Below are 72,089 nucleotides of genomic sequence, written 5' to 3' on the forward strand. Positions count from 1 at the left end.
TGATATTTGCAATGAAGAACGACCAAGACTCCAAACTCTCCCTGTCGACAACAGCGAATACAAGCGGTAATATTTTGCCATTGGCAGTGACAATCGTTGCTACAAGCAACACACCAATGTATTTCCCGCATAAAAATGTACCATCTATGGTTATAACAGGCCTACAATGTCTGAATCCATCGATGACGGGTTTGAAAGACCAGAAAACAAAGTGGAAGACGGGCATAATGGTTGTATTTCCGATATATCTATGCTTCTATTGCACAATGGTGCCAGGATTAGATGTTTGTAATGCATACATGAATTTAGGCAACATCTTATATGATTCATCCCAATCCCCGAATACCATTCTAATTGCCTTTGCCCTTGCATGCCACGCCTTCTTGTATGATATACTATAGTTCATGGTCTTTTTTATATCTTCGATGACATTCTTAATGGGCATATCAGGTTCATTCTGCATACGACAATACCTATGAGTTAGATTATTTTTGTGTGAACACTTTAAACAAACAAATATGTATATAAATGTAAACATTTATTTTGTATACTCACCGCAACTTGTCCCAAAAGATGAGAAGCAATGTAACTGGAACTAATATTTGTGTGGTCTCTATTCATTCGTGGGTATAAACAATGGTGAGGACCCCTGTACTGCATTATTTCAAAAAGACTATGTATCCTACTAAGAGATGCACGCAACCACCATCTACAATCGTGCTTGCAAGCACACACCCAAACGTCTCGCTTGGAGGTTACGACTTTATACTCTCGATTATTTGTTGCATGGTACAATTTCACAGCATGTACGAGTTGCTTCTTATCAACGAAAACTATCCCTTTGTCCAACTCTGGATTTTCAGCATTCCAGATTCGGTTACGGGAAACGGCATCGCGGTTACTAATGTCAAAATCACCACCCATGTGAATGTTGTCATAGAAAGGGATTTCAGGTCTAGGTGGAATGGGGCATTCTGAATATCAACGGGAGCGTCGGCATCATCTTCATCATCATCATCATCTGATCCGCCTAATACATTTTCTTCATCACACATTTCATTCTCATCATTGTCTAGGGCGACATCAGGACCGTACATGTCACTGTCAGCAAACTGCATAGAATTAACCGTTTCAGCCATATTACCAGCAACTTCAACTGGAGTGGTATGATGGCTGTAGGTGGGCACATCTTCAGTGTTATTGTGAAATTCAGTCTCGTATCCACCACGTGAACTTGATTCCCCACCATAGCCATGAAATGTCTGTTGTGTGTAGCCAGCTGTATAACATTCACTTGATTCATACATAGGAGACTGAAACGCTGTCGTGTCAATCCCATGTGTCAGCAATGTAGTGAACGGATGAGGATCCATCTGTGTTATATTCGGAAGATTGTGTACAATCTCTTCCTCAATGTACACTTCCAAACAATTAGGTGGTTGGAAACTTCCACCGATACTTATTATGGTGTTCAACGCCTCATCGTCATTTATCGGTAATATTTTGTATTTGCTGGTTGCTTGCCACTGGCGATAAGGATATCTACATTTGAAGATCAATCGGACTGTTTCCCCGTAACTTGCCACCTTGGGCATAAACATCTCCTCCAAATTGCCAAGTGTGGTGCCAAGTTGCACCCCATATATCCCTTTCGGCTCAGCATCATATGACACACCTTCATCGGGATCCCGAATTATGTTTCCCCCCCCAGTAGAAGATAATTGGAACAGTTGCCATATACTTGCTTCAATGAAACAATAAACATTAAAATATCAACAATATACATATATCGAATTCTACTTCTAAAACAAACATTAAAAGAAGAACAATAAATTTTCAAGAAGTCACATTTATATCATAAGTGACATTTTCCTATCAAAATCAACCCTCTCATTTTTTGTCAATTTATATTTTCCAGTGTTGAAGGAACTGTAGAGGTGAAACATTAATTCAATTTATATTTTGTCAACTGTATATTTGTGTCTCAATTTGATTATTACTGTTTATTTTCTCATTTTTCTCACTTATTTTTATTCGTATAAGACAACAGCTGAGATTTCATCTCTACGTGGAGTTTTCATTTACTTCCTATGTGAAGACTCCTATCTTCTCTACGTGAATGTTCTTTGTTGTCATTGCTCTCTTGTCTTAATTTAAAAAAAACATCACAACAAGTGTACTTCTTGTGTTAATTCTTTTGAATTAGTGGCGAAAAATAAATTTTGAATCACATTGCAGCAATAACTTCATATGATCCTTCCCTTAATATGATCAATTTGTAAAAGGCATTCACTGAAAATAAATAAATAAATAAATAATAATAACGACTCTACACAACCGTTAATTTAGGCAATGATTTAATCGTACGCATGTAAGCGGGATCAATTTTAAAAACACGTATTTTGTTTTCTTTTCATAAATCTTGATCTATTTTTTAGTATTTTCATAAGGTAGACAGATATATCACACATTTAAAAAACACTTCATTGTATGAAGAATTTTTGTTATGCAGTGAGACTGGACAAAATTGGACAAATCATACAAACATCTTAAATCATAATATAAGTTTTGTAGATAATTAAATATTTCTTCCGTTGAGTTGAAAGAACGCGATTGATTTGGACAATATAAAATAGAAGTTGCAAACATTGTTATTAATTTTTTAAAACTGGTGATCCAATTCTTCAGATTCATAGACAATATAAGTTAATTTGATTTGCTCAAACTTGTGCCTAGGGACCTTAATGACAAAGTTATTTCCTATGTGAACTAGTAACCCTCGTCCTCTTTGTAGAGGTCATAGAGGCTTTCTTATAAAATTAAAACAAAAAGCTCATTTTGGATCGTTCTGAAAAATAAGGAAAAAAATTTAATTTATTTACTCCTTTTTTTCTTAAACATACAAAAACAAAAAAATAATTAGAGAGATAATTTATAATGGCCAAAAATTAGAGAGAATTAAATTGAAGTTGGTGGTTAAATGTATGGACTAAATTTTGAATAGTTAACCATGTGAATCTATCGGGCCATCCGTACCAATTATTTGGTATTACGAAACACAGGCTTACCTATCAAAGTGCCATTTTTTTTTTCCTTCTTACCCACGAAATTGCTATGGACTATTAATTAAAATAGTTTAAGACTCTTTTCATGCATATATTATAACTAGTCTAATAATGACTTGTAATTATATAAATAAAAATAAAAATTATTAAAACATAATGTTTAGATTTTCCTTTTCAATGGTGGTGGACAGTCACAAAACGGAAGTGGCGATAAGTCACTTCGTTCAATACCCATTTCAAAAACTTTTTCAAATTTTCTTAAGTTTTCAAAGGAAATTTTAATTTGTACTATAATGCTATTATATGTATTACAAATTCAGCTCATTAACTTTTTTTAATCATATTCTGGGTGCCTGACCCCAAATATAGTGAAATAAACCAAACGAAATTAAACCAAATTTTTTTTATTTAAATAAAATAGAGTCAAAATTAAATGTTTTGAGACAACATGATATTTTCATATATTATTTTCAAGTCAATAAAAATATTTTTTTTGAATAAAATAAAGTCAAAATTAAATATTTGAGAGAACATGATCTTTTATTTGAGAGAACATGATCTTTTCATTTATTATTTTGAAGTAAATACAATTTTTTTTTTAATAAAATACATTCAAAATTAAATACTTTTTGTTTAATAATTACATTTAGTAGAAATTAGACATTTTGATTCAAAAAATATAGACATTAGCAATTTCTGAAGCATAATTTGATTAAAAAAATATAGACATTTTGATTCACAAGCATAATTTCAAAATTCCAATTTCTGATTTCAAATTTCAAAATATAGACATTTTGTAATTCCAATTCAACAATTCTCAATTACATGAATTTCGTAATATGACATTAACAATTATGAATTATATGAATTTCAAGATTTTAAATTTTATTCTTAATTAAACAAAATTACTTTTAAAACCCTAATTTCAAACCCTAATTTCCTTTTAATTCCTCTTAACAAGCAAAAAAAAAAAAAAAACTCACAAGCATAATTTCAAAATTCCAATTTTTGATTTCAAATTTCAAAATATAGACATTTCATAATTTCAATTCAACAATTCTCAATTACATGAATTTCATAATATGACATTAACAATTATCAATTATATGAATTTCGGATTTTTTAATCACGATTCTTAATTAAAAAAAATTACTTTTAAAACCCTAATGTCAAACCCTAATTTCCTTTTAATTCCTCTGAACAAGCAAAAAAAAAAAAACAATTTCCAATTCAACAAATATAAGTTGATTTATTCAAAATTCAAAATATAGACATTTTGATTCACAAGCATAATTTCAAAATCCCAATTTCTGATTTCAAATTTCAAAATATAAACATTTCATAATTTCAATTCTCAATTCTCAATTCTCAATTCTCAATTATATGAATTTCATAATATGACATTAACATATTTATGATTTATGAATTTATGAATTTCATAATTTCAATTTTCAATTCTCAATTCTCATATTTATGATTTATTTAAAAAATTCAAAAAATTAAAAAAATTCCAAACCTGATTTATGATTCAAAAGCATAAAAATTCACAAGCATTAGAACCATTAATACTGTGAAGCCTAAAATGTCATCCTAAAAGGATGTGTGAACAATCTGATATCAAGCAACAATTATCATTAGAACCCTAATTTCATAACCACACTGATAAAGCGTAAAAAATCCAAACCCAAATATTCAATTCACAAGCAACATCCAAAAATTCAAAAGCATAAAAAATTTCACAAATTCAAAAGCATTCACATTTCTGATTTCGGATTTCCAAATCCTGATTTCTGATTTCAAAAAATTCCAAACCCTAATTTCATAACCACACTGATAAAACCCTAACACATTTAATAATTCACATATAAAACCCTAACATTCACAGCAAATTAAAACACATTCACATTTTCACAAACACAAAAAATAAATACATAAAATTAGGGTTAACTGTCATACCACGGAGAGAGAGAGAGAGAGAGAGAGCAGAGAGCAGAGATCAGGGTGAGAGTAGAGAGCAGAGAGCGGAGAGCAGAGAGCAAAGAGCAGAGGGAGAGCGATAGTGAGCCGAAGCAGAGCGAGATCAAGTGAGTCTGAGAGCAGAGGGAGATGGAGAGTGAGAGATGAAGAGTGAGAGATGGAGAGTCTGTAGATCGAGCAGAGACGAAAAATGTAAGTGTGAAAAACATGAATGCAAATGACGGGGTTCGTCTTTTATAGCAGTGTGAAAAACGGTTTTTCAATTAGCGTTTTCATTTAGTTACAGTGAAGTCGCCATTAGAAATAGCGTTTTATTCACAAAGGTGATGCACAGTGAAGTCGCTATTCTGAATAGCGTTTTCTCAAGAATGAAGCACTATTAGAAATAGCGTTTAATAATTTAAAACCGCTATTCCGAACAGCGTTTTATTAATTAAAATCGCGATTCACAATAGCACCTTAACTATTCATCAAATTTTGGCCTCCAAACAGTTAAAGCGCGATTTGTAATAGCGCTTTAGCTTAGTTTGGAAATTCCGTCAAAACTAAGCCTAGTTTAAAAAATAGGAGACAAAAGAGGCTTAGTTTGGAAAAAATTCCCATATTTGTGTAGTTAATTCAAAAAAAACTACATATGACTTTTAGGTGATGTGTACAAGGAAACACAACCACCTGTGGTCCCTTCCCTTCACTCCCCCTTCATCCTCCTCTCAACCAGCCCCCAAAACCCTAATAAAAACCATTGCACCCAACCACCCCCATACCCCAAAAAAAACTCTGAAAACCCTTCTACCCTCCTCAAATTCTCCCCCCTAACCCACAAGGAAAGAAAAAGAAAACAAATTTTTCTTACCAACCAAATGGACTCAACTCTGACCATAGGGTTAAGATCATCCATCTTCCACCTCAACACCACCACTTCTAAACCCCACCTAAAATCACCACCACCACTCTTTGTCCCTCCCTACCTCCATTTCCCAAGAAACCCCTCTTCCAATCCCCAATTTAGACTCAGAGCTTCCTCTAATTCCACCCCTGGAAATGGTGTTTCCTCCCAAAACCCCATCTTCCACAAGCTCAAAACCACCGCCGCCAGCCTTGTCCTCGCCGCCGCCGCCGCCTCCATGGCCGGAAAATTCCACCCCTTGCCGGCAAGAGCCGAGACCCCAACAACTGTGATAAAGGAAGAGCAAGTCCAAGATCAGCAGCAGCAAGAAGAAGAAGAAGAATTTCAAGATCAGTCTTCAGATTCTTCTACACCCTTGTTGCAATTTATCGATTCGAATTCGGAGGCAATAGAGGCATTGAAATCGCTTTTGCAGCAAAAGCTCGAGGCAGGGGAGGACGAAGAAGCTTTGAAGGTATTGAAAAAGCTTGTTTCGGCTCAACCGGAACAGACCGAGTGGAAATTCTTGCTGGCTAGGGTTTTGAACGAAATGGGTTGTGCCCAAGAAGCCCGAGAAGTTTTCGAAGAGATTTTGAAGCTCAATCCACTCTCCTTCGAAGCTCTGTTTGAAAACGCCTTGTTAATGGACCGTTGTGGAGAGGGAATTGCAGTGATCACGAGGTTGGAAGAGGCTCTCAAGATTGCGGAGAACGAAGAAAAAACGAAGGAAGCGCGAGACGTGAGGTTGATAATGGCACAAATACAGTTCTTGCAGAAGAATGTGGATGAGGCATTGAGGAGCTATGAGGAACTAGAAAGAGAGGACCCAAGTGATTTTAGGCCTTATTTCTGTAAAGGAATGATTTATAGCTTGCTTGATAGGAACAAGGAAGCAAGGGAGGAGTTTGCTAAGTACCGGGAGCTTTCGCCCAAGAAATTTGAAGTTGAGGGGTACTTGCGGACGCCATTGTCGAGGATGAAGCTATTTGGTACCAATGAGGAGAATTGAATTGGGTTTTGAGTTGAATCTATGAGAAATAATGATTCAAGAGACGGGTATTTGCTCTTGCAAGAAGAAGATGAATGGGTAGAGGACCATTTTCAGTAAGGCCAATACACACACCTCTGTTGAGTTTTGGTAGTTGTGGCTTTGTAATTTTTGTTTTTCTATCAAGAGAAGTGATGTTTAATCATCAAAGAGGATATTTGAATAATGAATATGACTCTTATTTCTAGTGAATTTGAAGATATGTTGCCTTGCTTTATGCCAATTGATGCTTGATCTTATGTCAAATTAGAATATTTGCTTTTTGGGTAAGGAAATAGTGACAAAATACATTACAAATGGAACAATCATTCCCTATTTCAAGGGAATCATCATTCCATATGAGAGCTTAATGAATGATCATTCCATTTCATTCCATCTCATTCCAGTTAACCAAATACTACCTTACTTCTAGTGAATTTAAAGGTATATTGTGTTGCTTATATGCCAATTGCTGCTTGATCATGTGTCCAATTAGAAAATTTGCTCAATGCAGATTATATTTTGCTAGTTATCTTTGTTTATGCTACCATTTCTAGTGAATTTAGGGTTTAGGGTTGGTTGGCTGCACAAGTTATGAGAAATAATGATTCAAGAGACGAGCATTTTCTCTCTTGAAAGAAGAAGATAAATATGGTTTCTCTCTTGAAAGAAGAAGATAAATATGGATTATTTTCAGGCAAGGCATTCACCTCTGTTGAGTTTTGGTAATTGTGACTTTGTAATTTTTCTTTCTACTTGAGTAATGAATATAAGTCTTATTTCTAGTGGATTTAAAGATATAAATTGTTGTGTTATGCTGATTGCTGCTTGAAATTATACCAAATTAGTAATATTTGCTCTATGCAGATAGTATTTATGCTAGTTTATCTTCGTTTCTGCTGCCTTTTCGTTCTTTGTTCAATGCTTTATATTCTTAATTATCTTTTCTTTGGAGTGTATATCTGATTAATGTGTAGTTTCATTTGGATATACTTGGTGAGAGGCCTTATTGAATTTCATATGGCCGAATGCATGGTTCAAATAGTTCTAATATATCAACTAATCAAATGATTGGACTGTCCTTCACCTTGTTCAGCAGATGCTTCTTCCAAAGCTTTTTCAAACTTTGTTTTTGTTGGAAAGATGCTCTTACAACAGCCATTTAGATAATTGAAACTCATTTCATTTCTACACAAAAACATCACGAATGCAGAAGGAAGAACTCCATTTTATGTTTTGCTTGCTTTTCTATTTCACTATATTTTGGAGCAATTGTTTCAATCCCATGATTCTGCCTAATTTATTCTTCATCACTGACTGTACTGTGGTTGGATTCCGACCTACATTGTTTTGTTCTTCATGCCCCTGAAATACGTATACATGTATGTCATATTTTATTTATATGATTACAAGAGTAATTGGAATTCATGTTAATGTTTGGACAATGATGGACATTAGTTGTAATAGTTATTTTGCTCTCACTTGTGGTTTTTCCCTGTACAAAGGTTAATGAACACATTTTATGCGTATGCGATGGCCAGTAGTGGCTTTAGTACAGATTAGATCGTACTATATGCACAAGGTGCCGGCTTATAACATGGCAGATCATGTACTCAATCAATCTAAATGTTAAAGACATTTAATTCGTTGCTCAGATCAGAGATATGATTATTTAGGACTTACTGTTTTGACCAAATGCTGGTTATGATGGTTTGAACACTAGAACACAAGAAATGGTTAAAGTTAATCCGATTGCTAGGGTTGTCAAATTGAGGCAATTGGCTGACTAGTTTGACCCTCTTTTTCTTATGAGGAAATTGCTTTGCACGATGACCCTTTTGCTTGCAAATATAACACCGGTTTGGCTTCCTTCAACCCCGAGCTTTTTTCTTTCTTAAATACAGACATTGAAGTCTGGTTTTCTTGATCATTTACATTTCTTCTGGAATATAGACAAAACAATCTTCTTCTGTTCTCTTGCAAATGAATTCATTCAAGTTTGTCTTTTCTTTTTGTTGCATACCTAATCAGTAGCTTTAGGTTCATGAAAGCCATAAATTGTTAAACAATCTGCAATATCTTACTTAAATTTGCATTGAATTCTTTCTACGAATAATGCATAGATATTTTTACAGAATAGAATATGGATATGAGAAAGGATAAGCCTTATTCTGTAAAAAATCTATGTGTTCATAGCACCATTGCTGGTTTGTTTGTATGAGTATCACCCTCCATCTTCACCATTAAATGTTCAAGCTTGTTCATCGGCCACATCATGCATTGTACAAAATTAAACAAGAAAAAAATGTAACTACACAAATGTAGCAACCTCTTCTTATAATAGTAGCTATGAAAAAAGTTATCAAATGAATGAAGCGCATGATTTGGCATCAAATATTGTTACCAAATGATTTGGCCAATAGAGAAAATGTCACCACCATCAAAATTCTATGTAGAATTCTGTTTTATAGACACTGATGTTAAGAGCCCCTGATTGAACAAAATTCTCAGTTGATTTGGGCAGTGAAAATAAGAGATAAGAAGATTACAAAAGCAAAGCAATTTACACAATAAAAAACGAAAAAAAAGGACAAGCCATTGGAAATTCAGAGCTGCTATTTCCCCTTTTTACCCTTCTTTGACTTGTTATTTCCTTTTTTTCCCTTCTTCGACTTGCCATTTCCCTTCCCCTTGTTGCTTTCAGTATCGCCACTGGTGCCATTGTTTTTAGTTCCTGAAGCATCATCAGCAACCTGCAACGCTTTCCCTTTATCAGAATTGCTAGCTTCTCCCTCAACATTGTTGCTAGCCTCCTTAACGTTGTCGCTAGTTTCCTCCACCTTGCTATGATCGGCTTCCTTTTCATCAGCATTTGTATTGTTAAGAACAAACAGCTGGTTCAAGAATGTTTCCAGCCTCGGCCTTCTCAAATGCAGCCTTCTCAAAAGTTGCGCAATTGTTGAAATGTTTTCCTCTAGTTCCCTTTCGCTGGAAGATTAATAATAAAAAAATCCAATAATTGTGCATACCATAACATGAAAATGGTTACAATCTATGTAACACAAGAATGATCAGATGGCATGATCGATTTTAAAAAAATACAGGACACGATATGATTAGAAAAGCCTATGTAAAGCATGATGCAGTAAAATTTAAATTTTATTCCAGTAACTTCAACAAGTCACTGAAAGAGGACAATATTACAAAACAAAATTTTATCATACGATGCAGAGTTTTAGTGTTAAAATCAATCAAGAATTAATAGAATGATCGTGTCCCACTAAAATCCAAAACTATGGGGAAATGAATGGCATAATTCACATTAGAGTGAAGCAAATTATGCCCATTTCAAATGAAATTATAAACAAACCACATGCAAATATTTATCCATAAATACCAAACAAATAAATTGATAAATATTTATGAATAGAAATAAATCTAGGAGGGCTTTGAAAAATGAAAAGTTACATTTAAACCTACCTCATATCCAGTGCAGAAGATAGCTGCTTCAATTCATCAAGCATGCAGTTTGCTTCAACAAGAAGGTTTCCATCTTCATCATCCCAAGTCTTCTTAGCAGCAGATACAAAGCTTATACCATTCTCTACCTTGACCTAAAATAGATATACAAGGGAAAAAAAAGAATTCAAATTTAGATCCTAATCCTTTTAACATTCAATAATGTCAATCAATTTGGCATTTACCTTTAACTTTGAGGCATAAGACACAAATTTTGTAACACTTCCATCTCCTACGTTCTCCACTGACATTAAAGCATCAGATATTTGCACAAAGAGATCACAATTCATTTGCATGTCGCCTTCATTTATATTCTGACTGTTCGTCTTCTGATCTGCCATGGCAGCTAAGTTTGAAGGTGGAGCCTTAGAAGTCTTCCCTTGATTGTGATTAGCTCTATCCACTTTAACCACTACAGTTTGACCTCGAGGAGCTTTGTTGTTAATAGGAAACAACAATCTCATGATGTCCTCTCTGCTCGGGGAAACTCTCATGTCAACAAAAATGGCATCAGGACATGAAAATTTCAAACAATTTTCTCCCAAGCACACTATAACAAGAGGATTCCCAATCTTCTTGCACGCTTCTGCAAGTACATTTACATCTATTTTTACATGATTATGTCTCCTCATCCTCCTAAGAACATCATAGAATTCCGGTGGTAGACGCTTAGTAATATCACTTCTCCCCATCAAATTAAAAAGTAGATCAAGATACTTTCCAGTTCCAAAGTTCACACAAAGCAAGCACAATGTAACCATCAGTTTCAACAACAGCAGCGGATAGTACCGATTGTAATTGATATGAGATTTTTTAATCCATTCTGCTGTAACTTGACTGTTGTACAAGAAATCCTTGATTATGGAAGCCACAAAATCAAAAATGCGGCTCACAGAAAGTCGACTGTCAGTTACTAAATTAGCAGTTCTGACGGCATTTGATTGCTCACAAATAAACCATTCAACAAATGAAGACTTTGTGGTGAAAAGGAATCCCCGAAAGCCAGATGCAACTATCAAAAGTCGCTCTATAAGATACAGGAAACAACTAGGCGATATATAGTCAGCTTGTCTCCAGTTGGCATTATAAGTATCTACCAAAGCTTCGTAGAACTTGTCTACAAAAGACACCGCTCTTGGAGCCTCACAGGAATTGCCCGATGTAGATACCTGCGCAATTTCTGATTTTATGTTTCCACTTAGCTCCTTAATGAATCCTGCCCAAGGTGAATTCTCATCAAACCTTTTTGCAATCTTGTTGTATAGTTCATCAGTTGGCTTTCCTGAACCAAGCCATATCATTAAAATCCTCCCAATTTGGCCATAGGTTAGGTCACCCTTGATGTTGATGTTTACAAGAATAACCTCCTCAAGAACGTTCCGGGAAAGCTCACTCCCTCTTAGAGAAATCATACTCTCTGTTAATGATTCCCGCCAATCTAAAGGAAACACATTCTCAAAGTATGCAGTAGATAGGTTGAGAAAACTTTGCAAAGTTTGAGTTTCACGGTATGAAACATACTTGGACCCCAAAAAAGAGTTTGTTAACTCAAAGATATAAACAAGAGGCATGCTTCGGCAAAAAACAGACATTGAATTTGAAATTGCAAACTTATGAAGTGCCTTGAGAGTTTCCAACACCTTCATACCAACAGAAAGAAATTCTGAGTGCCAATGAGTCTGAGCAGCTGAAACAAAATGGCGTACATCAGCAGAAACCAACTTTCCATTTCTCCGAAGAAATCTGTCATCAATTTCTCTCACCCAATCAGCATCAGCATTCAGAAAAAGGAAACTGGTATTAACATTATTCAACTGTCTCTTCCGCACACCAAAGTAATTCAAACAGAAGTCTCCATAGCTATAATATTCATCAACATCATGAGTTTCAAGACAAGCTAGGTACTTGAAGATATACTCAATCTTCTCTTTCCAAAGATTCCAAAAGCAAATCAGCGTTACAACAGACACCTGGTTATGTGAAATGCTTTCTTGTGAATGCTTCATCAAATCCACTACTAATTCATATTCCCAATCATACTTCGAGGTACTTGGCTGCAGATGAATATCCAGAATTTTTCTTATGGATAAGATTTCACCTCTGAGGCTTTTATTACCACGGGAAGCATTCAAATACTGACTCAACTGGAACAAGTTAGATTGTTCAGTTGACAAAATGTTAGCCTCAGTGCAAACAAACTCATAGAAGATGTCTGAATCTTTCTTTGCAAACGACTTGGCTTTAGCTAAAATCTCCTCCTTTTGTGAAAAGCACTTTAGTGGCCAACCTCTGCTTCCAGATGCCCACAGAGAATTGGAGAATACATACCATAAAATAAGCTTCGACGCCTCTTTAAAATGTCCAGCCTTCCCAATCAGATCAGCCTCGCGTAGAACATCTCCTTTTAGCTCTGCAACCTCCGCAGCCTCCAAAAAATTTCCCGATTCTTCTTCCATCACTAAAAGCTCATCGAGGCAATCCAAAGACTTCAAGAAGTTGCGGACTGAATCCATTGAGTGAAAAGCTCTCACAAATTTCATCATGGATCTATTATCCTTCAGTTCATGGTAATTAAGTGCGCAACTCTCAAGGAACTGTTGTTCAATTTTGTTGATTTCTTCATTTCTTTTGACCATCATACCATTGTCTCTACGGGCATCTTGTTTCCAGCATTGAATGTATTGTAAACCCATGTCGAAAAACTTTCCTTTGGTGCAAACAGACAAGCACTCTGAAAAATATTTTCCACGGGCGTACACTTCAGCTGCAAGTTTATAACTACCTGCCAGAGAGAAACATTCCCCAGCTTTGTTCAGCTCAGTTTCCCCACACTTTTCCAAATAAATTCTTCCTGCAAAGTTAAAAAATTACAACCTAGATGTCAAAAACTTTGTTAACCCAAAAGTGCATTTAAGCTTCAAAATTAAATGTTGGAGACTTGGAAAATGCAACTAGAATGACAAAACAAGATGAAGACAAACTAGAGTAGGCAAATAATGCTGTTGTAAATTGTCTGGAAGTATTCCAGCTTTAGATATGAGTTCCAACCTTACAAAGGAAGAACACGAGATGAAATTTGAGTGCTCTTGTTTTGAAGCATAGTAATGACCAAGAAATATGGCAAGCAAGAGAACCTCAAGGTTTATCTTAGTTTTTTCAGCAACATAAAATTATTGGGAAATGATATTCACACTCCACATTTGCATCCATATTTGGCCATCTAAAAATATCCGCTTATGCCAAACAAAATATATTAATTTGCAAGTGCACACAAACAGAGAAAAAAAGGAGAATTACTTTAAAAAAAAAAAAAAAAAAGAAGAAGAAGCTGTCATTCAAACATTCTGTCCAATGATCTTGTTGTGTATAACATAATCAAAAAAATTTCATATTGGTAAAAAAGGTAAACCCTAAACCGTAAAATAATTTTAAAGATAAAAAATTCATCAGTTAGCTGCTTATCAAAAACAATAATTCAGGGTATAAATTTTTGAGTAAAAATAAATTAGGGCATGAATTTCATGACACAAAGGGTTATGCATTTGTGATTCTCCTCTGAAAGGAATCTACCCATTATCCCCAGATATACTAGTATAGTATAGGTCAAATTATCTGATTAGTTAAAAGTCACAATTTGTTGGTATTTTTCAAGGGAAGTACCATCTTATGAAATCTAAAAATCATAAGCCACTAAATTGTGTTAAGTTGCATAAACAATTCATATTGCAAACAATATTTTGAAATTAACAAAAAAAATAATTGAAAAACAAATGAACAGAAAACAATACCTGCTCTTTCATACTCCCCCAAGTCACAAAAACATTCGGCAGCTGACTTAGCCATACCAATAGAATCAAATAACTCAGCAGCTTCCCTAAGAACCGTGCAAGCCCCATCAGGATTCGAACCACGCATACGATCTGCATTTGCTTTAAGGCCCGAAGCCTTGGCCCTTTTTCCCCACATTGTGTCTCCAGCCCTTTCAAAGCACATCGTTGCCATCTCATAGTTATTCTCATGATAGAGCTAAAGAACACAAACAATACATGTGTAAGAAAAATCATGATATGATTTTAAAAAGAAAAACAGTGCTAAAATTAATATATGGAGCAATCAAGCAGACCTTGATACCCCGTTTCTGCCACTCTTCTGGGCTACTTGCAACTTGCATTGCCTGTGCAAGTGAATCGTCCAATTTCCTTACTTGGACAAGGCACAACTTCTTCCAATAGTCAAACATAGGCTTCGAGAGCTCCTCAGTATTCTCACAAATCCACAACCTTTGCCTCGTACGAGTAATTGCCACATATAGTTGCTTCAATTCAGAACACAAGACATTATGTCTTGCCTCATCAAATTTTGGATAGGACCTGCAAGTACCATCAAGCATTTCTTGTTCTTCCATAAATTCATATATTACTCTCCATTGACTTTTCAAAGGCGACGAGCCCAAAAAGTTGTACAATAACACATCCTATAAATGATAAGAAATTAATCAAATAAGTAAAATATGAAAGGTATATAAAAAGAAGAGACAAATAAATAACATATAAATAAAAACTAATAGTCACCTGAAACTCTAGGCCCTTACATTCCACAATAGTCAAAACAAGTGCCTGCTTTCCAACATAGTCAGATATTTCCTTCCTTGCACAATCATCTCGTACTAATATGACCTGCTCAGCGCCAAAGCCAACTATGTTCCCACTGACATTTCCACTCTTTCCAAAAATAGTAACAATTGCATTTTCATCATTTCCAGACTCAAGAAGAACCGGAGCTTCACCGTATATAAGACTTGTCTCGGGTTCCAAAACATCAATAGAATGACGAAAGTAACGGTAAAGAAGGTTAATGACACTTTGTGCTAATCTAAGAACACCATCATGGGTACGAAAGTTCTGGCGAAGGCCGAAAATCTTTGATAGATGTCCTTTCTCCTTTGTTCCAACAAATGCATCGCCTCTTGATTCCATCATGAACTCATTGTAGAATAGAGATCGTATATCTTCGAACCTAAAATCAATTCCCCTTGCAATAGTCTGTGCTGTGTCACCCGCAAAAACAAAGCCCTCGTTCACATTTTGGCAAATATATTTGAAAAGAGAAATTTGTCTCATTGTAAGATCTTGCACTTCATCAATATACACAAAATCCATTTTGTCGCCCTCAAGTATTACATTTCTTAGTCGATGATGAAGATCATTCACTAAATCAGCTAAATCATATTCACCCTTTTCCATCTTTGTTTTCTCAAAATCCAGAAAGATATCATAAATTTTCTCTCTCTTCTGCTTACTCAAAGTAGATACCCGACCCTCAGACAGGTGGACATAATCCTCTCGACTAAGTCTACCTTCACAAGCCTCACCCACTCCCAATCCACCTTTTATATGAGAAATTATCTCAGTAAACACTTTGGAAGGATCGAGCTTCTTTGTTAGCGTAGAATTGAAATGCGGCCAGTACAATGAACAGAACCTCTCATAGTTAACCTCCTTTGTTCTTAAGAAAGTTTCCAAAGCAACTGATCTTGAACCACTAGTTCTACAATGAGAAAGTCCGCTTCCACCAAGGAACCTTTCGAAGTATGAATTGCCCAATGTTCCATCAAGCATCATTAAGAACTTATGAAATGTGATGACAAGAGGGTATTTGTTAGAAGCAATGTCAAGAAAAGAATCTGGGATATCCATAAATTGTGCTGTATCATCCATATCGGTTGAACTGTTTTCTCCAGAAAAATTCCCACCATCAGCAAACCTATACATAAGCTCATAGTTAAGAGAGAGGGAAAAAAAAAAAGTACTACCCTTAGGCAGTTAACTCAGAAAGAGTAAATGTCACCTTAGGTCAACAATAACAATTAACAGAGATCACGACGGACCAATTAATGCATTAATTTAGAGATCAATCATACAAACTATAGGAAACCAATTTGATAACATAACCTCCATCCATTGTATGACTGTTAATTTATTTGTATAGTATAAAAACTTATGAGAACTTTTATAGGACCTGCTGCACACTCAAGTCATCTAAAACCAAAGAGTATTCACTTTAGTTTGCTGATCACTAATTTGCAACTAAGACAGTAAAAACAAAATACAAAAAAGGAACAGGTTGCAACAACCCCATAAATGAGCATCTTACACACCTTTTCAGCCCAGAAACATGTTGTTTGATAGCATAACACAGTTTCGGACTGACTGTCACAAAAAGTTGGCGCAAGACACTATCCTTAATCTCTGCAACGCAGTCACCAACATCGTTCCTCTGGCTCACATCTGTACTAGTACTGGCCTCATCTGCACAAATTCCTTTTGAAGCAATATGGTGGTGTCGCTCCTTCCGAAACAATTTCATTGTCAAAACTGTGGTTTTACCGGTTCCTGACCGTCCAAGTATAAATGTGCTTCTAGGGAACAAGATAATCTCTGATTCCTGGTCTGTTACTTCAAAAGGTAGGTCCAATTCTTTACCATCGCGGCCAGAAAGTAAGTGGCTCACCACACCAGACGATAAGGAGTAGAATTTCATCAACAACAGGCTCTCATTAACCTTTGAATTCTCAACATAACTCCTACCATCAATTGTACCGCCACTTGACTCATTCCCATGTACATGGTTGTCAAGATTCTTGAACCGGACAATGTCAAAAGATGTCACCCAACTCTTTGGAACTTCCAAATACCTGAACACAAAAAACCAATCAAGAAAGTTAATTAACCTATGAAATTCAAATATATAATATACATAATATATTTCATTATGTTCACAATTAGTAAAAAAACAAACATACCCTTCCAAGCATTTCTGCTTACAGTGATCGATATAATCATCGGTGTACATAGCAAACATGCCATCAAGGCGTTTAACCAATTTTGGGATCTCTTCCAAGGGCAATATATCCCAAACCTTCAAAACTTGTTTGTAAATCGAATCCTTTACAATGTCAATGGTGCAAACAACATAGAGCCCTTCAACCATAAATTTTTTCCAGATCTGTGCAGAGCTCTCACAGACTGAGTCCACATTCTTCTTTTTAGGTCGCCAACCACTTGAAAGCTTCAGTAATAGGTTCATAACTGACTTTTTAATACGGACTGAAGTGAGTTTTCCAAATGATTTTCTGAAGTTTTCGCTGAAAAAAACCTGGGGTGAACCAATGGGAAAAAAAATGTCAAATCAAATTACGTGCAATGTAAAGATTAAAAGTTCTGTGATTTTAGAGATAGATAGTAGGATAATAACATCATTTAATCACAAGAAGTTAAATACCTTCCATCTTGCACTTTTGAAAAGTATACTATCCTTATTGAACAAATCATCCATTTGATCAAGCTCTTTCTTGACATCTATTATTGCTTTGGCCAAATCTTTATCTAAATCAGCATCAAAGAAACATTGGCGATCCCTAGCATCACGGACTATCACTTCCCAAACTGATTCACTACTAGCTAGTGTCTTTTCATTTCCCAAAATCCAAAGACAGTGCCTGGAAAGGAATCAAAGGACATGAAGATTCATCATCTTAAAAGCAAAAAGATTAAGAAGTGAACTTAAGAGGGAATCTGTTTGAATCAATACCGAGCTCTTGTCAATGCAACATTAGTTCTCTGGGAACTGGACATGAAGCCAACAAATCCACCTTTATTTGATCTTACAGTAGAAATAATTATGACATCTGCCTCTCCACCTTGAAACCCATCAACTGACTTCACCTTCACTGTGAATCCCTCGAGGTTGTCATATTTTTCTTCAATTTTGTCTTTGATAGACACAACTTGAGCAGCGTAGGGAGATATCACACCAATGCTAAGCTTCTTTTTGTAGCCTTCCCATGCTGTACACAACATCAACCAATAAAATTTAAAAAAAAAAACAAAAACAAAGCAAATCATTTAATATGTGAAAATAAGAAGTTCTACAATTTTAATAATTCAACAGAATGTTAATTTCTCTATCGGTGATGTTTAAGATTGAGGGAATGATTCCATCAAAATTGTCAAGCAAGCAGGGGATCATAACAGGTAATTTTCAGTGTTTTATTTTCATTTCTTCATGCTACCTTTGTTTTCTTGTTCTTTTTTTGGTTGAGTTATAGCCTTCTACAAAAGAGTGAAGGAAAAAGGTGTGAACACAACATTTGATAAAAGTGCTTCAGTACTGTTTGGTAATGTTTCTGAAAACTGCCTTGTGTTATTGAAAATAGAAAAATGAAAACAACGCAGAAATACATATCAAAATACTTAAATGTTTCTGAAAACTGCCTTGAGTTCTTGAAAACAGAACAATGAAAACAACGCAGAATGCATATCAAATTACTTTTTCTTTTAGATGAGTAGAAAATAAAAAAATAAAAAAATTATTTCAAAAAGGAATCAAGGGAATGCCACCACATTCAAGAAGGACCAAGAAAACCAAACATCTCTATACACCTCCAGTTGTCTTTTGATTGATTATATGGGTCTTGACAACAATAAAAAGGCTTGTAAGTAGTATCCTTTGGTGCTGCAGTACTATGAAATAATGGTTTCAAAAGTAAAAAATCTAATTTCAAAAACCACATATTGAGATGTATACAATAATGCTCATAAAAAATAAGATACATATGGTAAACCTTTCTGTAAAATATAGTGCATATCAAAACAACAAAGTCAAAATACAGTTACAATTAAATCCCACTTGACAAACCTTTGTATAATTTCTGCACTATCTTCACAACAACAGCAACCTCTACCAAATTTCTCCGGCTACGCCCAACATCATCAAATTCTTCTTTACCACCAACAACATTTATGAAAGAATAGGGACCAAACATTGGCTCTGAAAGATAGTGTCTTTCGTAACTTTTCTTCATAACATATGGTGCATCCATGATTTGGTTGAAATAGAAATTTGAATTTGGGAAGAAACTTATCGATGGATGCATCCTGTACTGCATGTTTAGAAGGTGCTTCGAATGACCCAATGAACTCAACCTTCCGAACAAGCTTCTTCCAAATCCAGCTTCACTCGAAACCTATCAATCAACATAATGTTCAATGTATGAAAAATGAATCCTTGCCAACTTATATTTGTAGGGTAATAAGACCAATAGCATAACTTACATTGCTAATAACCAAACCAAACCAAACCAAACCAAGCCTAACTTACATTGCTAATAACCGTTGCTGGTAATTGGCACTCATCGCCAACAAGAATGGCATGTCTCAGACCGGGAAGTTGAAGGGGTATTGTCGATTCAGACTCCTTCAATTGTGCAGCTTCATCAATAACCAGCAAGTTCAGTGGTTCCATCCCCACTGAATATAGCTTATATGAACTAGAAGCAGTGCAGAAAATTAAGGAAGCCGTTCGAAAACAGAAGTCCCTAATTGAACCTTCGATCACAACACTTGGCAGGTCAAGGTCTTCAAAAGAACGTTTAAGAGATTTTAGAACAGAAAGACACATGCTCCTTGTGTATATCAGAGATTGTGTATTCACAAAAGATTCAGAAAAATCTTCAATTGGATATTGGTGTGAAAAAATATCCTCGAGTTCATCAGAAACAACACTCTCTTGAAACAACAAACTTTTCAAATAATCAAGCAAGTCAATGAGAGTTACCATTTTCTGGAAATTATGTTCCAAAATGTAACTTCTTGGTAAATGAGTACCGAATATAAACATACATCTTCTCAGCAATGATTCAGTAGATTTAAATCTAGCTCTCACAAACTCGAGAAATGATTTGAATTCTTCCTTTTTGACTTCCTCTTGATTGTTGTGTTCTTTTTCTATGATCTTTTGATTTTCCACAAAAACATGGTATTGAGAAACAGAGTCTTCAAGCAAATCTATCATGGAAGTAAAACAATGCCTCCAGCCAGACACTGGTCCTAAACACTCCTCAAGTATTTCAACACGATAATCCAGATAGATATCTTTAATGTCAGAATCCATTTTCAGCCGATCCTTATTCCCAAACAAGAGAATATTGCCCAAAGAACAAAATAAAGCATCCTTTGCAGATTCCCTCACCAACTGTAACACCCTCGAAGCCACTTCATTTATAGCTACATTTGTAGGAGAACAAGTAAGAGTCCGGCAATTCATCCTCAAAAGAGCAAAAAGCATAACACTGACAGTTTTAGTTTTCCCCGTCCCTGGTGGGCCCCATATAAGTTTTGCAGTAGGCTTGTGATTACATTCCATTCTAAGAAGAGCAGCCAAGACTGCCTCTGTTTGGGATTCATTCAGCATAGATAGTAGACTTGTACCAAATCTTTCGGTCAATTGGTACCTACTATGGACACAACAAAGTTCGCAATCCTCCTGAACCTGTTTTTCACAGTTAATGTCAATAAGTTCCACCAAATGTGAAGTATATATTTTACTCATAAAATTCATTAAATTATGATGAGTGATACCCGAAAAAAAAAATTTACTTTTTCAAATGCACATTAAAAAACACAGTACATTTTCATTTCAAAAAGAAGAATTTAACAATATAAAAGTAATTCCAAAATTTTGCCGATATAATTTCTTAAGAGTTTCCAATTGGAAGACAAAATAAAAAAATAAAGAACAAAAATCTAGAGAGAGCAGAGTTTTTGCATGATCAAATATAAAACAAATAGGCCATAATGCTTCTAGAATTGTGTTTTTACATCATTAATTTGCAACAATATTTTATTGGATGTCTTCATAATTGGTGTTATATTTAGTAGTCTTGTAAAGTCTAGTAGTGTGATTTATACAACCCTTCAACCCTTATTGTACCACATTTCAGTACATGTGGCAAACCTCGTTTTTGTCCCCATTCCTTGTACTAGAACGGTTTGCATTCCAGTTAACAGAGTCCAAATGAAAAGACACAAAACATAGGATGCAAAATGTTAACTGACATTAACTTCGTATACACACGATCATCTTAAAAATTAAAAACAAGGACATGAAACTCAAACAAAACAATTGCATGCATAATAATCTTTTGTCACAATTCTTACCTCAGAATCAGCACAAAGAACTTCCTCGATGATCTTCAGATTTCCAAACTTGCAGAGCGCACGCCATATTCGTTTGTTTGTAGTTATATTTCTCAAAAAAACCACAAAGAGTGATTGCCGCATTCCACCTTTGACTTCAGTGTCTCTCAATGCTTTGACTTTAAAAAAAGTAGATGAATTATTACCTCCTCCAATCTCATCCTCTGTGATATTAGTGACTGTTGCAAAAGTCCACGTCCTTCCACCCTGTTGTAAATCAGATACAGTTTCGGGTTTTGCATCTGAAACTATAAAAACATCTCCGGGCAAGGTTTTGTAAGGATCTTTGCCACGGTCACTAAATCTGTTTCTCCAGTAATCAACCTTAATATCATAATTCAAAGTTCCATATGGCTTGCACGCATCGAGTGAGATCACTTCAGCAAAAGGTGCTTCGTGAATGATCTCCATGCTTGAAGCCAAGTCTGCCCGTGTTTCCTCTAACAAGGGAAAAACGAATGAACCAAAATAATGCTCGACTGACTGAAATGATTCTGGAATCTTCTCCACCTAAAAATAAAGCAATGAAAGTTTAATGGAGGTGAAACAAAGTAGTGAAAGTTTAATGTCAAGTCGCCAAAGGCAAAAAAAGTTCAATTAAACAATATTCAATGTAAAAACCATAATGAAGGCAAGATAATACAACAGAATCGAAGAGCATAAAACAGAATTAAGCATGGTCACATGACACCTATTAAAATTTGAAAAAAAAATACTCATAATTGAATATAATTCATTATTTTAAGATTTTTTAAAATTGACAACTAAAATTTTATTGAAACTAAAATAAAAGGGTTCAAATTCTTTTGATTCTATTTTATCAATTTATTGTTCAAAAATATGATTAACCATTCAAAAGTCTATGCATGATTATCTTTGTTAGAGATAATATTAATTGTTTTTATAAAATAAATTATTTATATTTTGATTTTTGATTAAAAGTTTTATAGGTTAGGTACATTCCCTTAATTTCCTTCGGTACTCAAGAACGTTTTATTGACAGACATTCCACCAATTAAGAAATACTTACAAATTTTCTTCAAGTTTGGAGGAGTACTTTAACTTATAAACTATGACGCACTGACATTTCAAAATAAGCTTCGTATCCGCACTGACTTTAACTTATAAACTATGACGCACAGACACTTTTGGGGACATGTATGGGACACACCACATGGCGTGTCTCTTTATTTAATTAATTTATTTTTAGGGGGCACGCCGCCACTTCGGGGACATACCAAGGGCATGCCAATTTGTCTTTTTCTCCATTTTATTTAGTGCTTTTGACAAATGTTGAATGTTTATTATTTTTTTCTTAGATTTGAATACTTAATAGATCATCCATAAAAAATATATACCCTGTAAGTGTTAATTTACAAGTACTTTTCTTTTAAAATAAAATATAGAATTAGAGTTAGTTTTTGTCAATATTGATTATTTGTGGATGTAATACTAATCTAAAAAGCAAATAAAAATATATGAAAACATATTTTATTGCCGTGTTCCCGCCATGTCCTATCGTGTCTGTGTCCCTATTTTTTTGAAATCACAGTGTCCCGTATCTGCATCTGCATGCGTGTCTGTGCTTCTTAGCTTATAAATTTTCTTAATATATGTTTGAATTAGTGTATTTTGAGGCCATGAAACAGATTCAACTTATTATTACTTTATCCCGTGACAATGTAATCATTTTCTATGAAATTAAAATTTTAAAGTAACTTCTAATTACATAGAATAATTTTATCAATTCATATGAAATTAGGTTTATAATTACATATAGTCAACAACTACTATGCTTATAGAAATAGAGAAAAAAAAATCAAGGATATTAAGTTCAAATTTGAACCCACTAAGTAAAATTCCTGATTGCACCACTGGCCGCAAACGCCAACACATAAAACTATAATAGGGTAGTTATTTTTTGAAAGGCACAATAACTAATAAAGTAATTACATTTGGGTAAAATCTACTTTGATACCAAATAAAGGCCTGAATATGCAAATTTATAATCGTATATACATACAACTAGTAACCAAAGAAGAAAACATTCATTAGTTCATACAAATGTTGAAGACCATAAAGTTTTTAAAATGTACTTACTACAATTTAAACAAAATTTACAAACTAAGTAGAAATACATTTGAAGAGCTTGTAAATGAAGTTCCCCCACAAGCTTCTCGAGAAGGAACTGAAGCTGCTATTCTAAAGTGAAATCACCACAAAAACTAAAGGTCCTTGCAAGTGAGATATACATATAGATGCTGAAAATTGAAACATTCAAGCATTTTGCAATTCACTTTAAATTCTATAAACAAACTCAATTTACCTTGGAATACAAGGTTATCTAAAGATTATCTTTTGGTTTCGTTGTCGTTGTTTCCCTTTGGAAATATTTCTTCTGTATTTGGGCATAGGCTTGTAGAGGCAACCGCAGCCAAGCTGAGTAGAGCAACAACTCACAAGGCAAAGTGAGCTTGTATTACTATCCACATAATATATCCTTTCCATACAGAACATGAAGTTACTTATAAAATGTACTACCGCTCAAAATGTCACTCACAAGTTCCCTCCTGGGCTATTACATTAGTTATGTTGTAAATCCTACATGCCACAATCAAAAGTGTGAGGCCATTGTACTCTCACAATCGCATGCAATGCCTAGACTAATACAACTTCAACACCAAAATTTTATGAACTTTAAAAACAAAGGCTAAGATACTTGGAACTATTTTTTGTAGCATGCTTAATCATTTAAGCATTCAGTTATCCTCAAGCACTTGCTTAGACAAAAATTTGACAACACAAGAATTAATATAGGTTAATTTGACAGCACAAGGATTAAAATTCAACAACTCAGTGATCCTCATCCTCAACCTCAAGATACTATTCATGAATTAGGGCCAAAACTGCGTACATATTTTCCTCCCCAGACCTTGCTTTAGCAGCGGTCTCGTGCACTAAGATGCCCTTTTCTTTTATACTATTCAAAATAAACCATTCTGACTTGAACCCAAACCATTCAGGGCAAACAGCCTGGAACCCATGCCTGACATCAAAGAATTGAAAGAAACAAAAATTTAAGGCTTTGTTTGGTTTAGAGTTCAAAACATAGTTCCACCACTGATTTGAATGTGGTATTTGGTTGCAGTTCTGCACCCATTTTTCAAAACTCATTTCAAATTATAATCATTACTTTTCAAAACTCATAACCAAACACACAACTCAAAACTCTTTTTAAAACTCAAAAACAACTTAATTTTTATTTTAATTTTTTTTTATTTTTTTATTTTAAATATTTTATTTTATTTTATAGGAATATTTTTAATATTTTAATATTTTGATATTTTAATTGTAAATATTTTGATTTTCGGAATATTTTTAATATTCTTAATATTTTAATTTTCGGAATATTTTTAATATTTTATTTTTTAGAATATTTTTAATATTTTAATTTTCTAAATATTTTTAATATTTTTAATGTTTATACAGGCCTAAAAAATGAATTGACCGAAAAATTAATTGACATAAAATAATTGATATAGAAGTTATTTGAAAAAAAAAATTATTCAAAAAAATTACTTAAAAACAATTAATTGAAAAAAAAATCATTTTTTTATTTGAGTATTTTAAAAATAGTTTGGTTATGACTGTTGATCAAAAATACGGATATCGAGTTATGAGTTGTGTATTTAATTATCAATTATAGGTTGAATTAAGTTTTAAACTATGAAGCACGGATACTTCAAAAGGGGTGACGTATCCGTATCGGATACTTATCGGATACCGATACTCCTCGGATACTCGCGGATACGTATCGGATACTTCTTAAAAGTATCGGATACTTCTTAATTAATTTTTTATTAATTTTGAAGTATCGGATACTTAATTTTGAAGTATCGGGTACTCGAAGTTACATATTACTTATAATATTTTGTTTAGTTTTTTCATAAGAGAAATATAGTGAGAGTTAAAGTAATAGAATTTGTGAAATTGATGTATCCTTGTTGTCTCTCTCGCTTTCTCACTCTCTCACGTTTCTTCTCTCTACTCTCATTCTTTTTTTGGTGTTGGCATGTAAGGATGATGTTTAATTTGCATTTGCATTTGCATTTGCTTTTGCTTTTAGTTTTGGATGTTTTATGAATGTTTGAGCACTTTTAGGTTAATAGGAATCCCTCTCTTTATTTATTAATTTACTTTAAGTTTTATTTTCATGCATATTACATTATTAAAATTATAAAAAAAAAAAATTTATGAATGTATCCCCGCTGTACCCGTATCATACTTTTTCAAATTTTGACATATCGCCATATCCACATCCCCATATCACCATATTCGTATCCGTGCTTCCTAGGCTATCATTGATGACTTAAAAAAGTATATTTACTGAAATTTTTATTTAAGAATGGTTTTTTGGCTTTGGCTTTAGCTTTAGCTTTAGCTAAGGTCTTGTGATATTCACTGATGAAGGGGAACAAGTTGAAGCTATTGACCTTGAAGACTCTTAGTTTTGTAGGAATCTTTCTTCTTTATCAAGTTGTCTTTTGCTTTAAGTTTTATTTTTATGCATACTGCATTACTAAAAATTGTTAAAATAATATTTTTTACGAACGTATCCCCGCCGTACCCGTATCCTAGTTTTTCAAATTTTGTCGTATCGCTGTATCGTATCGTATCCGTATCTGTATCTGTATCCGTATCCGTGCTTCCTTGGTTTTAAAAACTATTTTAAAAATTCATCACCAAACAAATTTTCTTATTTCACATGTCACATCAAACTTTCAAAACTCAATTCCACGTACAATTCAAAACTGAATTCAACACTCTATTCAAAAACCATAACCAAACAAATTTTCTATACTCAAATCGTAATTCCACAACTCACAAACTCAAAATACAACTCATACTCTCAAATCATATTTACAAAACTCTACCAAACGCAATCTAAAATTTTCTTTCCTTTTAATTTTTTTTTTTCTTTACAACAATCTATAAATCAATTTAACTTCTTAACAAACTAAATGAATTCCAATTGTGTAGCAACTACACCAACATTCAGAAAAGGATCTAATTACACTACATTATGAAACCTATGTATGCTAAATAGTTGAGTTAGAGCTATTCCACTGGGCATTGCCAAAATGGCAAATGCCAAAATGATAATTTGGCATGCTATAGTGCCAAAATGCCCAATTATGCAATATTGGACCATTGGTGCAAATGGCAAGCACAATCATTTTTTGCTAGCCACTTTTATTACCATTGATCACATGGATTCCCTCACTCACTGATCTGATCCCCTCTCATTGATCTCATCCATTGATCCCGTCATCACATCCCAAAAAATTTCACCCAACCCTGTCACCATTTCTAACTCTTTCACAATGACACACACACACACACACACACACACTTCCCCCCTATCTCACATGATTGGTGACGCTCTATTATACCTTTCTTACTTCCAATTGTCTGTTTTTACGGTCATTTTGGTTTGTATAGTTCTATATAGCTTTTATAGCCTTTTCTTGGGTTGTTCCTCCTCTTTCGGGGTGTACAAAATAGTATACCTCTCTTTGTTGCCTCATAAAGTGTGTCCATGCTTTGGTGTCTATCCAAGGTTCCCTTTCATGTTAAGTTGCTCTAGTACTGCAGCTTCTGTTTTTTCGTATTGTAACCTACCTTGCGGGTAGTGCTTTGGATGCTTTCTTTCTTCTTGTTGGCTGTCTTCTGATGTTGGAAGCAAGATTTGCTTCTTTGATTATTCCCTAGGATGTCGAGTTGTTCATGGCCCCCATGTGTCTTCATATGTGGCCCTTGAACACTTTTGTGGTGCCCTAGGGCTTTTAGGTTTGGTAGTTTGTTAGTTTGTTTATTTTGTTTTCTAAGCTTCACAGAACTTCTCTGTTTAGTTGGTTAGGGCCTGGGGTATTTATTCCCCTTGTAAATCTATAAGTTCTTTTGTTTTATTTTATGACTTAGGGTTGGTTTGGGAAAAGGTTATTTTAGTAACTTTTTAGCTAAAATATGATGTAAAAAAAACTAGTATGTTTGAAATGATTTTTTGATTTTTTACGAGAAAATGTGCAAAAAATAGAAAGAAAAAGTAATCTTTAACTTTTTGTATAGTTTTTAGCTTTTAACTTTTTAGTGACTTTTTAACTTTTTAACTTTTTGACTTTTTTAGTTGGTTGCCAAACCAACCCTTATTCACCCCAAGCGTTACATAGAGGACACAACTTTCATCACAATCTTAGCATGGCCTTCGTCACAAATACACACGCACACCAATTCACACAAGTAGGTCAATTTGAATTTTGTGATCTTTCTATTTCTTGATCAAGAGAAATGCATATGTTAAAATGTTGTGTTAAATTTTAGAAGAATGTGTTAATTTTTGTTAAGTTTTTGTTGTGAAATTTGTTGAAATTTTGGGTTATTGATTTCTAGTTGTGAAATTTGTTGTAGTAGTTTCTTTTTTGTTTTTTCCCAAAGAAAGGTGGGGTGGAAGACTGGGAATACAGTTAAGTTGAGGTGGCAAATTTGGCAATTGCTTTGGCACAAGGTTAGATATTGTAGACATTTCTGTAATTTGAAGAGCTCTTAACTTCAACTCTTGCCAAATTTTAGCTATAGCAACTACTATGGTAGACTAATGGAGTGCTTCTTGAGTGAAGAGAAGGAATGGTTGATGATAAAATAAGAAGACAAAGCTATTATATTTGATAGCAGGAGGGCTTTCTACAAAGTGATGTCTCACATTGCCTAGGTACCAAATTAATGTGCAATATATAAGCATGAGGCGTACCGTCACCCCAATAGCTACCTTTTGCGGTTGCATTCTACCCAAGAACGTGTAACATGGCATCAAAGGCCACAAAACCCAGAGATGATTAGGGTGCATGTCCTTGGAATACAAGTGGTAGGTGCTACCAAGTGAGCACCTTGAGTGTGTGAGAGAGTGTGAAGCAAAATTCCATATTGTCTGGGTACAAAAGCAAGGTTCGCTATATGAGCATGAGAGCACCCTCGCCTCAGCTAGCTTTTGGGTTTGAGTCCCATGACCATGCAAAACTCTCTGCATCTCTTACATAGAAAAACAAATATGAAAACTCTCCTTTCCACTACATGCCACGGGGTTGAATTTAGTAAAATATATTCATAACAAATAATGGGATTGTAAAATACATAATCTTGTACGCAATGCATTGGAATGTGCATTGTGCATACTGGTGTCCATATCCAATACTACAAAAAACAAAAATTTGTTCTGATGATCCAGTGATCATGATTTAATGAATTTTTGCTGACGAAAAAAAAAAAACAAAGGTTGAATGAAAATTTATTTCATAATCAAAAATTTCAAAAGCTAACCAGTAAATTAAGTTCGATCGTACATGCTTCACATTTATGATTAATTAATTACAACTAGATGCAATATGTCAATTCAAAAGCAATAAAAGAAACTGGAGATACACAATAAATTCAGATACATCAACAAATCAAATATCAAACCAGATATCAACCAAAAAAATAAGAGGCCAACCTCTATAATTGTACATTAATTGCTGCATTGGATTGAAATTTTTGAAGGGCCTGGCACAGAAACAGCCCAGCCCTCGAAGCAGAAGTAGGGTTAGGCAAACAATCATATTTAACTGCTTTTTTCCACTTTGAGAATAAAATTATATTTACACATAATAATAATTTAATCCCAAAAACTTGAAAAAAATAAAATAAGTTGAACAACACATAAACCAATCACAGAATCAAACAAATAATGTATATGCCCATAAGATTGGCAATAAGATTTTTTATACATGAATCCCATCAATAGATTTTGTCCTGTTTTGTGACCGGTTACTGTATTTGTAACAGAACTACAAAATATGTGATTTTAAGTATCTAACATGTCAGTGGACAGTGGAATGGTGAAAAATGAAGCATAAGACACACCTGGTTCTTGTAAAGATTCTCATTGAAGATGTCTTCAAGAGACCATGAAAACATCAAATCAGTGAAGCTTGAGTCATAAGGAACCCCTCTCATCATCAATTTCTCACTCTTTTCTATCTCCTTTCTTCCACTTGGTAATGTATTGCTTATCTGAAACAACAAAAAATCAAAACCCCATTTCACTTTAAACCCTTCTATAAATCCTCACAACAATGAGAGAGAGAGAGAGATGTACCAAACCCCCATTTCACTTTAGACCCTTGTATAAAACCTCAAAACAATGTCAATGAGAGATAAAGGGTATTAAGATAGCATGAGAAAGAACTGGGTTTTCTTTATGAAGGAAGGAAGGAAGTGAAAAGGAAGAGGAAAAGAACCTAGGAAGCTCTCTCCGTACAAGCACTTGTCTACTAAAATCTCTCTTTCTCTGTATGTATGTATAAGATGATCTGAATACTGTATATATAAAAATAAAGGGCTCGTTTGGTTTGATTTTCTAAAAAAATTTTGGGAAATTTTCTCTACAAATAAGTTTTCAAAAATAATCAAACCAAACAAATTTTTCCAAAAAAATTTCTCAAAACTTGTAAACCAAACAAGTTTTCCAAACAAATCTCTCTCTCACACATATCAAATCAATCACTTTTTCCAAAACTCTATCTCAAAATAATTTTCCAAAACATCTTTTAAAAAAAACTAAACCAAACATGTTTTCGTACTTTTTATCTCTAAAACACATCTCTCAAACACAAACCAAACATACCCAAAGTTTCCAAAATCCGATGATACGTGAGAAAACATAGGAAAAGGGAAAGTCGTCTCATATTCTCCCATTGACGAAAGTCTTTTCATCTTCTTTTCCCACTACACTACACTACTCGCCAGGACACAGGACCTACTTCCTTACGTAAGGGGGTTTTCATGGCCTATAACGGTTAAAGACATGGTGAAAAAAATAGCAAAATAATTAGAATTTTAATCAATTTTTAATGGGTTTTTATAAATATTTTTTTTTATAGATTAATAATTATAACAATTTAAATTTCCCATAATTTTGAATATAATTTTTTAACATAAATTACGATAAATTATGAATATTTGCATTTTACCTCCTGAACTTTAAAACTCAGCAGTTAATTACCTTAAAGTAACAATCATCTCAAAGTATTATTTTGTTGTCGTTGTCCTCTTTTTGTTAGGATTTTGTTACGAATTTACACAAAACTAGACCATGTATAAACTACATGACATATTTATTGAAGTTTTAGGATAATAATGTCATTATATGATCATTCCATTTGCATTTTGTCACTAAGTTAAGAGAGGTAAAGTGCAAATAAAATCATTAAATAAGTGTATTATTGTCTTATAAAAATCAATAACGGGTACTACTGTTCTAAAAAAATAATAAGTATGTTATGCACTTTATACATGACCACATTCCGTTTAAATTCCTAGTAAAATCCTAATCAAAATTGTTAATTGTGACAAGTTAATAGTTCAAGGGCATTACCGCTTAAGTTTTAAAATTCAATAGAATAAAGTGTAAATGTTTTATAACTTAAGAGGATTTACCTAATTTACTCAATTTTTTAAGTAAGCTGTTTCCACGGCTGTTTTTTACTTTTGCAAATTACTCTCTTTTGTTTTTCAATAAATTTGAGTGTAAATTTTATTAAAATCTTAATTTCATACGAAACATTTCAACTCTTACTTGTAATCAAATCTTTTAAAAAATTTCAAATGTATCTTAAGAATATATTTTAATAAATTTTTACGAAATGATGCCATCTACAATTTTTATTTTTAAAAAAATTATAAAAATTGAGTAATAATAACTCTATTTAGTATTAGATTTTCAAAAACAATTTGAGTTTTTGTTTTGTTTTGTGATTTGTTATTTTTTGTAAACTTTTCTATTGTTGTAATAAGTCTTTTGAATTTTTTTTAGATGCACCTAATCTAAATTTATTTGAAAAATAAAATAGTTATGAAAAAATCTATAAAAAAAATCAATAAATGCAAAAAATATATATATGAAAATGTACTTAATTGTTTTTTGTATTTTTTTGTTTATATTAATTTTAAAAAAAATAAAATTCACAAATTGCATACTCTTTACTGATTAAGTAGATCTAAAGAGTAGAAAAAATTGATTAAAATATTAAAAAAATTCATTAAAAATAAAAATAAAAGTACAAATTGAAAACTCTGTTTTTAAATAAAATGAAAAATCTAGTGAAGTCAAAATTTTAAAAAATAATTACAAATAAGTGATAAATTTTAATGATTAAAATCATAAATTTTTGTAGAATTTATATTAATTTTTTTAAACAATTATTGAATGGTAATTTCTACTTTAAAAAATGAAAAACCAAATTGTCAAAAAATTGGTGAATATGGTTTGCTTTTAATTGAGCCTTTTGTTTTTTGTTTTTTTGTTTTTTTTTTTTTTTTGCCGTTTTTTTGTGCGAATATTCCAAAAGATTAAATGTAAATAACTAAGGTTTTAAAACTTTTTATCAAATTAACTTACTTTTTAAAATCGCAAGTTTAAAATACGATTTCATAGTGAAATCACATCAGTAGTTTGCTTTTTGTGCTCTTTGGAGGGATTTAGTCTCCTTGGATACGACAGTCCTACAGTTTGGACTCCCGTGGGTCTTAATCTGATTTCACCAGTGTAATGTGAAATAGATAAATACAAAAAAGTCTAAATCTGGCAAGTCTTTTGGAAAATCGATTTTGAATAAAAAATGTCAAAAATTGACCACTTTGTCAGATTTCAGATATGCCACCTAAATATTTTTTGGAAAATTTAGGAAACTCGTAATTCGTGTCAGAGGTCACTTGTCCGTCATCACCAAAGTGTCTCGGCTCGGGAACTTAGGTATGAGAGGGAAAGGTCATTGAATTAAGCACCTCACTCACCCAATCAAAGATCAACCTTTACTAACCATGATATGCATCTTATGTACAGTATATTCTCTTATTCCGATTTATTAGGCTATTCTTACTATGTGATGCACACAAATATAGACTAATTCGCCCAATTTGGAACGTTTTAATTTCATATTTGTTTTGGAAAAGTATTTTGAATATGTACCACTTGGAAAAATGATCTCATATGTACATTAATCAAATCATCCCATCTTAAGTGAAAAAGCCTTCATCCACTAGTATTCAAACAGGTTTATCAACTAAGCACTTAGCCTTAGGTAAACATGTTCGATATGGTAGCAATCACACACATGCAATATGCTAAAGCTAGAAATGCTCACCTAGTCCTCTGAGGTGAGCCAAAGAAGATAAAATAATTAGAAGAAATGCATGTTCCTAAACAATACAATATGATTAATGCAACGCATACAATATGCAAATAATAAACTCGGCTACTAGCATGGCATGTGAGTCAATTCAAAGCATGTAAGAAAGCACGTATTCGAGTAAGGAATTTCAAATTGACATTGCTTAGTATAATGAGCCAAGCCCTTATGCATATAAGACGAATGGATGCAAGGCATGGAAAATGCTAAGGAAAACATGATACTATATAACCACGGTAAGCGGATAAATAAAAGGGAGAAAGAAATGGGAAAAAGAAATGGGAGTTGGAAGACATACATAAATTATTACATATTTGTTCTCGCGTAGGAGGGTCTAAATGTCCGAGGGTCTGAATTTTTTAACTACTTATTACACATCCAAATAACAAGCTAGGCTAACTAATTATTACAAAATTTGAAGGAATCTAATTAATTATTTACAACATATTACTATTAAAGCATTAAATCAAAGAAACCGGAAGTGAGGAGCCGCACGCACACGAATTAGAAGATCCTCCCGGAAACTCTCTGTTTACTGCCAGTTTCTGTTCTATTTTGTAGTCGGAAAATTAATCTGTTTTTACCCCAGCCACTGCTCTGTGTTGGGTGGCTGGCCGACTACTGTTTTTGGGCTTTGCCCTGCTGCAACAGAATAGAAACATAGCACAAATAGAGTGTTTCGAGGAGGTGTTTGTCCTTTCTGTCTCCCCCTATCATGGAATTGATCAAGGGATGAGTAGAATCGGCCCATAAATCATCAATGATCGCAAGGTTATTGCATGATGATCCATGTATCGATGGGGCAAAGGCTCAATGAATGAAAATAAAAGACCAACAAAACTCCTCCCTATCATGGAGTTACCTCTCTAGGGAAGTGGTAAACATTGATTCTTGCCTCATTAACATCACTAAAAGTATGTAATGACGTAAGACTCAATAGGTTCAATTAACGTCCAATTGAACCCAAACCAATTTTATTACTCTTGTTACCATTTTAGTCCAATTTTATTAGCCCTTTTAATTACCTTCCATTCTTTAGTCATTTTATCCAAAGGCGAGAGTTATGTCCAATAAAATAAGAGAAGTGTCAAACAAGAAGTTATTCTTGGCATGAGAGAGATGTAATGCCTTGGTAATGAACCTTCGAAGAGATTAAACCATTAAGCATAGAAGGGTCTCTTTCGCATGCCTTAAACAACACTCGTTTGAAAGAACTCTTAAACAAAAATGAAAGAAAATCAAGAAAGGATGAAGGGTGTAGAGATAGTTATTGCAAGTGTGAACATATGTATAAAAGCTATAAAAATAAAAGCTATCAACTCAAATAGGTTAGTGCCTAAGGCCTAAACCACCAAACCTATGAGGACTACAACACTACAAGCATACTATGCAAAGCATAAATGAAATAAACACACTAAAACAGTTCTAAAACTCACAAAAATAGTGCTGAAAATACTATGAAAAAGCCAAAAAAAAGTAAGCAAAAAAGAAAGAGAATTGAAGCTAGTAAGCAAGCCTTTTTGGACCTCAAAACCACATATTTTAGCCTTGTAAAACTCTGAAAATCAGTGGCCAAAAATTGAGAAAGAAATGGGAAACACGAAGACGAAAGCTTAGAGAACAAGGTTCAATGAATGGTGGTTAATCCCTCCACTTTTGGTAACTTTAAGTCACAAGTTTCATCCTATAAAAACAGTCCAAAAACAGTATAAAAATAGTAAGAAGAAGGAAAAGAAGTAGTGTAAAGAAGGCAAAAGTTATACCTCTTAAAGAGAGGTTACTTTTTGATTCACAAACTAACAAGTGATCACCCTCAAGAGCTGAAATTTTAGCTCAAGAATCTCAGCAAGGAGTCTCAAATATTTGGTTTATGGAGTATATATGTAGACACCCCATTTTTGACCGACCTCAAGACTTTGATGTCATCGTTTGTGCACTCGGTGATTGCGCATGTTTGTGCTCGTTATGAGTTTCCAAGGCTTTCGGTTGAGCACCTTGTCTTGGGGCCTCTTAACTTTTTTCTTTTGGTTTGCTTTTGGACCATACTTTGTTGCCCTAGCCTGGAGGGAGGGGAGGGCCTGTCAGCCACTTTGGCATCTGTAGGCCACTTTTTCTTCTTGTAGGCCACTTGAGGGGGCCGGTAGGCTAGTGGAAGTGGCCAATGGCCATTTTTCTGTTTTTGCAGATATTTTTGGTGCCAGCTGTTGGTCACTGAATGCATCCTCCCTACACGTGTAGGGAGGGATTCAAGCAAGCTCTTTCTTGCATTTCTATAAAAGGGGAAGTGTCTCCCCCTTCTAAAGGGTTCATATTTTTTTAGAGCAAAAAATCTACTCTCTCTCTAGAATTCTCTCTCTCTATATATATATATATATTTTTGTGCTTGAAAGGGCTTGAAAGTGGGAATTCTTGGTGCATTTGCAAAGGGACTCTTGATCAAACACCTCTACCTTGAAGCTAAGGTTCTTGGAGGTCTCATTTGAACTCTTAAAGACTGGTTTTGCCTCAGAAGTTGCTGATTTTAAAGTTGTGCTTCAAGGGTGAGTGTCTTCCCTCTTTAAGCTTTATTTTGATCAAGTGTTTGGCCACCTTTGCATGCTGTTTTAGGCCTAGCTTTCAACTACAAAAACCTTTGTTTTTAAGTGTTAAAATGGTTGTTTGAGGCCTTGTTTGAGTTAGAGGTGGTCTACCCCTTTTTGTGGCTTATTTTGCTTTACTTTGAGCCATGTTTTAAAGTCTTTGAGATCACCTTTTCTTGGCCTTTTAACTACTGAATTCCAGAGGAATTTCAGTGGTAGAAGTGGGTTTTGGGACCCAAAATAGGTGGGGGTGTTCCCCCCCCTTTTGTACCTTGTTTGCATGTGTTGATGGCCTCACACTTTGGCATGTTTTTTTACCCTTTTGGGGCTCCATCTTGACATGTTTTTGGTCTTATTTTAGCATGTTATACCTCTGTTTTTGGTTGATTTGGTCACCTCTTGCATGCTTTATACACTTGTAGTGTAATCCTACTTGTTAGCTTAACATGCTTCATGTCTTAGTCTATAATTCTAATATGTATTGGTTCCACTCCAGCATGTTTTTGGCCATTATTTAACATGCTTTAGCTATGCTTTTGGTTGGTTGGGCCACCTCTTGTTTGGTTTTTGCATTTGTAATGCAATTGTGCTCATTAGCCTAGTGTACTTGGTGATATGGCTTATCATTCTAGCTTATTCTGGCTACACTCCAACATGTTTTAGGCATTATTTTGACATGCTTTAGGACTATTTTGAGTGGTCTTGGCTTCTTAGGACTTGCTTTGCATAGTTATGGCATAGTTGGCTTCACTAGTCTTGTATTTTGAGACCCCTAGCATGCCTTATTTGTGATGTTTGTATGACATGGCATCATTTGGTATGTAATTTCAGAGCTTATATCTTTGCCATGCTTCCACTCGAATCACTCTTTAAGTGCTCTTGAGAGTTAAGCTTTGCGTCTCGCTTGCGAGCCATCATTTGAGCATGCGTTTTCTTGCTTTTCATGCTATCATTTTAGCCCATTTTAGCCACTGTTTTGGCATGCATGAGGTCCGTTTTGGGCTGGATTAGTCCCTTGAGCATGGTGTTGCATGGTTCTAATGTTATGCTCTTTGCTAGCTTCAATGCTTTCGACTCCGAGCATGTCTTGAATGCATCATTTTCATACATTGATGTCATTTAGCATCATATTTCAGTGCTGGAATATGTGCCATTGTATTCTATCTTTCATTTGTTATATCACTTTCGAAAGTGGTCTTAGGCCCTTTGTTGGAAATTAAGGCGTTCATGCTTAATGGTTTTAACCTTCTCTTGAGGGTTTCTACTAACCAACGACATGATGCTTCTTTCATGCTTAAAAAACTTGTGGCTTGGTCCGTCTTTCCTATTAGAGGACTTCTCACTTATAGACTTAACCGGTTAAAGGATTTATCGGTAATCTAAAACGAGTAAACAAAATGAATCAAAGTAAAACATGCCAAGATAACATGTTTGTGTTGCATTGCATGTGTTTGGATCAGACGTTAATCCAAACACGAGAAACGAGGAGCGTTTCATACTCAAAGTGATGAAACGATGATAGGGTGGAGGCTCATCGAGTCTATTTGTGTATTCATTGACTTGTACAAACTTGGTTTCTCGGCCATCGTGCATTGCGATGCTTGGTTGGTGGCCCGGGAGTCGAGTACCACACTCCTTTAAGCTTGAGAAATGATAAGGAGGGTGGTTGTACATACATATCCTTCAAAGACCTTGCTTTGCCTCTATTGTTCCCTGTTTGCAGCAAAATTGGAGAATGCAGAAGCAAGTGGCCGATAGTTCTTAGGCTCAGAGGTGGTTAGAAGTTGTTTTGGTTCTGGAGCAAAAACAACCTGGAGATTGGTTCGGTGTTCAGGAATCAAGGCAAATGCAAACAGAGACAACCGGTGGCAAAGTAACGGACTTTCGAAAGGAAGCGGAGCAACCGAGCATGCATGCATCCCCCGTTTCCTGAGGCCGTTCATTAAATTGCTTAGCTAATTAGTTAGTTAGCTTAGTCATTTTTGTAATTAATTAGTTAAGTGTTTAATTAATTAATTCGGTTTTTAACTAACTAGTTTAGATTAGCTAGTTATTCAATTATGTTGTAATTAATTAGCTAAAATAGTTAGTTAATTAGTTGGTTTGTAATAGTTAGCTTAATTAGCGTAGCTAGTTAGCTATTATTCATTCGGACCCTCCTTCGAGAGGGCATAATTTTGTAATAAGGGTGCGTGTGTGTGTGCATGTCTTTCAACCCCATTTCTTTCTCCCTTTTACTTATCAGCTTTTGATGGTTAGTTTAGGGCATATTTCAATTAGCATACCTTATACTTTGCATGTTTGCATCATTCATTTGTTTTGCATGCACCAAGCTCGGCGCATCATTCAAACTGCATTGTATTTCAATACCTATTTGAGTACATGTTATCAAGTATTGCAACTCATATGCCATCTTAGATAGCCGAGCCTATTTAGTTGCATTTTGCATGTGTTGCATTAGGCATCTAACATAGTTAGGATCATGCATTGATTTCTAATTAGCTTCTGTTTTGGCTTGGAGTACACTGTAAGTGTTTATGTCTTAGCATCTTGCATGTGTGTAAATGTTGCCATGATAGCATGCTTGCCATGAGGCTATTTGCTTAATTAATAAACTACATGAATGCCTGTGGATGAAGGCTTCATTGCTTGAATTGGAACAATTCATCAAAATATGAGTTTTAAGCCCACTTGGAGTAGCAAATCATCATGTTTTAAGCCCTCCTTGTTTGGTGGCAAATCCATATTTCTAAGCCCACTTGAGGGTGGCAAATTCAAACCATTTTCGAAAACAAACATTGTATTGTTTTGTTCCAATTTAGGCGATTTAGTCTATACTTGTATGTTGTGCGCATCACGTAATAAGTTAGCTAAATAACCGGAATAAGAACACATGTGTTTTCAAAACAACATATCATGCTTAGTAGAGGCCGATCCTTTGATCGGCGAGCGGGGGTGCTCATGTTATGACCTTCCCCTCTCGTACCCAAGTTCCCGAGCCGAGGCAACTTTGGCGATGACGGACATATGGCCTTAGGCACGAGTCAGGGTTTCCTAAATTTTCCAAAAATAAAATATTTAGGTGGCGACTCTGAAATCTGGCAAAGCAGTCCATGTTTGGCGCTTTTTGATTAAAATCGATTTTTCAAAACGATTTGCCGGATTTGGATTCTTTGGTGATTTATCAGTCTTACATTACACTTTGTGAAATTAGATTCAGAACCGTGATAGGAGTTCGAACTGTAGTAGCTATGAACCCCAATCCACGCCCTCTCTGAAAAGGGGGCGCGCGGAGGAAGTTCGGGCGGTCTACAATATATAAGGTGTATATAGATTGCAAGAGAGAGAGAGAGAGAGAGAAACAGTTTTTCAAGAATTTGAGCTTTGGTAATTTTTTCTAACCTAAAAACATAAGTTATCGTCAAGTACATATAGAAAAACTGGTTGCTATCTCGGTATAGACACCCCATTTTTGACCGACCTTAAGACTCAGACGTCACCGATTAAGCGCTTGGTGATGTTACATATTGTGCTCGTTCTGAGGTTGCAGAGTCTCGGCTGCGAGCCTTGCCTCCGGACTTCCGGACTCTTTCGTGCCTTGCCTCAGTTTGCGAACCAGGCTCTGTTTTCTCTATTTTCTCTTCCCGAAAGGAGGGAGAGGACTCGTAGATCATCTCTCAGTGGTCATAGGCTACGTTTTGTGGTCGTAGGCCATTTTTCCCATTTGGAGCTCGGTTTCCAGTTTTTCGGAGCCGACGGCCGTTGTAACATGCCCGGGGGGTACCCGCACGCGTTAAACAGTTCGGACCCCCGAGATCTCTTTGATCTCAAGTTTCACGAGTGCAATGTGAAACGTAGATGAGAGTCCAGATTTGGCAACTTTTATTGAAAATCCATTTTATTGCAATTTTGTCAAAAATGGACTGCGTCATCAGATCTCAGAGTCGCCACCTAATATTTTGGGAAATTAGGAAACCCATGACTCGGTGCTAAGGCCACTGTTCGTCGTTACCAAGGATGCTTGGCTCGGAACCTTAGGTATGAGAGGGGAAGGTCAATAATGAGCACCCCCGCCCACCCGATCAAAGATCGGCCTTTACTAACCATGATATGAATTTTATTTTATTTATATGTTCATGTTCTGATTAGTTAATAAATCCTAAAATTTACTATGTGAGGCATACAAGTATAGACTATGTCACCCATTTTGGAACAACTTGATTTCATGTAATTTTGAAAGAGTTTCGAAAATGTATAACCCAAATAAATTGAGTTTACAAACATGAAAATCAACATCATTCCAAATTAAGCGACACAACCTCCATCCACTGGCATTCATACAATTATATCACATAAGCAAATAGCCACATGGTAGGATGCTTAAACATAGTAAGAAAAACATACACAAACGGGATGCTAAAGCATAAAAACTTACATGTTTGACGACCCGCGAACGAGCTACAAAACAAAGTTAGTAAAACATGCATGATCTTATATACAAACTCCTAATGCAATTCACTCATGAGATGCAACCAAAGATTCGGCTTCTAAAATATGATATGTGAATCATCTCAAGAACATGAGGTAGCGCACATAATCACATAGGAATTGATTAAATCCACAAATGCAAACTTAGCCGAATCAAGATGCATGAAACATGGATGCAAAGCATAACTATGATGAAAAATAAATATGATGTTTATGTACAAATAAAGAAAGCAAGTAAAAGAACGGGATAGAAAGAAGCGGGGCGGGGAATTATTACAACGCTCTGAATAAATTATTACAAACCAGATAAGAGAGAGAGAAAGGAATATTACAACAAAATAAAAACCTCACAAACTCTCAAAATAAAAAAAAATAAAAAAAATAAAATAAAATAAAGAAACTTCATGTGCGCCGGAAAATATTTTGCTTGACGTAGGAAGGCTGCTCCGTTCTGTTCGGGGAAACTTATTTTTGCGGGAGCACTATTCATCCCGAGATACTATTCACTGCCGGAAGTTACTATTCATCATGACAATTACTATTCACCTTTCTTGATCGTTATTCATCTTACCGGGCATTTTTCATCCGCTGTTACTATTCATCGCCGGAGGTACTATTCATCGATGGGGCTATTATTCATCGTCGGGGTTACTATTCACCGCCGGAAGTTACTATTTACCGCCGGAGGTTACTATTCACCACCGATCCCTATTCATTTGGCGGGGTCACATCTTTTAACAAATTAGGTGGTTCGACCAACCATTTAAAGTGATAAAATTACAACAATTTATAAATAGTAAACTACAACATTTTATGTAAATTACAACAGTTTATATACAACAGTAAATTACAGCAAATAAAGTAATAAAATTAGGTGGTTCAACCAACCATTTAAAGCGATAAAATTACAATAATTTATAAATAGTAAACTACAACATTTTATGTAAATTACGACAGTTTATATACAACCGTAAATTACAGCAGATAAAGTAGTAAAATTAGGTGGTTCAACCGACCATTTAAAGCGATAAAAAAAATTATGAAAAACAATAAATAAAGTACTTAAACAAATTATATCACATTTTGAAATTAAATGAAAGTTTGCGAAAACTCACCTTTCGGGGACATGATGAATTTTCTGATTCACAAACTTTCTTTTGATTACCCTCAAGTCTGTGGAATGTGTTCTCAATTCTCAGTTAAAATTTGGAATTACAACTTTAACAGTTCCTTCTTTCTGATTCTTTTTCTCTCAATATTCCCTCGCACCAATTCCCTTTTTTTTTTATTCTCTCTCCCAATTTTTTGACTCTTGTAATCTCTCCCCTGCCCCAAAATCCTCCATTCCTTCTCTGATCTTCCCCCTTTTATAGAAAATAATTGTAAGAAAAGGACAAAAGAAGAAACGGTGGTAGGAGTTGTTTTCAAAAGATGCACAGTAAAATTACTATGCACTTTATAATATAATAATATATAAAAGAGATTATTAGCATAAATACATGTACAAATACCCAGAAAAATATATAAAAACACACAAATACGTAAAATTAAAATACATGGACTAATAAAATATATTTTAGTAGGCCAAATATGCAACATAATTTGACCAAAGCGGGTCTAAAGGCACAGAAAACAAAAAGACGCACGATGGGAGTGTAGTGAATTTTTTTTTCAAAGGAGGAATAATACCCTTATATAATATAATATATATATATATATATACAAAAGTATGGTGCGTGGGTGAAACCAGGGTACTGAATAAATTTAATAAAATATTATATAATAATATAACATTATATATATATATATATAATACATAATAAAGGGAAAGAAAATAGAGAAGGAGTCTAAAATAATTTGGCAAAAACAGGTGTAAGACTAGGATTAAAGTTTATATTCCATCTTTTTACTGAGAATTTTGTGAGATAGCATATTCCTGTTTTCATCATTGAGTAATCAAAAGAAAGCGCCCAAGTCTTAGGGCCGGTCAAAATGGGGTGTCTACAGTTGCCCCTCTTTGACAGAGCTCAAAGTCATTTCATGACGTGAGTGAATGTCAAAGCCCAAAGACGACCCTTTTGACAAGGCCGTAAGACTTGGGCAAGCAAACAAGATGCAATGCAAGTGGTTGAACCCGAAGGTTGCCTACGTATCCTTTTGCAAGGAATCAAACCAGCGTAGTTCAGGGGCAGAATGGAAGTGACATGCTCAAAATGCAGTTTGAAGGTTGGACTTACACGCTTCGCGAAGCCAGTTGTTTGAAAATTCATGATTATGCAATGCAATACAATGCCATGGAGTGATGATAAAGATATGAAGATGACAACAATGAAAAGGCAAGCTTCGTGCAAATAATATGAAACATAACAGGGGGTGCATTGCATTAAATGTGCCACAAGATCACATACAAATGTGTCACAACATAATTTTAACTGAGTGGAACAACAGCCTAACGCGTCTCACGCGAAAGGAGGAAAGATGGTGTAAACACCAGACGCACTTGATGTTTTTAACCGAGTAAACTTGCAATCCCAACGCGTTTCACGCGATAGGAGGAATGGCGGTATAACCAACAATCTCATATGGAGAGGAAGAAGGTTTTAACCAAGTAGAAAATGACAATGGTGTAACCAACAGGTGTATCTCAACGTATTTTATACGGAGAGAGGGAAGGTTTTAACCAGAGAAAATGACAATGGTGTAACCAACAGGCGTACCTAACCGTATTTTATACGGAGAGGGGGAAGGTTTTAACCAAGTAGAAAATGACAATGGTGTAACCAACAGGCGTATCTCAACGTATTTTATACGAAGAGAGGGAAGGTTTTAACCAATGAGAATGACAATGGTGTAACCAACAGGCGTATCTCAACGTATTTTATACGGAGAGAGGGAAGGTTTTAACCAGAGAAAATGACAATGGTGTAACCAACAGGCGTATCTCAACGTATTTTATACGAAGAGAGGGAAGGTTTTAACCAATGAGAATGACAATGGTGTAACCAACAGGCGTATCTCAACGTATTTTATACGGAGAGAGGGAAGGTTTTAACCAAAGAAAATGACAATGGTGTAACCAACAGGCGTACCTAACCGTATTTTATACGGAGAGGGGGAAGGTTTTAACCAAGTAGAAAATGACAATGGTGTAACCAACAGGCGTATCTCAACGTATTTTATACGAAGAGAAGGAAGGTTTTAACCAGAGAAAATGACAATGGTGTAACCAACAGGTGTACCTAACCGTATTTTATACGGAGAGGGGGAAGGTTTTAACCAAGTAGAAAATGACAATGGTGTAACCAACAGGCGTATCTCAACGTATTTTATACGAAGAGAGGGAAGGTTTTAACCAATGAGAATGACAATGGTGTAACCAACAGGCGTATCTCAACGTATTTTATACGGAGAGAGGGAAGGTTTTAACCAGAGAAAATGACAATGGTGTAACCAACAGGCGTACCTAACCGTATTTTATACGGAGAGGGGGAAGGTTTTAACCAAGTAGAAAATGACAATGGTGTAACCAACAGGCGTACCTAACCGTATTTTATACGGAGAGGGGGAAGGTTTTAACAAAGTAAATGTCACATCCTAACACGTTTCACATGAAAGGAGTAAAGGTGGATTCGAAATCCAAACGCGTCTCACGCAAGTGGAAGAAGGTATGGTAGAACGACAAGGGGTAATCTCTACATGTAGAAGCCACCGATGCTGCTTTTCTTCCTGATCATATTCACAACTTTCCATATTCTCCAACGGGGTGACAGACTAGGTTGGTTCAGTATCCAGAATTGAGGCGCATACATGCTACCTCAACCTATGGGGTTGCCATACAGATTTCAAGCCGAGGATACACCCCTGGGTATTTAAACCAGACTTTAGTCTCGGAAATTCCAAACCTTTTGCGTTCTAGGCATCGCCATTCGAACTCTAGTTTCCACCGTCGCAGTTGGTCTCCTAGGAACTCATTGCAATCACAGGCAGGTGGCTATACCAGACCATCTGAAGTCGTTCGGGCACGACAAACACGAAAGGAATTGCACCTTTAGAGGATTTATGGTCTCCTAGACCATTCTTAGACCATTGAAGTCGTTCGGGCACGACAAACACCAAAGGAATTGCACCTTCAGAGGATTTAAGATCTCCTAGACCATTCTTAGACCATTGAAGTCGTTCGGGCACGACAAACACCAAAGGAATTGCACCTTCAGAGGATTTAAGGTCTCCTAGACCTTTCTTAGACCATTGAAGTCGTTCGGGCACGACAAACACCAAAGGAATTGCACCTTCAGAGGATTTAAGGTCTCCTAGACCTAGGGAGTGCACAAGATGGTGTGATGCGCAAGATAGCGCGATTAAATTGAAATTGCACAAGACAGTGCGATGGAATCGAAATTGTACGATAGATGCGTTAGATGCACAGAATGTAAGGAGGACAGATGGTGTAAACACCAGGCACACCTGCTATTTTTAACCAATTTGCAATCCTAACGCGTCTCACGCGAGAGGAGGAGAGGTGGTGTAAACAGACAGGCTCATCTGCTGTTTTTAACCGATTTGGGTGGTGTAAACAGACAGGCTCACCTGACTATATTCTAACCGGGGTGATGTAAACAGACAGACTCACCTGACTGTATTTTAACCGAGGTGGTGTAAACAGATAGGCACACCTGACTGTTTTTAACCGATTTGAGTGAATGCGCAGAATAGCGTAATGCAGCACAATGCGGGTGCACAAGACAGTGCGATATGGGTGAATGCGCAAGATAGCACAATATGGGTGCACAAGACAGTGCGAGTGGGGGGTGCACAAGATAGTGCGATGTAGGGATGCACAAGATAGTGCGATTGAATTGGATGCACAAGACAGTGCGATGCCCAAGACAGGGCGATTGAATTTGATGATGCACAAGACAGTGCGATTGAATTTCATGATGCACAAGACAGTGCGATTGAATTTGATACACAAGACAGTGCGATGCCCAAGATAGGGCGATTGAATTTGATGATGGACAAGACAGTGCGATGCCCAAGACAGGGCGATTGAATTTGATGATGCACAAGACAGTGCGATGCCCAAGACGGGGCGATTGAATTTGATGATGCACAAAACAGTGCGATGCCCAAGACAGGGCGATTGAATCTGATGCATTTATGTGGTAGGTGCATGAAGTGAGATTATTGTGCGATAGATGCACAGAATGAAAGAATTGTATGTTCGAACCAAATTCCATATACATAAAGTACATACAAATACGACAATATACACAGACATGCATATACGGTATACATATATTCATATACAGACAAAAATACACACAGATATGTACATATGGTATACATATATACATATACAGATATGTACAGACATATACAAAGACATACGGATATATACATAGATATATACGGTATATGACAGCGTGCGTACGCAAAACACACAAAAAGAAAGGATAAACACAAAATGCATGGATACGGGGGTTCGACCCTCTGATCTCAAGTTTGGCCTTCGAGTCCTCGACCATTGAGCCATGCCACTCTTGTGACAAAATATTCAAACAAATATATATATATATATATAGGTATACGAGACATATATATACATAAGACCAAAACAAAACAAAAGAAACATTTGTTTGTGGGGTTCGAACCCCTGACCTCGGGCTCAACCTTCTAGCCTTCAACCACTGAGCCAAACCACTGAACCCAAGCCACTCTTGTAACCAAAACGTTCGAACAAATATATATAATACATAGATATACAATATATACATATATGTATAAATATACAATTCTCCCGCCTCTCTCTCTGTTTTTGTCTCACTCTCTCTTCCGTCATCTTCTTCGAGCGTTGTGTCTGGCACACGATTTCAACAATCGCGGCGCCTGACCGACAGGCTATCCAATCGTGCCCCGATTGTCACTGATCATCTCAGCCTTCTTCCCTCTTTGTCTTCTCCTTCGCTCTCTTCTTAAGTTGAGGCCTGCGAGAGAGAAGCAGAGCCAAAGCCTGCAAACTTTCTCTGCCACCACTCTGTAACCTCTTTTTTTTTGCATTACTCTTCTTTGCCATGGCTTCTTCACACGGTTCTCTCACTCTTTTTCCAGACCTAAATGAGTCCACGATAGAGATGACCGATTCTGACTCTCCTGAACCTCAACCACGAGCTCCTCCTCCTTCCCCTGTTTTCAACTTTCCAGCGATGTCAGTTGAACAAATCATGGCGGCACAGTCTGACATCGAAGCAAACTCATATACACTGAGGTCATGTGTGGAGACCGTGACAGCGGTCTCCAACTTGTCCCGTCGACTGCAGAACAGGACGTGTGAAGTACATCGACTGAATGCACAACTTTCTTTACTTCAACATATGTACAAAGATTCTCGAGGGGAAGTTAGTGGCTTGAAGAAACAAATCAAGGAGTTGAAACGACAGGTGACCGTCGCAACTCGTCATGGGACTACCTTTGACGGCCAGCGAGGGATAATCTCCTTCGGAAGCTCTGCCAAGGCCGAGGCAGAGTCTTCAAGAGCTTCGAAGAAGTAAAGATGAAGCGAGGCAGCTGATGGTAAAGTCAGGCAACGAAACTGTGTGCAAATGAAGCTGGTTGTAATCTTCGCCGCCGAGCTACTGCCGAAAAACTGAGAAAATGCTACTCTCTCTCTTTTTTTCTTTTTTTTTGTTGTTTTTTGTTTTTGTTTTTGTTTTTTTTTTGTTTGTTTTTTTTTTTTTATTTTTGTGTTTTGTGTTTTGTTTTTTTTTTGTTTTGTTTTGTGTCTCTGTGATCGGGGATGTCCTTCCCTGACTACAATAAAATCAGTTTAGTTTTTACACATCGATGGCGTGACTAGCATATCTCTTTGAACTTGAAAACATTTTTGTTTGATTGAATTTGAGAGTAATCGAATTTTGAACTCTGAATTGAACATTGATCCTATACTGACCTGAATCAAAGAATGACTTAACGAAAGAAGAGCGAAGCAAAAAAAAATTCAAACACACTTATATACACGGACTGGTATGAATACACCGACTGGTATAAATATACTGACTGGTATGAAAGGAACACACTTATATACACTGACTGGTATGAATACCCTGATTGGTATGAATACACTAACTGGTATGAATACACACTTATATACACTGATTGGTATGAATACACACTCACATACACCGAGGAGTTGACTCGAGTGGTGGAGAAGACAGAATTTCTAACTCGACTATGCCCCTAATTCATTACCTTGAATTTTTTTTTTTTTTTTTTTTTCATAAAAATGTTTTGATCAACATGACAGTTAGATTAGCATACTTATTCCATTTTCTGTTTCAAATCATGTAAGCTAAACTGTGAGCACTGAAAATTTTCCCTTTTCAAATCCAAAGAATGGTCTAAGTTTTGCAAAAATGGAACAATTTTTGAGAAAAATTAGTCAGCTTCACTCAAATTAATCAAAATCTATTTTTGCAAATGGCCACTACTCAACTAACATGGAATCAACCATTAGGGTGCATAGTCCCAAACCAGATAATCAAAGGTGATATCTGAACCAAGCCAACCGAACCATGCCAATCCGAACCGAATGAAGTCGAGCAAAACTGGACCAGACTGAACCGAACCGCCAAATCGAATCGAACCGAACTGAACCAAGTTAAATCAAACCAATTGAACTGAGCAGAATGAAGATACACCAATCAAACACGGATAGGACAACCAAGTCGACTAAAGACACACCAAGCAAACATGGACGAGATGAATGAGTTGAAAAATTATTAGGGCCGAACTTCAAGATGAAGCTACCTACGTATCCTCAAGATAGGAATCAGGCCATCGTAGTTCCGGTTGAGGGTCACTCGAGTATTGACACTCTCCTTTTGTGCTCTAACTTTTGCCAAAGCCGCCCTTTCGGGTTTTCAACCTTGCGAGCTTTTCATTTTTTCATTTTTCTATTTTTTTTTCATTTTGTTCATTTCTTTTTTTTGTTTTTCATTATTTTTGTTTTTTTTTTGATTTTTTTTTCTGCTCTAAATTTTGCCTGGGTCGCCCTTCCAGGTTTTCAACCCAACGAGCCTCTCAAGGATGGTACTTTTATTTTAGCTTGTCCATGTTGATTGGGTGTGAAATCTCTAGGCCAATGACTGCTGCACTTGACCAGTAGATATGATGATGTAGGGACTAGGCTAATTGGGTCTGAATTTGCCCCTAGTGTAATGGATAGGAACTCGACTGTCCTTCAATAATAAAATTCATTCTCTCAAATTCTGGGTTTTGCCTTTATGGGTGGTCTTCATTGGGAAACGATTCAGTTTTAACTCTTTGATCACATCCAACCTTTTGCCCCTAGTTCAAGGACTGCTTCAAATCTTAAATCACATCCGACCTTCTTGCCCCTGGTTCAAGGGCTGTTTCCAATCTAAATCACAGGCCCTACATAGTTTTGGCTAAGGTTCACTCGGGTATTGACACTCTCCTTTTACGCTCTAACTTTTGCCAAAGCCGCCATTTTCGGGTTTTCAGCCTTGCGAGCTTTTCATTTTTCTTTTTATTTTTATATTTTTTTTGTGCTCTAACTTTTGCCTGGGTCGCCCTTCCGAGTTTTCAACCCAGCGAGCCTCTCAAGGGTGGTACCTTATTGCCCCTAGTTTAAGGGCTGCCTCCATTTCAGCTATCCAAGCCTTACACTTTTGCCCCTAGTTCAAGGGCTGTTTCAAATCGATATCACATTCTCTACCCTGAGTTCAAGGTCTGTTTCCAATCTGGATCACATCATTGCCCCTAGTTCAAGGGCTATTTCCAATCTAAATCATATTCGACCTTATTGCCCCTAGTTGAAGGGCTGCCCCCATTTGAATCACATCATGGCCCCTAGTTCAAGGGCTATTTCCATTTCGGCTATGCAAGCCTTACACTTTGAATGATCATTGAATACTTCGAATCAAGGTTTGAAAGCTAAGGAGCTAAGGAGGTCGGACCACGAGTCAAGAGGGATCTTATGCTGTATAATCAATTCCAAGCATGTCTTCGTAGGACCACGCAAAAACAGTTTTTGAAATCTTTTAACAAAGTGACTAATCACCCGTACTCTTACGAAGATAAGATAGAGCCAATTTGGAAAGCTAGGATCATTCTCAGTACCCACATTAACAAAAGTGATTTTATTCATCAAAGGCTTAGCACACCTCTCTTCTTCTCAGTTGATCAAAATTTGCAAATCCCGAGGAAATTCTTCCTCTTTGTTTTCATCAGAGTTTTGGAAAAAGTTTTGAAAAAATTTGGTCAATGCAATGAATTAAGGCACAAAGAAGTAGGCAGACTCTATGGCATTTTGTTTTTTTCTTTTTCTGTTTATTAAAAAGAGACTATGACTCAGCAATGGCAACAGACTTTTGACAACATACTCAAAAGAAAATGACAAAGAGGACCTAGACAGGACAGAAATGTCTAGGTTAGCACTATCGAAATCAACAGACTCTGACTCATTAGGCTGACTCGAGCCTGACTCTAACTCTACAAACTTGGTGGAGTCAAACTTAGACTCAATACTCAATTCAGAACTCAGAATAAAACCATTCTCAATTTTGCTAGTCAAAGTGTGGGCCAGCCACAACATTCAAAATAAATTGCTAGTCAAAGTGTGGGCCAGCCACAACATTCAAAATAAAGCTCATGCAATCAACAGGTGGTCACTCCCCAATCACAGAGATGGTCGACTTTGTGGGATATCGGCATTTTTTTTTTTTAACAAATTTTGTTGTTTTTTTTTTTGATTTTATGTTTTTGTTATTTTTTTGTTTTTGAAGTAATGGTGCTAAACTGAACAGCCTGAGCCACTCATTCGAATTTGAGAACCCCTGTATAGATCCAATACATTACACATAAAGCAGGAAAGAGAACAAACACCCCTAAAGAGGGTAGGGTTATCCTGTCCTAGCTTGGAATGATCTAGGGTTTCACTATTCACACAAGCGGTATCATACATCCTAGAAATGGGAAAGCATCCTGTCCTAATTTGAAAGGTACTATAGCTCACTATATGTACAAGGTTGGCTCTATTTTACGGGTTGAAGCCAAGGTGACGTTACCAAAGAGTCCTTTGGGTCATAACCAATAAAGATCCCAGGAAATCAGAAGAGTCAAATAGCCTCTCTTCAGAGTCTGAGAACCTTAGATAGCAAAGCTAGATAGCAGGGCTACATAGCAAAGCTACCCTTTTGACAAATCTCAAAAGGTTACAACACAAGGCCTCTAAAGTATCGTAAAAATAGGTGTAGTGTCACAAAAAGCTTACCTGTGCTCCCACCAGTATCTGGGCAACACAAGGACTTGAAGTGCACCAATGAATGCAATGCAATGAACATATAATTGAAAATAAAGGTCATATCATGGAGTTCGAGTCAAGGTTTCATAAAATCCCCAGCAGAGTCGCCAGAAACTGTAACATGCCCGGGGGGTACCCGCACGCGTTAAACAGTTCGGACCCCCGAGATCTCTTTGATCTCAAGTTTCACGAGTGCAATGTGAAACGTAGATGAGAGTCCAGATTTGGCAACTTTTATTGAAAATCCATTTTATTGCAATTTTGTCAAAAATGGACTGCGTCATCAGATCTCAGAGTCGCCACCTAATATTTTGGGAAATTAGGAAACCCATGACTCGGTGCTAAGGCCACTGTTCGTCGTTACCAAGGATGCTTGGCTCGGAACCTTAGGTATGAGAGGGGAAGGTCAATAATGAGCACCCCCGCCCACCCGATCAAAGATCGGCCTTTACTAACCATGATATGAATTTTATTTTATTTATATGTTCATGTTCTGATTAGTTAATAAATCCTAAAATTTACTATGTGAGGCATACAAGTATAGACTATGTCACCCATTTTGGAACAACTTGATTTCATGTAATTTTGAAAGAGTTTCGAAAATGTATAACCCAAATAAATTGAGTTTACAAACATGAAAATCAACATCATTCCAAATTAAGCGACACAACCTCCATCCACTGGCATTCATACAATTATATCACATAAGCAAATAGCCACATGGTAGGATGCTTAAACATAGTAAGAAAAACATACACAAACGGGATGCTAAAGCATAAAAACTTACATGTTTGACGACCCGCGAACGAGCTACAAAACAAAGTTAGTAAAACATGCATGATCTTATATACAAACTCCTAATGCAATTCACTCATGAGATGCAACCAAAGATTCGGCTTCTAAAATATGATATGTGAATCATCTCAAGAACATGAGGTAGCGCACATAATCACATAGGAATTGATTAAATCCACAAATGCAAACTTAGCCGAATCAAGATGCATGAAACATGGATGCAAAGCATAACTATGATGAAAAATAAATATGATGTTTATGTACAAATAAAGAAAGCAAGTAAAAGAACGGGATAGAAAGAAGCGGGGCGGGGAATTATTACAACGCTCTGAATAAATTATTACAAACCAGATAAGAGAGAGAGAAAGGAATATTACAACAAAATAAAAACCTCACAAACTCTCAAAATAAAAAAAAATAAAAAAAATAAAATAAAATAAAGAAACTTCATGTGCGCCGGAAAATATTTTGCTTGACGTAGGAAGGCTGCTCCGTTCTGTTCGGGGAAACTTATTTTTGCGGGAGCACTATTCATCCCGAGATACTATTCACTGCCGGAAGTTACTATTCATCATGACAATTACTATTCACCTTTCTTGATCGTTATTCATCTTACCGGGCATTTTTCATCCGCTGTTACTATTCATCGCCGGAGGTACTATTCATCGATGGGGCTATTATTCATCGTCGGGGTTACTATTCACCGCCGGAAGTTACTATTTACCGCCGGAGGTTACTATTCACCACCGATCCCTATTCATTTGGCGGGGTCACATCTTTTAACAAATTAGGTGGTTCGACCAACCATTTAAAGTGATAAAATTACAACAATTTATAAATAGTAAACTACAACATTTTATGTAAATTACAACAGTTTATATACAACAGTAAATTACAGCAAATAAAGTAATAAAATTAGGTGGTTCAACCAACCATTTAAAGCGATAAAATTACAATAATTTATAAATAGTAAACTACAACATTTTATGTAAATTACGACAGTTTATATACAACCGTAAATTACAGCAGATAAAGTAGTAAAATTAGGTGGTTCAACCGACCATTTAAAGCGATAAAAAAAATTATGAAAAACAATAAATAAAGTACTTAAACAAATTATATCACATTTTGAAATTAAATGAAAGTTTGCGAAAACTCACCTTTCGGGGACATGATGAATTTTCTGATTCACAAACTTTCTTTTGATTACCCTCAAGTCTGTGGAATGTGTTCTCAATTCTCAGTTAAAATTTGGAATTACAACTTTAACAGTTCCTTCTTTCTGATTCTTTTTCTCTCAATATTCCCTCGCACCAATTCCCTTTTTTTTTTATTCTCTCTCCCAATTTTTTGACTCTTGTAATCTCTCCCCTGCCCCAAAATCCTCCATTCCTTCTCTGATCTTCCCCCTTTTATAGAAAATAATTGTAAGAAAAGGACAAAAGAAGAAACGGTGGTAGGAGTTGTTTTCAAAAGATGCACAGTAAAATTACTATGCACTTTATAATATAATAATATATAAAAGAGATTATTAGCATAAATACATGTACAAATACCCAGAAAAATATATAAAAACACACAAATACGTAAAATTAAAATACATGGACTAATAAAATATATTTTAGTAGGCCAAATATGCAACATAATTTGACCAAAGCGGGTCTAAAGGCACAGAAAACAAAAAGACGCACGATGGGAGTGTAGTGAATTTTTTTTTCAAAGGAGGAATAATACCCTTATATAATATAATATATATATATATATATACAAAAGTATGGTGCGTGGGTGAAACCAGGGTACTGAATAAATTTAATAAAATATTATATAATAATATAACATTATATATATATATATATAATACATAATAAAGGGAAAGAAAATAGAGAAGGAGTCTAAAATAATTTGGCAAAAACAGGTGTAAGACTAGGATTAAAGTTTATATTCCATCTTTTTACTGAGAATTTTGTGAGATAGCATATTCCTGTTTTCATCATTGAGTAATCAAAAGAAAGCGCCCAAGTCTTAGGGCCGGTCAAAATGGGGTGTCTACAGTTGCCCCTCTTTGACAGAGCTCAAAGTCATTTCATGACGTGAGTGAATGTCAAAGCCCAAAGACGACCCTTTTGACAAGGCCGTAAGACTTGGGCAAGCAAACAAGATGCAATGCAAGTGGTTGAACCCGAAGGTTGCCTACGTATCCTTTTGCAAGGAATCAAACCAGCGTAGTTCAGGGGCAGAATGGAAGTGACATGCTCAAAATGCAGTTTGAAGGTTGGACTTACACGCTTCGCGAAGCCAGTTGTTTGAAAATTCATGATTATGCAATGCAATACAATGCCATGGAGTGATGATAAAGATATGAAGATGACAACAATGAAAAGGCAAGCTTCGTGCAAATAATATGAAACATAACAGGGGGTGCATTGCATTAAATGTGCCACAAGATCACATACAAATGTGTCACAACATAATTTTAACTGAGTGGAACAACAGCCTAACGCGTCTCACGCGAAAGGAGGAAAGATGGTGTAAACACCAGACGCACTTGATGTTTTTAACCGAGTAAACTTGCAATCCCAACGCGTTTCACGCGATAGGAGGAATGGCGGTATAACCAACAATCTCATATGGAGAGGAAGAAGGTTTTAACCAAGTAGAAAATGACAATGGTGTAACCAACAGGTGTATCTCAACGTATTTTATACGGAGAGAGGGAAGGTTTTAACCAGAGAAAATGACAATGGTGTAACCAACAGGCGTACCTAACCGTATTTTATACGGAGAGGGGGAAGGTTTTAACCAAGTAGAAAATGACAATGGTGTAACCAACAGGCGTATCTCAACGTATTTTATACGAAGAGAGGGAAGGTTTTAACCAATGAGAATGACAATGGTGTAACCAACAGGCGTATCTCAACGTATTTTATACGGAGAGAGGGAAGGTTTTAACCAGAGAAAATGACAATGGTGTAACCAACAGGCGTATCTCAACGTATTTTATACGAAGAGAGGGAAGGTTTTAACCAATGAGAATGACAATGGTGTAACCAACAGGCGTATCTCAACGTATTTTATACGGAGAGAGGGAAGGTTTTAACCAAAGAAAATGACAATGGTGTAACCAACAGGCGTACCTAACCGTATTTTATACGGAGAGGGGGAAGGTTTTAACCAAGTAGAAAATGACAATGGTGTAACCAACAGGCGTATCTCAACGTATTTTATACGAAGAGAAGGAAGGTTTTAACCAGAGAAAATGACAATGGTGTAACCAACAGGTGTACCTAACCGTATTTTATACGGAGAGGGGGAAGGTTTTAACCAAGTAGAAAATGACAATGGTGTAACCAACAGGCGTATCTCAACGTATTTTATACGAAGAGAGGGAAGGTTTTAACCAATGAGAATGACAATGGTGTAACCAACAGGCGTATCTCAACGTATTTTATACGGAGAGAGGGAAGGTTTTAACCAGAGAAAATGACAATGGTGTAACCAACAGGCGTACCTAACCGTATTTTATACGGAGAGGGGGAAGGTTTTAACCAAGTAGAAAATGACAATGGTGTAACCAACAGGCGTACCTAACCGTATTTTATACGGAGAGGGGGAAGGTTTTAACAAAGTAAATGTCACATCCTAACACGTTTCACATGAAAGGAGTAAAGGTGGATTCGAAATCCAAACGCGTCTCACGCAAGTGGAAGAAGGTATGGTAGAACGACAAGGGGTAATCTCTACATGTAGAAGCCACCGATGCTGCTTTTCTTCCTGATCATATTCACAACTTTCCATATTCTCCAACGGGGTGACAGACTAGGTTGGTTCAGTATCCAGAATTGAGGCGCATACATGCTACCTCAACCTATGGGGTTGCCATACAGATTTCAAGCCGAGGATACACCCCTGGGTATTTAAACCAGACTTTAGTCTCGGAAATTCCAAACCTTTTGCGTTCTAGGCATCGCCATTCGAACTCTAGTTTCCACCGTCGCAGTTGGTCTCCTAGGAACTCATTGCAATCACAGGCAGGTGGCTATACCAGACCATCTGAAGTCGTTCGGGCACGACAAACACGAAAGGAATTGCACCTTTAGAGGATTTATGGTCTCCTAGACCATTCTTAGACCATTGAAGTCGTTCGGGCACGACAAACACCAAAGGAATTGCACCTTCAGAGGATTTAAGATCTCCTAGACCATTCTTAGACCATTGAAGTCGTTCGGGCACGACAAACACCAAAGGAATTGCACCTTCAGAGGATTTAAGGTCTCCTAGACCTTTCTTAGACCATTGAAGTCGTTCGGGCACGACAAACACCAAAGGAATTGCACCTTCAGAGGATTTAAGGTCTCCTAGACCTAGGGAGTGCACAAGATGGTGTGATGCGCAAGATAGCGCGATTAAATTGAAATTGCACAAGACAGTGCGATGGAATCGAAATTGTACGATAGATGCGTTAGATGCACAGAATGTAAGGAGGACAGATGGTGTAAACACCAGGCACACCTGCTATTTTTAACCAATTTGCAATCCTAACGCGTCTCACACGAGAGGAGGAGAGGTGGTGTAAACAGACAGGCTCATCTGCTGTTTTTAACCGATTTGGGTGGTGTAAACAGACAGGCTCACCTGACTATATTCTAACCGGGGTGATGTAAACAGACAGACTCACCTGACTGTATTTTAACCGAGGTGGTGTAAACAGATAGGCACACCTGACTGTTTTTAACCGATTTGAGTGAATGCGCAGAATAGCGTAATGCAGCACAATGCGGGTGCACAAGACAGTGCGATATGGGTGAATGCGCAAGATAGCACAATATGGGTGCACAAGACAGTGCGAGTGGGGGGTGCACAAGATAGTGCGATGTAGGGATGCACAAGATAGTGCGATTGAATTGGATGCACAAGACAGTGCGATGCCCAAGACAGGGCGATTGAATTTGATGATGCACAAGACAGTGCGATTGAATTTCATGATGCACAAGACAGTGCGATTGAATTTGATACACAAGACAGTGCGATGCCCAAGATAGGGCGATTGAATTTGATGATGGACAAGACAGTGCGATGCCCAAGACAGGGCGATTGAATTTGATGATGCACAAGACAGTGCGATGCCCAAGACGGGGCGATTGAATTTGATGATGCACAAAACAGTGCGATGCCCAAGACAGGGCGATTGAATCTGATGCATTTATGTGGTAGGTGCATGAAGTGAGATTATTGTGCGATAGATGCACAGAATGAAAGAATTGTATGTTCGAACCAAATTCCATATACATAAAGTACATACAAATACGACAATATACACAGACATGCATATACGGTATACATATATTCATATACAGACAAAAATACACACAGATATGTACATATGGTATACATATATACATATACAGATATGTACAGACATATACAAAGACATACGGATATATACATAGATATATACGGTATATGACAGCGTGCGTACGCAAAACACACAAAAAGAAAGGATAAACACAAAATGCATGGATACGGGGGTTCGACCCTCTGATCTCAAGTTTGGCCTTCGAGTCCTCGACCATTGAGCCATGCCACTCTTGTGACAAAATATTCAAACAAATATATATATATATATATAGGTATACGAGACATATATATACATAAGACCAAAACAAAACAAAAGAAACATTTGTTTGTGGGGTTCGAACCCCTGACCTCGGGCTCAACCTTCTAGCCTTCAACCACTGAGCCAAACCACTGAACCCAAGCCACTCTTGTAACCAAAACGTTCGAACAAATATATATAATACATAGATATACAATATATACATATATGTATAAATATACAATTCTCCCGCCTCTCTCTCTGTTTTTGTCTCACTCTCTCTTCCGTCATCTTCTTCGAGCGTTGTGTCTGGCACACGATTTCAACAATCGCGGCGCCTGACCGACAGGCTATCCAATCGTGCCCCGATTGTCACTGATCATCTCAGCCTTCTTCCCTCTTTGTCTTCTCCTTCGCTCTCTTCTTAAGTTGAGGCCTGCGAGAGAGAAGCAGAGCCAAAGCCTGCAAACTTTCTCTGCCACCACTCTGTAACCTCTTTTTTTTTGCATTACTCTTCTTTGCCATGGCTTCTTCACACGGTTCTCTCACTCTTTTTCCAGACCTAAATGAGTCCACGATAGAGATGACCGATTCTGACTCTCCTGAACCTCAACCACGAGCTCCTCCTCCTTCCCCTGTTTTCAACTTTCCAGCGATGTCAGTTGAACAAATCATGGCGGCACAGTCTGACATCGAAGCAAACTCATATACACTGAGGTCATGTGTGGAGACCGTGACAGCGGTCTCCAACTTGTCCCGTCGACTGCAGAACAGGACGTGTGAAGTACATCGACTGAATGCACAACTTTCTTTACTTCAACATATGTACAAAGATTCTCGAGGGGAAGTTAGTGGCTTGAAGAAACAAATCAAGGAGTTGAAACGACAGGTGACCGTCGCAACTCGTCATGGGACTACCTTTGACGGCCAGCGAGGGATAATCTCCTTCGGAAGCTCTGCCAAGGCCGAGGCAGAGTCTTCAAGAGCTTCGAAGAAGTAAAGATGAAGCGAGGCAGCTGATGGTAAAGTCAGGCAACGAAACTGTGTGCAAATGAAGCTGGTTGTAATCTTCGCCGCCGAGCTACTGCCGAAAAACTGAGAAAATGCTACTCTCTCTCTTTTTTTCTTTTTTTTTGTTGTTTTTTGTTTTTGTTTTTGTTTTTTTTTTGTTTGTTTTTTTTTTTTTATTTTTGTGTTTTGTGTTTTGTTTTTTTTTTGTTTTGTTTTGTGTCTCTGTGATCGGGGATGTCCTTCCCTGACTACAATAAAATCAGTTTAGTTTTTACACATCGATGGCGTGACTAGCATATCTCTTTGAACTTGAAAACATTTTTGTTTGATTGAATTTGAGAGTAATCGAATTTTGAACTCTGAATTGAACATTGATCCTATACTGACCTGAATCAAAGAATGACTTAACGAAAGAAGAGCGAAGCAAAAAAAAATTCAAACACACTTATATACACGGACTGGTATGAATACACCGACTGGTATAAATATACTGACTGGTATGAAAGGAACACACTTATATACACTGACTGGTATGAATACCCTGATTGGTATGAATACACTAACTGGTATGAATACACACTTATATACACTGATTGGTATGAATACACACTCACATACACCGAGGAGTTGACTCGAGTGGTGGAGAAGACAGAATTTCTAACTCGACTATGCCCCTAATTCATTACCTTGAATTTTTTTTTTTTTTTTTTTTCATAAAAATGTTTTGATCAACATGACAGTTAGATTAGCATACTTATTCCATTTTCTGTTTCAAATCATGTAAGCTAAACTGTGAGCACTGAAAATTTTCCCTTTTCAAATCCAAAGAATGGTCTAAGTTTTGCAAAAATGGAACAATTTTTGAGAAAAATTAGTCAGCTTCACTCAAATTAATCAAAATCTATTTTTGCAAATGGCCACTACTCAACTAACATGGAATCAACCATTAGGGTGCATAGTCCCAAACCAGATAATCAAAGGTGATATCTGAACCAAGCCAACCGAACCATGCCAATCCGAACCGAATGAAGTCGAGCAAAACTGGACCAGACTGAACCGAACCGCCAAATCGAATCGAACCGAACTGAACCAAGTTAAATCAAACCAATTGAACTGAGCAGAATGAAGATACACCAATCAAACACGGATAGGACAACCAAGTCGACTAAAGACACACCAAGCAAACATGGACGAGATGAATGAGTTGAAAAATTATTAGGGCCGAACTTCAAGATGAAGCTACCTACGTATCCTCAAGATAGGAATCAGGCCATCGTAGTTCCGGTTGAGGGTCACTCGAGTATTGACACTCTCCTTTTGTGCTCTAACTTTTGCCAAAGCCGCCCTTTCGGGTTTTCAACCTTGCGAGCTTTTCATTTTTTCATTTTTCTATTTTTTTTTCATTTTGTTCATTTCTTTTTTTTGTTTTTCATTATTTTTGTTTTTTTTTTGATTTTTTTTTCTGCTCTAAATTTTGCCTGGGTCGCCCTTCCAGGTTTTCAACCCAACGAGCCTCTCAAGGATGGTACTTTTATTTTAGCTTGTCCATGTTGATTGGGTGTGAAATCTCTAGGCCAATGACTGCTGCACTTGACCAGTAGATATGATGATGTAGGGACTAGGCTAATTGGGTCTGAATTTGCCCCTAGTGTAATGGATAGGAACTCGACTGTCCTTCAATAATAAAATTCATTCTCTCAAATTCTGGGTTTTGCCTTTATGGGTGGTCTTCATTGGGAAACGATTCAGTTTTAACTCTTTGATCACATCCAACCTTTTGCCCCTAGTTCAAGGACTGCTTCAAATCTTAAATCACATCCGACCTTCTTGCCCCTGGTTCAAGGGCTGTTTCCAATCTAAATCACAGGCCCTACATAGTTTTGGCTAAGGTTCACTCGGGTATTGACACTCTCCTTTTACGCTCTAACTTTTGCCAAAGCCGCCATTTTCGGGTTTTCAGCCTTGCGAGCTTTTCATTTTTCTTTTTATTTTTATATTTTTTTTGTGCTCTAACTTTTGCCTGGGTCGCCCTTCCGAGTTTTCAACCCAGCGAGCCTCTCAAGGGTGGTACCTTATTGCCCCTAGTTTAAGGGCTGCCTCCATTTCAGCTATCCAAGCCTTACACTTTTGCCCCTAGTTCAAGGGCTGTTTCAAATCGATATCACATTCTCTACCCTGAGTTCAAGGTCTGTTTCCAATCTGGATCACATCATTGCCCCTAGTTCAAGGGCTATTTCCAATCTAAATCATATTCGACCTTATTGCCCCTAGTTGAAGGGCTGCCCCCATTTGAATCACATCATGGCCCCTAGTTCAAGGGCTATTTCCATTTCGGCTATGCAAGCCTTACACTTTGAATGATCATTGAATACTTCGAATCAAGGTTTGAAAGCTAAGGAGCTAAGGAGGTCGGACCACGAGTCAAGAGGGATCTTATGCTGTATAATCAATTCCAAGCATGTCTTCGTAGGACCACGCAAAAACAGTTTTTGAAATCTTTTAACAAAGTGACTAATCACCCGTACTCTTACGAAGATAAGATAGAGCCAATTTGGAAAGCTAGGATCATTCTCAGTACCCACATTAACAAAAGTGATTTTATTCATCAAAGGCTTAGCACACCTCTCTTCTTCTCAGTTGATCAAAATTTGCAAATCCCGAGGAAATTCTTCCTCTTTGTTTTCATCAGAGTTTTGGAAAAAGTTTTGAAAAAATTTGGTCAATGCAATGAATTAAGGCACAAAGAAGTAGGCAGACTCTATGGCATTTTGTTTTTTTCTTTTTCTGTTTATTAAAAAGAGACTATGACTCAGCAATGGCAACAGACTTTTGACAACATACTCAAAAGAAAATGACAAAGAGGACCTAGACAGGACAGAAATGTCTAGGTTAGCACTATCGAAATCAACAGACTCTGACTCATTAGGCTGACTCGAGCCTGACTCTAACTCTACAAACTTGGTGGAGTCAAACTTAGACTCAATACTCAATTCAGAACTCAGAATAAAACCATTCTCAATTTTGCTAGTCAAAGTGTGGGCCAGCCACAACATTCAAAATAAATTGCTAGTCAAAGTGTGGGCCAGCCACAACATTCAAAATAAAGCTCATGCAATCAACAGGTGGTCACTCCCCAATCACAGAGATGGTCGACTTTGTGGGATATCGGCATTTTTTTTTTTTAACAAATTTTGTTGTTTTTTTTTTTGATTTTATGTTTTTGTTATTTTTTTGTTTTTGAAGTAATGGTGCTAAACTGAACAGCCTGAGCCACTCATTCGAATTTGAGAACCCCTGTATAGATCCAATACATTACACATAAAGCAGGAAAGAGAACAAACACCCCTAAAGAGGGTAGGGTTATCCTGTCCTAGCTTGGAATGATCTAGGGTTTCACTATTCACACAAGCGGTATCATACATCCTAGAAATGGGAAAGCATCCTGTCCTAATTTGAAAGGTACTATAGCTCACTATATGTACAAGGTTGGCTCTATTTTACGGGTTGAAGCCAAGGTGACGTTACCAAAGAGTCCTTTGGGTCATAACCAATAAAGATCCCAGGAAATCAGAAGAGTCAAATAGCCTCTCTTCAGAGTCTGAGAACCTTAGATAGCAAAGCTAGATAGCAGGGCTACATAGCAAAGCTACCCTTTTGACAAATCTCAAAAGGTTACAACACAAGGCCTCTAAAGTATCGTAAAAATAGGTGTAGTGTCACAAAAAGCTTACCTGTGCTCCCACCAGTATCTGGGCAACACAAGGACTTGAAGTGCACCAATGAATGCAATGCAATGAACATATAATTGAAAATAAAGGTCATATCATGGAGTTCGAGTCAAGGTTTCATAAAATCCCCAGCAGAGTCGCCAGAAACTGTAACATGCCCGGGGGGTACCCGCACGCGTTAAACAGTTCGGACCCCCGAGATCTCTTTGATCTCAAGTTTCACGAGTGCAATGTGAAACGTAGATGAGAGTCCAGATTTGGCAACTTTTATTGAAAATCCATTTTATTGCAATTTTGTCAAAAATGGACTGCGTCATCAGATCTCAGAGTCGCCACCTAATATTTTGGGAAATTAGGAAACCCATGACTCGGTGCTAAGGCCACTGTTCGTCGTTACCAAGGATGCTTGGCTCGGAACCTTAGGTATGAGAGGGGAAGGTCAATAATGAGCACCCCCGCCCACCCGATCAAAGATCGGCCTTTACTAACCATGATATGAATTTTATTTTATTTATATGTTCATGTTCTGATTAGTTAATAAATCCTAAAATTTACTATGTGAGGCATACAAGTATAGACTATGTCACCCATTTTGGAACAACTTGATTTCATGTAATTTTGAAAGAGTTTCGAAAATGTATAACCCAAATAAATTGAGTTTACAAACATGAAAATCAACATCATTCCAAATTAAGCGACACAACCTCCATCCACTGGCATTCATACAATTATATCACATAAGCAAATAGCCACATGGTAGGATGCTTAAACATAGTAAGAAAAACATACACAAACGGGATGCTAAAGCATAAAAACTTACATGTTTGACGACCCGCGAACGAGCTACAAAACAAAGTTAGTAAAACATGCATGATCTTATATACAAACTCCTAATGCAATTCACTCATGAGATGCAACCAAAGATTCGGCTTCTAAAATATGATATGTGAATCATCTCAAGAACATGAGGTAGCGCACATAATCACATAGGAATTGATTAAATCCACAAATGCAAACTTAGCCGAATCAAGATGCATGAAACATGGATGCAAAGCATAACTATGATGAAAAATAAATATGATGTTTATGTACAAATAAAGAAAGCAAGTAAAAGAACGGGATAGAAAGAAGCGGGGCGGGGAATTATTACAACGCTCTGAATAAATTATTACAAACCAGATAAGAGAGAGAGAAAGGAATATTACAACAAAATAAAAACCTCACAAACTCTCAAAATAAAAAAAAATAAAAAAAATAAAATAAAATAAAGAAACTTCATGTGCGCCGGAAAATATTTTGCTTGACGTAGGAAGGCTGCTCCGTTCTGTTCGGGGAAACTTATTTTTGCGGGAGCACTATTCATCCCGAGATACTATTCACTGCCGGAAGTTACTATTCATCATGACAATTACTATTCACCTTTCTTGATCGTTATTCATCTTACCGGGCATTTTTCATCCGCTGTTACTATTCATCGCCGGAGGTACTATTCATCGATGGGGCTATTATTCATCGTCGGGGTTACTATTCACCGCCGGAAGTTACTATTTACCGCCGGAGGTTACTATTCACCACCGATCCCTATTCATTTGGCGGGGTCACATCTTTTAACAAATTAGGTGGTTCGACCAACCATTTAAAGTGATAAAATTACAACAATTTATAAATAGTAAACTACAACATTTTATGTAAATTACAACAGTTTATATACAACAGTAAATTACAGCAAATAAAGTAATAAAATTAGGTGGTTCAACCAACCATTTAAAGCGATAAAATTACAATAATTTATAAATAGTAAACTACAACATTTTATGTAAATTACGACAGTTTATATACAACCGTAAATTACAGCAGATAAAGTAGTAAAATTAGGTGGTTCAACCGACCATTTAAAGCGATAAAAAAAATTATGAAAAACAATAAATAAAGTACTTAAACAAATTATATCACATTTTGAAATTAAATGAAAGTTTGCGAAAACTCACCTTTCGGGGACATGATGAATTTTCTGATTCACAAACTTTCTTTTGATTACCCTCAAGTCTGTGGAATGTGTTCTCAATTCTCAGTTAAAATTTGGAATTACAACTTTAACAGTTCCTTCTTTCTGATTCTTTTTCTCTCAATATTCCCTCGCACCAATTCCCTTTTTTTTTTATTCTCTCTCCCAATTTTTTGACTCTTGTAATCTCTCCCCTGCCCCAAAATCCTCCATTCCTTCTCTGATCTTCCCCCTTTTATAGAAAATAATTGTAAGAAAAGGACAAAAGAAGAAACGGTGGTAGGAGTTGTTTTCAAAAGATGCACAGTAAAATTACTATGCACTTTATAATATAATAATATATAAAAGAGATTATTAGCATAAATACATGTACAAATACCCAGAAAAATATATAAAAACACACAAATACGTAAAATTAAAATACATGGACTAATAAAATATATTTTAGTAGGCCAAATATGCAACATAATTTGACCAAAGCGGGTCTAAAGGCACAGAAAACAAAAAGACGCACGATGGGAGTGTAGTGAATTTTTTTTTCAAAGGAGGAATAATACCCTTATATAATATAATATATATATATATATATATACAAAAGTATGGTGCGTGGGTGAAACCAGGGTACTGAATAAATTTAATAAAATATTATATAATAATATAACATTATATATATATATATATAATACATAATAAAGGGAAAGAAAATAGAGAAGGAGTCTAAAATAATTTGGCAAAAACAGGTGTAAGACTAGGATTAAAGTTTATATTCCATCTTTTTACTGAGAATTTTGTGAGATAGCATATTCCTGTTTTCATCATTGAGTAATCAAAAGAAAGCGCCCAAGTCTTAGGGCCGGTCAAAATGGGGTGTCTACAGCCGTGTGCCTCGGTTCGAGACTGCCTAACCACCTCCGTTTGCTCTGGTTTTTGGCACACACCTTGTTTCCTCCCTTTTGAGGAACACTGTGGCCCGAGAGACTAACTTTGTGGTCGATTCCACCTTCGGTGCTTAACAACCTGTTTTCGGGGCCTCAAGCCGCGCGTTTCGGTCCTCGAACCTCCGTTTTGCATTCGTTTTGGTTCATTTTTGGTGGAGACCTTATTTTCATTGTTAGGAAGCTTGTAGGAGGGTGGGAGGCCAGCAATTGTTCAGAAAAGCCAGCTTTATTTCTTCATCGCTCTCCGTCGCCCGTTTTCCTCACTGAAAAGCTAATGTTGATCACCCCGGGGCCACTTTCTTTAGCCCTAAACCCCATATTTGTGTTGTACACACCTGGGAGGCCACCAATATGTATAGGCCGGCCAGTAATTGTCCTTGACCCTTTTGAACCCCTCTAAAAAGTTGGTTTTTCTCTCTCCTGGTTCACATTTTCTGGGTTTTGACCACATAGTTATGTTGTGCACACAAGGGAGGCCATCTTTTTGAGGTGGCCAGCCAGCAATCTTCATTGACCCTTTTGACCCTCGGCCGGTCGGCCACCTGAACCTTTTGAACCTGGCTGGCCATGATCCTCTCTCCAAGTGTATTCCAGCTGTACCCTCTATTTTCCCCCAGATTTTGTATCCGGGGGGCTGCCTTTTGGGGGGGAAATTTGAATTGGTTTTCCCCCCCTTTCCTTGGTCTCTCTCCCTCTATATAACACACACTCCACCTCCATTGTTAAGGGTTAGAAGCTTTTGGGCTGGAATTATACATACATCTCCATATATCTCTCTCTTTTGGTGCTAAAAGTCCATATTTCTTGCATATTTGCACTACAACCCATAGCACAACACCTCCACTACTCATTCCAGCACCTTGGAGGCCATTTGCAAAGGTTAAAAGCTCAGAAATTTGGACCAAAAGCTGCTGGAAAGCTTCTCTTCAAGGGTGAGTCCCTATTTCCCTTTTTCTTGCCTTATTTTGCATGATTGGTTAGCCTTATTTGAAAGTATTTTTGGGCTCCGACCTGACCTGTAAATAGTCATATTTTGAGCTCCTCTTCATGTTTGATCAAGGACTTTTTGCTGTTTGAGGTTTTCTCCTCACCCTTTGTGTTTAAACTCTCTTTTAGGCCTATTTTTGCATGGTATTTTAGTCTTATTTGTGAGCTGTTTTGGATTTTGTCATAAACTGTAAAATGTCTTGTTTTCAACCTCTCTTCAACTTTGTTGAAGGGCTTTCCTCTGTTTGAGGCCAATTGCTACCACTTGTCTCTTTATCCCTCTCTCAGGCCTTTTTCTTGCATGTTGTTTTAGCCTCACTTGTGTTTATTTTCGAGACTTGATATAAAATGTAAAGTGTCTTATTTTGAGCCTCTATTAAACTTTGTTGAAGGGCTCTTCACTGTTTGAGGCCAAATTCTGTCCCTTGTCTCTATTCTCTCTTTTAGGGCCATCTTTGCATGATAGTTTATCCCTATTTGTGTTTGTTTTTGAGATTTGTTATAAATTGGAAAAAGTTTTTTTTTTGAGGCCCTCTTGATGTTTGATTAAGGGAATTTTATTGTTTGAGGTCATCTCCTTCCATGCATGCCTTATTTCTTCATGTTTTGAGCCATACATGTGAGCATTTGCATTGGCCTTGTTTTGGCCTTCTAGCCACTGAAATCTAGTGGATTTTCAGTGGCTAAGACACTATTTTGAGAGCCAAAATTAGAGGGGGGTGACCCCCTCTCTCCTTCTCTTGTTTGGTGGCCTTTTTGGCCTTCCAAAGAGACCCTACCTTGCATGCTTCGAAGTCACTTTCCAGGGTCAATTTAGTGAGTTTTAGGACTACCATATTTGATTTGCATAGTTGTTTATGCCATGCTAAATGTCTACCTTGCATGTGCTTAATAACTCTTTGCATGGCCCTCCAAAGTAACTCGTTATTTTTGCATATCATGGTTGCATATTAGTGGTTATTTGGGCCTATTTTCACATGATTTATTTACTTATTTTTTCTGGTTTGGTGAGATTACATTTGCTTCATATACTTGCCATGTAAACCATGATTGCTAGTCAAGATTGCATGCTATTTTGTCCACCATGCTAGCATCTTTTGGCCATGCTTTGAACTGGAAATGTTCATGTTTTGGGACTGCCTTGGCTCTGTCTTCATGCTTCATAATCAAATAATGCATGCTTTGTGTAGCTATAAGTCATTCCATGTGCCTAGTTTTGAGTTTCGGGTTTCATCTCATGCACCGGGTGCCTTTTTTCCATGTTTTGGGGCTATTTAGCATCATATTTCAGTGCTGGAATTTGTCAGTTTGTATGCCATCTTGCATCCCTTGCCATGCCTTGTTAGAGTTGCATGTTATGCCTAGGATCGGTCCTCGGTTTGCGTGCATGTGTGCACGCATTTCGATAGTCCCATTTTCACCTAATGGCTACTGATGTGAGTGTGGTTGAGGTCCACTCATGTTGGTGTAAGTCCATTATGCATTGTGTATGCCATTTCATTTCATAGCATTGCGTATGCAAGGTTGTATGTTAGAGTATTGTGTATGCCTCGTTACATCGTGCATTATGTGTGCCATTTCATAGCATTGCGTATGCTAGGTTGCATGTTAGGATTACATTCATGCATGTCATGCATATTGCATTGTGCTTGGGATAGGAGTTAGCCCAAGCACGGGAAACGAGGGACGTTTCGTACTCCGAGTGACGGAACGTGTCTCAATTCCCGGTCGCCAACACTCCGGATTATCTATGATGGAGTCTAGGCCTTGTTGTGTCCATATGTGCATTCATTTCATATTGAGTCATGCAATTCGACTTCTCGGCCATCATGCATCGAGATGCGTGATTGGTGGCACAAGGATCGAGGACTACACTCCCTGAAGAGTAGTCATGTATACACATGTGAAAATATTTTGCCATGCCCCTTTGTTGCTCTTTGTTGCAGCAAATCAGAAATCAGCAACCTTCCGGAGCCTGGCACGCATCCCAAGAATAATTGCAAACAGAGGCAAACCGGGACATCGCAAAGGATTCTCCGTACAAGGCAACCCGAGCATACATCATTCATCATTTGGAACAGAGCTAAGGCGGTCTATGGATTTGCATGCCAATTTACTGCTTTCCTAGATTAATTTGTTAATTAATTAGGATTCTGTATTTATTCGGGATTGTATTATTTATTCATTTGGGACTGTATTATTTATTCAGACCCTCTGCCCGAGGGCAATGTTGTAATAAGTGTGCGTGTGTGTGATGTATGTCTTCCAACCCCACGTCTTTCTCCCTTTTATTTATCAGCTTATGATGGTTAGATTAGGGCATGTTTCAATTAGCATACAATATGATAGCATGTTTGCATTCGTTCATCTGTCTTGCATGCACCGGGCTCGGCGCATCATACTAACTGCATTTGTATCTCAATTCCAAGTTGAATACATGCTAGTTGTAGCATTTCACATGTCATCTTTAGAATAGTCGAGCCTATCTTAGTTGCATTTTGCATGTGTTACATTAGGCATTTCTGTATAGTTAGGATCATGTATGGATTTCTAACATAGCTTTTGTTTTGGCTTGGAGTACTCGGTAAGTGTTTATGCTTTAGTATCCTTGCATGTGTGTGAGTGACTGCCATGATAGCATGCTTACTATGAGGCTATATGCTTATGTGATATAACTGCCTGAATGACTGTGGGTGAATGTTGGATTATTTGAATTGGTGTAAATGCATTGACTGTGAGTTTTAAGCCCACTAGATAGTGGCAAAATCATATTTTTCTAAACCCACCCGAGGGTGGCAAATCCACGTCTTAGCCTACTTGCGGGTAACACCATCAAACCACTTTCAAAAATAAACATGAAATGTTTTGTTCCAATTCAGACGATCCAGTCTATACTTGTATGCTGTGCGCATCACAGAGTAAATCTAGGCTAATAACCAGAATAAGAACGCATAAAGTTTTCAAAACTAGATATCATGGTTAGTAGAGGCCGATCTTTGATTGGGCGAGCGGGGGTGCTCACGAAGTGACCTTCCCCAATCGTACCCAAGTTCCCGAGCGGAGGCAACTTTGGTGATAACGGACACGTGGCCTTAGGCAACGAGTCAGGGTTTCCTAAATTTCTCAAAAATAAAATATTTAGGTGGCGACTCTGTATCTGGCAAAGCAGTCCATGTTTGGCACTTCTTTCAAAAAATCTGTTTTCTCAAAACGATTTGCCGGATTTGGACTCTTTGGTTCAGATTAAGAACCGTGACAATTTGAGTCCGAACTGTAGTAAACCCCAATATGAACAGAACGGGACTCATCCTCCCGGGATGTTCGGGGACGTCTACACTCGGAAATATCTGTATTGAGCTAGCTGGTGCAGTGCATGCACATGGGGGGACAGCTGGCAACAAGTATTTATTTTGCCGGGAAACCAGGTCAGGGGACGGCCGACCACCAATTTTTAGCCAGCAGGCCTCTAGGTGGCCAAGTGTGGAAAAATTAGGTTTTGGCTCAAAGGAGGTGCAAGGTTCTAGGCTCTAGAGTTTGGAAAACTGAAGCCCTTTTGCTGAGAAATTTGAACAATTGTATAGCGTAGTATTTCACCATCGAGTGATCAACTTGAGGCGCTCAAGTCTTAAGGGCGGTAAAAAATAAGGTATCTACAGCATCTTAAACAAGTGATTTCATATTGACATGACCCACATCTACACATTAGTAAGTCAAGTTAATATGAAATTGCATCTGATACCATTTCACTATAAAATTGCGTTTTGAACATATGATTTCATGATAAAGTTGCATTTTGAGCTTACGTTTTTTAAAAAGTAAGTTTGATAAATAGTTTTTAAGTTTGATAGATAGTTTAAAAAGTGAGTATTTTGATAAATAATTTATTTTTTAGAATATTTTTTAAAAAAAACTCCTTTTGATTTAAGGACATTTGATTTGATATAAATTTAATGAAATAATTGAAACTTGTTTAATTATTATTTTTATTAAATTTAAATTTAATTAAAAAATTAATAAAGAATTGATAACCTATTGAAACCTACAAATGCCACAACTACCACACGCATTGCGCGATAAAAAATGGGAACATTGCCCATTTTCTTGTGCTTTGGTGCCAAGCTTCCATTTGAAGGCTCCAATTCATTGTCGTGTGGGGTTGGCCTCCCCTTTGCTCTGGACCCAAGGATACTATCGATAATGTAAAGTTTATCATCGGTTTGATTTTGATGATTCAAAATTTTATTTGATTAAATATGGTGTGTATATTATTTATAAAAAAAAATTAAATCAATTTAATATTCATAATTCTTTTATTTTATTAATTTATCTTTAAAAAATTAATGGTCAATATATTTTTAAAAATAGATCATTCATTTTTTTTTTGATACAAATGCAATAAAATGAATATGTTATAAATATCATATCAATTTAATTTTTTTTTATAGATATACACACTCAACAAAATTAATAATTCGAATTATTAAAATAGAACTCATGAGAAACCCAACCAACATCCTCTTATCCAAATAATGGATTGTAGAAACACGTCCCGTCTTGTGGATAGGACACAGTAATACATAAATGGAAATAGGAAAAAAAATTCATATATAAAATACCCACCTATCTATCTATCTATACTATGACTTGGTATCCAAGCCTTTTCCTCAGGTTACCTGGCATATTTTTCTATCTTAAAAAATAAATAAATAAATAAATAAAACCAGGTTTGAATCCAAAACTTTCAATTTCATTAAGAAAACTCTTTTTACTTAGGTAGCATACAAATTATAATATTAATTTTTTTATTATTTATTTTTATTCTTACTTGTTGAAATTGCTAGTATAAGTAAAGTAGAGCCTGCCATTAGAATGTTCTAAAAGGCTTCTGTTATCAATCTAAATGGTTGACATGTGTCATTACTAAGGTTTTGTTTGGCATGTGTTAAAATAGCACATGATATTTTAGTATATTATCCTACTAGTGGTAACACATGTGATACACTGGTGTATATAATTTAAAATGAATAACATATGATGTGTTACGGCTTTAGGTTTAATATCATCCACACTGATTGTCTTTTATTATTTCTTTTTAATGAAATTTTAATAACCAAAAACATAAAAAGTAATTCAATTAAACAAACAAACAAATCAAAAGCAACTGTAGTGAAACATCAATAAGTATCATATAATTGATATGTTTTGCTATGATAAAAATAATATTCTACTGCCAACCCACAAACAAAATAAAATAAAAGACTCAATTATACAAATTACAAAAACATATAAATTATGTGAACCCATTACCAAAATATCATCGATAGATAAAATTTTAAGCAAAAGAATATAGTGGATATTCAATGGCCTAGTTAATATACTCTAAAATTCTCAAATACGAAAGAGTTTTTTAGTTTGGCGAGAAATTCATTATGAGAATGATATACACAAATAATTTTTTTACACTTTTTTTTTCTTTTTATGTTTTTTTTTTTTTTTGACGGCAATTTTGGTACATAAAATTCAACATTGATGCAATAAAAATAAATCCAAAACTCTCTAGAAGTCAAGTTTGATATTATATTTATTATATCACCTGCAAAAAAATTAAAATTTAGAAATAATTTACAAATATGTAGAGCATTTCAATCATACTTATAACAATTTTTTCTTTTTCTTTTTTATTTTTGTTTTTTTAGTTCAACACTCATTAGCTTGGTTAGCAATAACTTCTAGCTTGGTTGTGCATGCTTTTAGATTGCATCTTTGGTTCCGACTTGACGTTATTAATGAAAGTGTTTAGTGGGCCATGCCTTGATTGTCATGAATGGTCATGGAATACATATTCCTTTTATTTTATTTTATTTACTTTGCACGTTGATTAACTGAGCAACTTGTTGGTGGGCCGAGCAATTCAACATATTATTTAATATGTTTAGAATAATATTAGATATTATGAAAAAAATATTATGAAATTGATCATGAAAGAATTTCTACCGTTAAATTATACATAAAAAAAACGTTATAGACTAATCAAAGAATGAAAAATCTTCATAAAGAATTTTATGATATTTCTTTCATGATTCCTAATATTATTCATATGTTTATTCTTATTCAAAAACACATTGGCTCACTTTATTTTCTCGGTCCCACTCCTTAGAAGATAAATTGGTATTGATCTTATTATTTGGTCGGCCAAGTCTTCATCTTAGTTAGGGGTGTGCGCGGTGCGGGTCGGTGCAGTTTGAAAGAAAAATAGAAACCATATGGCAGGTGACAGATTGATAAAAGTGTCACTAGAATTTACCATTTTTCTTATCAAAAACCGGCGGTTCGGTTGGCAAATAATGGTGGATTTGTCTTGGCGGTTCAGGCGAATTGGCGGTTTATGAAAAATATAATTCAAATTACAAAACTTAAATCAAAGAGTAAAAAAAAGACGAGAGATACCGTGATATTAAGCATCTTGCGAAGCTTTCTTCTGATGCAGCAAGTGTAGCAACAACATGATAATATCAACGACTATGCCATCAGTTCATTACAAGCATCTGTGGAAGCTACAATGATCAAATACAATACATAAAATTAATATCATTCAGGGTTTACAATATATTGAAAATGTTTACTGTTGAAAAGTATTTAGATTGAAAAGTGAGCTGATGCAAGTTTGCAACATGGCCAGAAAAAAAAAGATTGAAAAGTGAATTAGAATCCAACTTTATTTTGGATTACTGACATCTTGAATTTCCCTCGAGCAGTAATGTAATACCATATTCTAAGGTATAGAACAACAAGCAAACTTAAGTAAAAAAGAATTTTTAGAATCTTATAAAACATGATTTAATAGCGGTGCGC

At 36.1% G+C, this 72,089-nt stretch overlaps 2 protein-coding genes across 2 annotated transcripts; one reads left to right on the forward strand and one right to left on the reverse strand.

The window, feature by feature from the left end:
• The first annotated feature begins 5,691 nt into the window (after positions 1-5,691).
• Positions 5,692-7,168, forward strand: LOC114298202 (Protein prenylyltransferase superfamily protein). Its single transcript, XM_028242731.2, has one exon. It carries the CDS (start codon positions 5,903-5,905, stop codon positions 6,935-6,937), a length of 1,035 nt encoding a protein of 344 aa, XP_028098532.2. The 5' UTR covers positions 5,692-5,902; the 3' UTR covers positions 6,938-7,168.
• A 2,133-nt stretch (positions 7,169-9,301) lies between these two features.
• LOC114277393 (uncharacterized) lies at positions 9,302-29,903 on the reverse strand. Its single transcript, XM_082893634.1, has 15 exons — positions 29,702-29,903; positions 29,467-29,616; positions 21,472-22,020; positions 19,634-20,803; positions 19,172-19,499; positions 18,065-18,320; positions 17,756-17,972; positions 17,277-17,629; positions 16,632-17,168; positions 15,046-16,237; positions 14,598-14,948; positions 14,263-14,500; positions 10,660-13,325; positions 10,436-10,569; positions 9,302-9,943 (listed from the first exon to the last, which is right to left on the reverse strand). Exons 2-15 carry the CDS (start codon positions 29,560-29,562, stop codon positions 9,571-9,573), a joined length of 8,460 nt encoding a protein of 2,819 aa, XP_082749760.1. The 5' UTR covers positions 29,563-29,616; positions 29,702-29,903; the 3' UTR covers positions 9,302-9,570.
• Between the last annotated feature and the right edge of the window lie 42,186 nt (positions 29,904-72,089).

This window comes from Camellia sinensis, chromosome 11 (genome assembly GCF_055761805.1).
Source record: "Camellia sinensis isolate YWXY chromosome 11, ASM5576180v1, whole genome shotgun sequence".
NCBI classification, from domain to species: domain Eukaryota; kingdom Viridiplantae; phylum Streptophyta; class Magnoliopsida; order Ericales; family Theaceae; genus Camellia; species Camellia sinensis.

Bases quoted from the DNA above. Each gene is read 5' to 3' on its own strand.
- LOC114277393 (XM_082893634.1), bottom strand. From the start codon at position 29,562: ATGATGAGAGGGGTTCCTTATGACTCAAGCTTCACTGATTTGATGTTT. The intron at 20,804-21,471 runs GTAAGAATTGTG...TGTGAAAAACAG, and splicing joins TTCTTTGTGCTGATTCTGAG to GTTCAGGAGGATTGCGAACT. The intron at 13,326-14,262 runs GTATTGTTTTCT...TTAACTTTGCAG, and splicing joins GGGGGAGTATGAAAGAGCAG to GAAGAATTTATTTGGAAAAG.
- LOC114298202 (XM_028242731.2), top strand. From the start codon at position 5,903: ATGGACTCAACTCTGACCATAGGGTTAAGATCATCCATCTTCCACCTC.